Source organism: Microplitis mediator, chromosome 11, assembly GCF_029852145.1.
Source record: "Microplitis mediator isolate UGA2020A chromosome 11, iyMicMedi2.1, whole genome shotgun sequence".
Taxonomy (NCBI): Eukaryota; Metazoa; Arthropoda; class Insecta; order Hymenoptera; family Braconidae; genus Microplitis; species Microplitis mediator.
Window position 1 is genome coordinate 9,270,614 of NC_079979.1, and position 72,089 is coordinate 9,342,702.

The window sequence follows — 72,089 nt, forward strand, 5'->3', positions numbered from 1 at the left end:
TGTGAACAATAAATACAAACGAAGTATTGGAAAACGGAAACTGCCGAAGAATTCGAAAAAAACTGCTGAAAAATAATCTGCTGCCGCCGGGATTCGAAACCACGACCTTACGAATATGAAGCACAACCACTGCCGCACTGCTACTCGGACGCTCATGATCAGTTGGAAATATCTTTATGTATAACAATAATATCATGCTAAGGATTGAGCTCATTCGAAGTTACAGATTAAAAGTATGGTAGGCCATGGAGGGTTAAAATACCATTTTAAAAAGGTGATTAAGTCCTCCATGCCCTTCGTTTAGGACATCAAGGACTTAAATAGCATTTTAAAATAAATGGTAGGCCATAGAGGGTTAAAATACCATTTTAAAAAGGTGATTTACTCCTTCATACGCTACTTTTAGGACATCGAGGACTTAAATAACATATTACATTCAGCGGCAAGTGCAACATCAAAAGAACTGAGGCTTTGGAGGCTCAAACTACTGTTTTAATTTTGACTCGGGTCCTCACATCAAAATTCAAAATTATTGGAAACTAATTTTACTAATGAAATAATTTTTATTAATGTTATAAAAACTTACATATTTTGAACATATATGCAATACATATTGAAAATTAAAAATCACAGAAGAATAACGTTTCTTTGATTTCAAATTGTTGCAAAATTTTTAAAGCAAAAGAATATAGAAATAAGAGCTTAAAGTGATTAAAAGTAATTTTTTTTATCATTTGAATGAAATTGACTTTTGTTTTTTTCGCTCTTATTAATTTGATTTACTTTCGGCATCGTACGATGAAAATTACTTATATAAGTTTTTATAATTTGTGGACTGCGACCTGGTAAAATATTATACTGAGCTTTAAATTTTTTTATTAGTTGAAACGAAGGAAGGCTTTTCGTTCTTAAATACTCAGCAAAGTAACGTTGAATTGTTTTTTTTTCATCTTCACTCCAGCGAGCTCGAGTGATTTTTTTAGATTCAGCTGAATTTTTTGTTACTTGTGTTTTAAAAGTAACTTTAGCTTTAGATGTAATTTTGAAATTCGAGTCCTTTGATGAATTAACAGTATCACTCTTATCTTGATGATCGTCAGCATGAGACTGGTTATTACTCGATGTGTCTGCAATATAATAGCATACGTTTCAATGAAAGTATTTAAAAGTTAATGAAAAGTCAAATATTTATGTGTGCATCCTAGGTCGTGTCATTTTAGGGCAACTTTTTTTTCAACACATTAACAGCTCCTGTACTTGCAGGAAGGTAATTGTCTTACCTTATTATCTTGTCGATAATAGTCGAAATTAAAGCCTTTAATATTAATATTAACAGGTGTCTCATCGCGATTTTCTATTCGCTATTTAAATAATACCATAGGAAAAAAAAATTTTGAGCTTGGAATTTTATACCTTGGCAATGGCTCATTGTATAGATAAGTTCAGGATATATTTACGTAGAAAATGGAACGCTCTACGAAAAAAAGTTTCGTATTATTTCTTGATAAATCTATCTGTTCAAAAGTTATTAAAGCTTAAAGTCAAATTTGTAGTAAATTTCGACTTCTTTTGACTTTTCCGGTGAAACTGTCAGACTTGTCACAAAATTTTGTGAAATCTTTTTTATAGACAATTGTATTCCCGACAAAGTATTTCTGATTTTTTTAAATTCCGCATTTTTTTCTAGTTACTTTCATTTTGATGTTAGGCTCTTAAAATCGATCAGAAAACTATTTTTTATATAAGCTTGGAATCAAAATGAGAATAACTCAAAAGTTATGCAAAATTCAAAAAGACTTCGTCAGAGATAACTTGTAGAGGATGACATGGTCTACAAAAAATATTTTATAAAATTTTGGGCTAAATCTGATGGTTTCGCCGGCAAAATAAAAAGATCTCGAAACTTATTATAAATTTGATTGAAAGCTTTAATAAGATGAATTTATTAAAAAATGAAAAGAAACTTTTGTAGAGAATTCTATTCGCTACGGAAATCTGTCCTGAACTTATTTGTACGATGAGCCATTCCCGAGGTATTAAATTCCAAGCTTAAAAAGTTTTTCCCATATTGTTTAAATGGGAAATACAAAATTGCGATGAGACAGTTGTTAATATTTATATTAAGGGCAAAAATTACCCTAAAGTGACACACCCGAGTGTATAAATGAATACTAGTAAACATCGATATTAATTAAATCGACTTCATTAGTAAACCCAGTGCGACTATTTAAGTTTAAGCCTTTACTATATCTTATTTTTATAAATTGCATTAATGAAATTATATAAAACAGTTTAAATTTGTGAAAAAAAATTTGAAATAAAGTGACATTATTAAATTTTGATTGCTAATTTGTTAAAAAAAAAAAATAAGTTCAAAATTATTGAATTTCTGTAAATGATGAACACTGGAAGTATCATATTTGGTCGCAAAGTTTGTTCAAAAATAGCAGTCTGCAAAATTAAAAAATATGTTACGTTTGTACAATCTACTCAAAAAATTTCTCAAGCGATTATTGAAGAAATATATTCGTAGAATCTTTAAGACTTCTACGTATGCAAGAAAAAGCTTAGTCACGGCAATGGTTGCTTCAAAAATTTTAAGAACTTTAAGTGAATAAATTACTATTTTTGTTCATTTAAGTAAAATATTGAATAGAAGAAAAATAACAACTAAAATATATGAAAAAATAATTTCATGTATACCTGGAAAACTTGCATTTGTTGAATTTTCAGTCTCTAAGTTATGTGTAGAATTCATAGATATGGTTGAATCATCAGCTGAACGATCTGGTTTTTGGGCTATATGTAGAATTTTAGACATATTGAGTATATCAGATTTAGCACGTTGTTGATAAATATTCTTATGAATATTTATATCATGCCCTAAATAGTCAGCTACTTTTGAAACTTCTCCGGGGTTTAGCTGTAGCTCAGTACACTTCGTAGCAAGTTGTTTACGGAGTCCAGTGCCACGGAGTAAATCTGGTCTTTCAGCTCCACATTCTTCCGAAAATTTTCTTAAAACAGTACTAGCACAGAGATGAGAATCTTTGTAATAACCTGCTATCCCGAAAACAAATGGGTTTCTAGAACTGACTCCTGCCTCAGTACGAAATTTCAACAACTCAATAAGACCTTTTCGAACTTTTGAATTAAGCAGCAATGGCACATTTTTATGTAGTTTACCACATATTGTAGCACGACCATATTCTTTGGCTGCTTTTTTATCTGACTCAGACAGTAATTCATAACCTTCGTCTTTTTCTGTGATGAATGTCATTTTTTCGTAATCCTGAATTTCAAATCTTTCTAACTCCCCCGCACGTTTTCGATTAAATAACTGCAGTTGCGCTAATAATGCTTCAGCTAGATCACGCCATACGAGTTTACTAAAGTTGGTCTTCAATTTTTTACGATTTTTGCTGATTTTTTTATCTAAATACTCAGATAATCGCTGTATATCGTCTGTTCGAGGTAGTTCGATAACTTTTTGACGTTGTTGCATTATTCTGGTTTCCATCACAGTTCTATTAATGATGTTGGCAAATCCTTGTTTGCATAGAAGTAAAAAGTTTTCAACCTTTTGTTTTTTTTCATCTTCGTTGTTAATAATACATTCACTAATATATATCTGTCCCATTTTGTTAATATTGGTAGTAATTTCGGAAGCTCTAGACGGGACTTGATAATACCCAGATTCTTCATCCAAGCCAGCAAACTCGTTGATCGCGTCAATAACTGCATGATATTTTATCGGATCAAATATAGAAGCAAAGTCACTAACAGTAGGCTCTTTTCGTTTCACTACCGTAAAAAATCGTGCAATTAAGCTTAATTTTCCTCGAATCATTTGAGCGAGATTACGCTTTTTATACTTCATACACTCTTCGTTACCAAATAAAATAATCAATAAATCATATCTGATGAGACGAACGTGATTTTTTAACTTCATTGCGGGTAGAATTTTATAACGCATATCTTTGGAAGCACGTTGATGTATTTGCCCTTGTAGCTTACGTGCTTTAGCAAGAATACCTTTACTATTGGCAGCATTACCCTTACAAGCAGGGTAGTGATGACGAAGATTGTTTTTTGTATACCATCCTTTGCAATTTGAACATGGTGCAAAATTCCCACCAGATTGTTTGCTTTCTTGATTGGGACATCTTACAACTTTAATCACACCAGGTTTATGATCTTTATGATTGTACGTTTGTTTCTTATTAAATTCAAAATTTCCTTTTTTTCGTAACATTCCAATTGCACGCCTACGTTCAGCTGATTTTTTTTTCAGATCTAAAAAACTTTGAACTTCGGGTTCATCACGATGCTTAATTTCGAAATGACGAGCAATTTTCAAGATTTCTTCTTTACAAAAAATACAAAAGTCTTTTTTTGAATTCCCTTTGTTACATGTCAATTCAGCGATCACGTCATTGTCATCCCATCCAGAATTTCCGGGCATGTTGAATGAGTTTATAAGTGACGATGAAGTATTTTGAGATCCCTGACTAACTCTAGGAGGTAAATTACTATTGTGTAAGTCATTGTCTCCATTTTCATCCTCAGACTGATCTTCGCATAGTTCGCTTTCATTCTCAATGGATTCATTGTCAGATTCTGTAGCTTTGTAAGATTTATCCGAATCGTCTCCTGATTCCTCTATTTCATTTTCTGTAAGACCTGTATAAAATTATTTAAACTAACTATCGTTGAAATTAACCCAATATAAATTAGGTGATCTTAACTATACACGTAACAAAATATTGAGTTGAATTTACTATAATCGAGAATATATCTTCTAGAAATTAGTAATATATAGGTTAACTTGAAATAATGTGATGTACAAAAGAAAAAGATTTTTCGGCGCAAGAAGTATTTACTTGCTGGGGAAAATTTTTTACATTATAAAGTGAAAAAAAATTTTTTGGGACACAGAAAAAATTTTTCTCACTAAGAATTTTTTTCTTCATTTCATGATGCAAAATACTTCTTGCGTCCAAAAATTATTTTTTCTGTATATAACGATTACTACTATAAAGTTTTTTGTATACTGTACTGCTATAATATAAAGTATTATCAATAGTAGATATTTCATGCCCGTTAGCATATTTGTATTAAAATGTTAAGGACTGTACTGCATTAAATTCGACCACTCATTTTTTTACGTGTAAATATTAAAATCATGCAGTACCCAAATGATTAAGTTTTAAAAACAAAATAATTAAAATTGATTATGAACTCAATAAATTCCATTGTAAAAAGTTTTTGTTTAATTAATAAATACATTAATTCAAGTAAGTAACTCACTGGTTTCATCTGCAGATACTTTCTTATTATTCTTACACGAACGGATTCTAGTCATAATTCTTTCGTCATTGTGGTTAATACTTGGAATTACAGTGGAAATGTCATCTGCCATTGCGTAATCACAACTGGACTGACTGACGTGATGTGCACTTGATACTTTTCTCTGATACATTTCTAGCTCTTAAAGTTACGAAAAACACATGTAAATTAATGTTAAACCCTAATTTATCGTGAGGTTCAAGAAAATAAGATGTTTTCAATTTATTGATGAAATTTCAAATTATTAAAAAAAGTTGTTAGAAAATTTAGAATATGATGTATGGAAAAACTTTTCAAAGCTTTGGTCAGGTTTTGACGGGGCATTCGCCCTGATAAATTCTCAATATTACTAAAAGATATGAAAATTTTTCTTTTTTAATAAATTCACAGACAAATCGTTAGACATACTTTAGCACACGAATTAAGTTTAGATCGAATGTCATTAACTACTTCAAAAATTTTGTTTAAAAAAAAAATACATTAGTTATTTATAATCTTAGTAGTTCATGATGACTCAAAGTCTTAGACTGCAAAATATTTTTTTTTTCTTACTCTTTAAAAATGCATTATTTAGAATGTAATGATATTTACTGTGCAATAGAAGTTCCATCATACCGATAGTTTAATTATTTTTGATTGAGGTTTCCAGTGGTATGAAAATTCTACACACTTCGAAAATCCATATCCATACACATAAAAAATTTTTGTTTTATCCTTAGTACAATTTTTTTTTTTTACATTTATTTCGATTTTAACAGAATAACCGTATCTTTAAGATTAATCACCGGTTATTTTGATAGTAATTTTTATCAGTAGTAGTATTGCCACTATAGCGGACCCCACTCCAAAGTGGAGGGGGCTATCGCGCGGCGGTGGGAGATAGCTGTGCCCGCTCGCGCAGATTTAAATTTAAATTTAAGCAATTATAATAATAATAAAAATAATAATAACAACAACAATAATAATAATAATAATAATAATGATAATAATAATAATAATAATAATAATAATAATAATAATAATAATAATAATAATAATAATAATAATAATAATAATAATAATAATAATAATAATAATAATAATAATAATAATAATAATAATAATAATAATAATAATAATAATAATAATAATAATAATAATAATAATAATAATAATAATAATAATAATAATAATAATAATAATAATAATAATAATAATAATAATAATAATAATAATAATAATAATAATAATAATAATAATAATAATAATAATAATAATAATAATAATAATAATAATAATAATAATAATAATAATAATAATAATAATAATAATAATAATAATAATAATAATAATAATAATAATAATAATAATAATAATAATAATAATAATAATAATAATAATAATAATAATAATAATAATAATAATAATAATAATAATAATAATAATAATAATAATAATAATAATAATAATAATAATAATAATAATAATAATAATAATAATAATAATAATAATAATAATAATAATAATAATAATAATAATAATAATAATAATAATAATAATAATAATAATAATAATAATAATAATAATAATAATAATAATAATAATAATAATAATAATAATAATAATAATAATAATAATAATAATAATAATAATAATAATAATAATAATAATAATAATAATAATAATAATAATAATAATAATAATAATAATAATAATAATAATAATAATAATAATAATAATAATAATAATAATAATAATAATAATAATAATAATAATAATAATAATAATAATAATAATAATAATAATAATAATAATAATAATAATAATAATAATAATAATAATAATAATAATAATAATAATAATAATAATAATAATAATAATAATAATAATAATAATAATAATAATAATAATAATAATAATAATAATAATAATAATAATAATAATAATAATAATAATAATAATAATAATAATAATAATAATAATAATAATAATAATAATAATAATAATAATAATAATAATAATAATAATAATAATAATAATAATAATAATAATAATAATAATAATAATAATAATAATAATAATAATAATAATAATAATAATAATAATAATAATAATAATAATAATAATAATAATAATAATAATAATAATAATAATAATAATAATAATAATAATAATAATAATAATAATAATAATAATAATAATAATAATAATAATAATAATAATAATAATAATAATAATAATAATAATAATAATAATAATAATAATAATAATAATAATAATAATAATAATAATAATAATAATAATAATAATAATAATAATAATAATAATAATAATAATAATAATAATAATAATAATAATAATAATAATAATAATAATAATAATAATAATAATAATAATAATAATAATAATAATAATAATAATAATAATAATAATAATAATAATAATAATAATAATAATAATAATAATAATAATAATAATAATAATAATAATAATAATAATAATAATAATAATAATAATAATAATAATAATAATAATAATAATAATAATAATAATAATAATAATAATAATAATAATAATAATAATAATAATAATAATAATAATAATAATAATAATAATAATAATAATAATAATAATAATAATAATAATAATAATAATAATAATAATAATAATAATAATAATAATAATAATAATAATAATAATAACGTATTTAGGGTATTTTTAAATAACTTATGAAATACATTTTATTATGTTTATTATTTATCAACTAATAAATAATAATTATTACAGCAATTACTACAATATAATATTAAGCAATAATATTATTTAAGAAGATTCTTTTGATATAAATTCAAATTTACAGTATTGCGTACCAATGTAAAATATGTATAGTTTATTGGCCATAGCAGCGGTGTTCATTAACTCAATCTGCTCAGGGTTTTCCATCAAAATTTTGGCTGTTCTTGTAGGTAGGAAAATGTTGTTTTCGTCGTTTAAAGAAGCCACCACGGTTTTACATTTAGCGTTGTCCACCAAGCGAATTGATGAAACCTTGTATTCCTTGTTTTCCTCTAAATCAGTCATTTTTATGGTTGGTAAAATGTGATTCAAACGGCTAACGGCATTGATTCTTGATAGATCCATTGTAAATATCTGAAAAGTATTAATTACGACCCCCATAAATTATGGTATTTTTAAAAATAACACAAATAATTGATGTTTGCAGTCATACAAACCTTTGTAGTTCAACGTAATTAAACAATTATTATTATACTAGTTTATAATAAACAGTGTTAAGACTCTTTTAGTAATACAGTAGTGCGGTAACAGATGCGTCTTTATATACAGAACCAAGCCCCCACAAAACTGTCAGATTTTATCTGATCAACATTTAGAAATATGTAATTATGCTATACAAGCGTTTTTATTTTGTTATAAATAATATAATTTTTATTATTATTAACTTATTTTGCTTAGCTACTATTTTTCAGTAACAAAAACACTGAAATTGCTAGACAGCCTAAAATATTCAATAAAAACAACGTTAAATAACATTTAAGATATCCAATTTCCTTGTACGCTTTTAAAACACTCACAATGAACTATACACGTAGATAACACAATTTCACGTGTTTTGTGTAATATTAATATTTAATTTCGCTACAACAACGTTTTCATTTTGTTATAAAAAATATAATTTTATATAATTAACTTATTTTGCTCACCTTATATTTTCCAGTAACAAAAACACTGAAAATGCTAGACAGCCAAAAATATTGAATAAAACAATGTTAATCAACATTTAAGCTATCCAATTTCATTATACGCTTTTAAAATGCTCACCATGAACTTTACACTTAGATAACTTATTTTCACGTGTTTTGTCTAACACTAATATTTAATTCCGCTACAATAACGTTTTCATTTTGTTATAAATAATATAATTTTATATTATTATTAACTTATTTTGTTTAGATAGTATTTTTTCAGTAACAAAAACATTAATAATAGGACTAGGCTAAAAAGTATTAAATAAAAACATTGTTAATTAATATTTAAAATATCCAAATTACACTTATGCTCTTGGTCATCTTATATTTACCGAATGAAAGTTTCAGTGTATTATTTACTAAAACTAAAAACAGTATGCATGCACCAATTAATGTTAAAATATGTAAATAAATCATAAATTAAAATAGGTTTCCACGCTGCTCATTTAATAATATAATTTTTAAATAAAAAACGTATATATATATATATATATATATATATATATATATATATATATATATATATATATATATATATATATATATATATATATATATATATATATATATATATATATATATATATTAGGGTGGCGCAAAAAAACCGACTATTTTTTTTTTTTCAATCTCGCATGAACATTTGTTGGTTTACGATGTTTTAAGAAGCCTCTCCACAAATCAGCTCGATAAAAAATTTTTAAGAGGTCGCTCACGAATTTTGAAAATATCGAAAATGATCGAAAGTAGGATTTTTATTAAAAAAATTTTTTTTTTCTCGTGGCAGCAATAGTTTATATTTGTAAAATCATGACTATGCTGAAAATTTCAGCCCAAAATTTAAATATTTAAACGGCGCTCAAGAATTTTGAATGTTTCCGAGCGCAGTCTCTTGGACGTTTTTGAGCGACCCTTAAATATTAATAATAAAGCTTCTCGATTTTTTCACCATCAATTTGCATGACAATGAATGGAAATATAACCCGAGAAATAGAAATAATAAGTTCTTTACATACTTTTTTATTTTTTAATTCAATTTGTAGGTTTTTTCGCTTATTCAAAACTGACCGAATTTCATTGTTTAAGACTGTTCTGTATATTTTTGGGTATGCAAAAGTTATATTTAAGGGAAATGACAACAATTGAGTTATAAAAACTAATTCAAACTATTAATTACATATTATCAGTTAATATTCGAAATTCTTGAGCGCCGTTTAAATATTTATATTTTGGGCTGAAATTTTCAGCATAGTCATGATTTTACAAATATAAACTATTGCTGCCACGAGAAAAAAAAAATTTTTTAAATAAAAATCCGAATTCCGATCATTTTCGATATTTTCAAAATTCGTGAGCGACCTCTTAAAAATTTTTTATCGAGCTGATTTGTGGAGAGGCTTCTTAAAACATCGTAAACCAACAAATTTTCATGCGAGAATGAAAAAAAAAAAATAGTCGGTTTTTTTGCGCCACCCTAATATATATACACATACAAGTATATCATAGCTATTGCACTATGGTAGTCTGCAAAGCGAAGCATCAGCAGAAAATATGTTGTTTAACTTATGTTTGTACTATCTTGTCATTTTACATTCGTACATGACAGAGTAAACTAAGGTCTAAAGAACTATTAATAACAACGTAAACGTGTGATTAATTTTAAAATGACATCAATCAATAAATACCTCTATGATGAGCTTATACAATTAGTGGTGTTTATACGTAATAATAAGCCTGAATTAACAGTGGCGTTTCCGGACGACCGTTTAAAAGTATGGCAATATCTTTCAGAAGAAACAGTGTTATTGTTATTAAAACGTATCATTTTATTTACGCCTGCCGGTATAATAAGTGATGCTTATGAAAATGGTTTGATTTTTTCAAGTGCTAAAATTATGCATACTGTGTGTGGTTGTTTAAGAAATAGTAAAAGAAAGGGGGCTAAAAGGCTTTCTAAATTGATGACTGCTTATGGTATGTACGGCTATACATTTGAATATCACAAATTTTAATAATTAGTTTAGCTGTTTTAAAAACCATTGTGTTGAATGTTTATCTTTATATTATAGACCAACATTGTAAAGAAGATGTTTTAGCTGCTCTTTCTAATAATGACAACAACGCCATAAATAATGATGATGACGATGCAAAAGCTGTTGAATCGTCTACTGCTGCATCCTGTACTGCTCCTTCTTCTTTCAACATAGAGGTGCGTTAGAATGGTATTTTAACATGCCCGAATGATTTAAATTATTTTACAACAAATTTTTATAGCCTCAACCCTCCACTTCTTACCAACAACGCGAAGATGACGGTAATTGGCTCGAGTGTTCGAAAAAAACCTTTTCAGTAATACTACCCCACGAAATAAAGGATCAGGCTGGTTGGGTACACGTTGACCGAGGAAACCACATATCTGTTGAATATATTCCGGAGATAATAGACAGCGATAATGATGGTGATGATGACAATGACACTCTTTCTGTTTTATCATGCGATACATGCAATGCTGAAAATGAAAATGAAATGGAAAATGAGGATATTGACTCTCTTGCACAATTAATACCTGAAGAAGATGAATTTTATATGAAAAATTTCGGTATTGGTGAACAAACAAGCCACGAAGAGCAAGAATATAGACTTCGCGTAATAGCTGAAGCCCGTATGGATGTCTCTTCTGATTCTGAAACGGAGAATAGTGAACCTCAATCCTTAATAGGTAAATTAAATTTTTAAACTGATACCCTATTTCATTAGACCAATATCTATTATTTCCGTAGATTTTGTTAACGCATACCTTAACGCCGATCATGTAGAAGAATAAATTTTAAAACAAGTAAGCCAAACAGGTATTTTGATTTTTATAGTTAAAGATGTATTTATAATATTTTTACAGGCGATCAACGAGGCGGTGTTTTAACCAGAAGGGCACGTTTGAAAATCCAAGCAGCTAATCAACAAGCACTCTCACAACGTTCTGAAGAGAATAATTTTTGGAGTGTTGAGCCACCAGGCCAGCGTTTTATTATTGAAAAAGAACACTCTAAACATTTTAAAAAATTCGGCGCAAAAGGGGTGGAGAGCGTTATTCGTATCTTACAACCACCTACAAATACCAATAAAGTTCAATGGCTTGAAGGTGGTTTGAGAGACATTATAACGCATATTACCTCGAAATGTAGAGGTCATGATTATGTGGGGTTTACAATCAACAGCGATAAATTCACGTCAGGACCCGTATGGTCTCGTTTTAAGCAAGCTAACGCATATACGCCTGACGATCTAGGCTTATTACTAAGTAACGTAGCACAAAGTGCCGGTACTATCACAACAGACGATCAATTAGTCATTACAGTCTCTACTGTAGATGGTATTGAAGGCACAGGTCGAAAACTTTTAACGCATCAATATATTTACAAAAAATCTATAATTCCTATCAATAATAACGATAATTTATGTTTACCGCGGTCATTAGTAGTTGGTCGGGCCTACGTTGAAAGAGGTGAAATACGTACAGGTACGTTACATCGGAAATGGAAATCAATCACCGATAATAGATGTACCCTACAAAAAAAGGAAGCGTTGTCTTTGGTTCATAAAGCGGGTGTTAAAATTTCTAGTAAGGGTTGTGGTATCGAACACGTCTTTACTTTTCAAAAATATTTTGAGCGGTCGGGTATAGCTATTGTAATTTATGAATTTTTAACTCTAGGTAAAGGTGACAAACCTATATTTGACGGGCGCGAAACTGTTCAATTAACTTTTGGCTGTATACAACATGTTATATATATATTATACTACGAAGATTCACAACATTTTCAACCAATTGTAAATTTAACAGGGGCTATAGGTAGTAAAATGTTTTGTAATTTATGTAATATAGGTTATACAAGGGGTTCAGAACATAGATGTTCTAAAAGATGCCCTCGTTGTAAACAAATACCTGTTTGTAATTATGTATGTAAACGCATTTGTACATTATGCAATAGGTGGTTTTCAAATAACAAATGTTTTGAAAACCACCTTGTTAAGGGTTCTAGTAATTTACGAGGGAAAAGTAAAGATACCAGCGTCTGTGAAACAGTAAAAATCTGTACTGTATGCTGCCGTCTAACACGTTTGGGCAGTGCAAATCCTCACGAATGTAATATCGTATTTTGTAGAGTATGTAACAGTAAAAGACCTATTAATCACTATTGTTATATGTCACCATTAATGGTAAAAAAGTTACCAAAAGTTGTGTTTTTATTTTATGATTTTGAGACACAGCAGCATAACCTCGTTAAAGGCTCTCGTGATACATATTTTCACATTCCTAATTTATGTGTCGTACAAAAAACATGTTCTTATTGTTGTGATGATAAAGATGTTTCAGATATTTGCAATTTTTGTGGTCAACGTGAATTCCTTTTTGATAAAAATCCTGTTGAAGAACTTATTAAGTTATCATTACAAACTTATAACGGTTTTACAAAAGTAATTTGTATTGCACACAATGCTGGTAGCTTCGACGGACAGTTTATTTTACGGTGTATGTTAGAACGTAACAAAGCTCGTTTACCTAAATTAATACTAAACGGTACTAAAATTATCGTGATGACTCTGGGGAATACTATATTTTTAGATAGCTTAAATTATTTGCACATGCCCTTACGTAACTTACCTAAAACTTTCGGATTTGCTGGAGAAATAGAAAAAGGGTTTTTTCCACACTTTTTTAATACACCTGAAAATGTAAATTATATAGGCCCTATGCCTGATATAAAATATTATGCGCCGGATACAATGCTCAACACCGAGCGTGATTGTTTCGTGGCATGGTATAATGAAAAAAAACAAGCAAATTATATTTTCAATTTCCAACAAGAGTTCAAGTTTTACTGCCAAACAGACGTTACGGTTTTACGCCGAGCTTGTATGTCGTTTCGGGAATTGTTTATAAAATGCGGTAATGTTTGCCCGTTTGCTGAATGCACCACAATAGCATCAACAGTTTCAAAAATATTTAGACGAAATTTTCTTAAGCCTGATACGATAGCTATTTTACCGCCTAATGGGTGTTATAGGTGGCGGTCAACACAATCTATTAAAGCTATTTCATGGCTGATATTAAAAGAATACGAACTAGGTTGTCAAATTATCAATGCCGCACGTTGCAAAGAATATCGTTTAGAAGGGGGTATAGCTGTTGACGGTTATTATGTAGATAGTAAAACTAATGAGCGCATCGTCTTACAGTTTCATGGATGTTTTTGGCATGGATGTTTATCGTGTTATCGGGTGAATCGTGATAAAGAATTAGGTAAAGGCGATACTATGGATGAGCGATACGAGAATACTTTAGCAACTTCCGAAAAAATCAGTCGTTTAGGTTATAAATTAATAGAAATATGGGAGTGTGAATATGATAAACTTTTGTTGAGAGATCCAGAAAAAGCTAGCTTTTTACGGTCACACCCTTTGCTTGATAAACACCCTTTGAATCCTCGTGATGCTTTTTTCGGGGGTCGCACTGAAAATTTTATACAGTTATACGATGCCGAAGAAGGAGAAAAAATAAAATATGTTGATGTTTGCTCACTTTATCCGTATATTTGTAAGACAGGTAAATTTCCTATAGGTCACCCTAAAATTTTTACGGGTGATGAATGCTTGCAACTTATTAAAGAGAATAAGGATCTATCTGATATCGAGGGTCTTGTAAAATGCACAATTTTGGCTCCACGCGACCTTTATCATCCCGTATTACCATGTAAACTTCATAATAGGCTTATCTTTGCCTTGTGTTATACATGCGCTTTATCTTTAAATCAACATGATTGTGATCACGATGAGGATAGCCTTAGAGCGTTTACAGGCACATGGGTAGTTGATGAAATACGTAAAGCAATAAGTAAAGGATATATTATCATTAAAGTACATGAGATATGGCAGTATGAAATAGCGCAACATAATCCGGAAAAGGGGTCAGAGGGTTTATTTACTGATGATATAAATATGTTTTTGAAAATTAAAACAGAATCAAGCGGGTACCCTAAAGATTGTATTACTGAGCAAGAAAAAGATGCTTATATTGCTGAATATGAAAAAGCTGAAGGTGTAAAACTAGACAAAGAAAAAATTACGAAAAATGAGGGCTTACGAGCTGTAGCTAAATTGAGTTTGAATTCATTATGGGGAAAATGTGGACAACGGGAAAATTTACCACAAACTGAAATTATCACTACTAGAGCCCGATTAATGGAGATGTTAACAGATAGTCAGATTGAAATCACGGGGTTTCTACCGGTAAATGATAAAACAATATATCTAAATTATATAAATTGCGCGGATAGTGTAACAGCTTCACCTACAACGAATGTTGTTATAGCTGCGTATACAACAGCCCAAGCTCGCCTAAAGTTATATAGTTATTTAGAAAACTTGGGTGAACGTGTATTATATTGCGATACAGATTCTTGTATTTACATTTCTAAAGATAATCAATACGAACCCCCAACAGGTAAATTCTTAGGCGATTTAACCGATGAGCTAGAATCTTATGGACCTGGTAGTTATATATCATCATTCGTAACAGGCGGTCCTAAATTTTATGCATACATCGTCCGTAAAACAGATGACAGTACTAGCGAGGTGTGCAAAGTTAAAGGGATAACGTTAAATTTTGAAAACAGTCAAAAAATCAATTATAATACAATCAGGTCTTTTATATTAGGTGATAATACTGAACCTATTATAGTTAAGTTTGACGCTATAAGACGTACGCTTTTTCATGATGTAGTAACGCGTAAAGAATCAAAGACAACAAAGCTACAATATAAAAAGCGTAGGCTTACTAATGAACATCGGTCTTTACCATTTGGTTATTTAACGTTATAAGCAATATGATAAAATAATTATAAATATATATAGTCTGTTTGAAATTTGATATATTATTTCTATATTAAGTATTATGTATGTATATGTATATGAAAATGTATTAGTTTTGTATATTTTATAAATAAACGTATATAAAAATGTGTTGAAGTTTTCGTATACTTTATGAATAAATAAATGTGTGGCATCAGCAGTAAAATATTTTTATAATTTACTTTGTATTGGTAATTATGGTTCAACCTATATAAGTTTTTAGATCAAAAAATATTTTACTCAGTTGTGTTTCATGATTACTCGTTATTCAGTATTTATAAAGACAATAGTTAAAAGTATAATAACTTTATAAAGTAATGGATATTGTTATTGATGTTCAAGGACTATTTGATAATTATGACAACTTTTGTGTAAAGGAAATTAGTGTGGTTAGTATTGACACAGTTATACAGGATCACTGGGTAATAAAATCACCTTTTCCGTATAATAAACTAACAATAGAGGCTAAACGGAAAAATGATTTTATCACGCGTAATGTACACGGCATAAAATGGTGTAACGGCTCCGTTATTTTTTCGAAAATCGTGTCTATTTTAACCTGTTACTCTGAAAAAGCGCGGTTTATTTATGTACGTGGACAAATCAAAACAAAATATCTCGAGCAGATATTAAAAAGAGAAATAATAAATTTAGAAGAGGATGCTGCTGAATGTCCAAACTTTAATTTTTTAAAAAAAAATACTAAAACACAGTGTTCTCTACATCATTCTCTAAAGCAGTGTTGTACAGCTAAAAATTGGAACTGTTCTTTAAATCAAGCTGTAAGTTTATGTAATTGGATTATCGAAGAGCGCTCAAAACCCTTCATATAAATTTTAAATATCACTACCACAACATCCCAGCCATAATCTGTGTAATGGACCCTTGCTGGAAACATCCATGGACTTCAATTATTTGCGGTCCAACCGGTTGTGGCAAAACAGTTTTCGTAAAAAAATTTATGCAATACTTACAACAAATGAGTGATACTAAATTTTCAAGAATAATATTTTACTATGCTGAGTGGCAACCAACATATAAAGAATATCCTAACTTTGAAAAAATTGAATTTCGTGAAGGTTTACCTAATAATAACGATTATAGTTCTGATAATAATGCTAAATTAATTATTATTGATGATCTGATGCGTGAAGCCGGAAATAATACCGTTGTTGATCTTTTTACGAAAGGTAGTCATCATAAAAATATTAGTGTAATATTTATTACGCAAAATATATTCCATCAAGGCCGTGGTCAGAGAGATATTTCATTAAATTCAAACTATTTAGTGATTTTTAAAAATCCTAGAGATCGGTCACAAATACAACATTTAGCACGACAAGTGTGTCCAGAAAATCCTCTTTTTTTGCAAGAAATATATTATGATGCTACAGTTAAACCGCACGGCTATCTTCTATTTGATTTGAAACAGGCAACACCTGAAAATTTTCGTTTCCGAACGTGTATTTTTCCTGATGATAAATATCAGATTGTATATGTTCCTAAAAAAACTAAATAAGTAATAATTTGTATAATGGCTTTAACTACTCTGTATAACAGCATTGGTTATCGTTCAGAAGCGTTAAGAATACAAAGTTATTCGCAATGGCCTGACCCAACGGTATCTCCAGAAAAACTAGCAAATGCCGGTTTCTATTATACGGGAGAAGGTGATAGTGTTAAATGTTTTGAGTGTGGTATAGTAATATGTCATTGGCTTCAAACCGACAACCCCGTGAGCGATCATAGGCGCTGGCAATCAAATTGTCGTTTTATTCGCAACGTGCCTTGTGGTAATGTGCCAAAAGACGTGGATCTCAGTACAGTGTCGCCCGTAGAGCAAAACACATATCGGCCACGTTACGGTGATGAGTTTAGACCTGGAGCCGTACCGTATTCAAGTGGCTAAAGCAATATACACCGTAATATTACAAACAATAGTCGAATCGTAATGGCAAAGAAGTTACCTCTCGGGAAAAAAAAATTAGTTGTATTACAGGCTATATGCTCTATGCCTAAAGAACAGAGACAAGCGGTTTTACGTAAGGCCGATACTGCGTTAATAAGGTGTATTTGTGAGTGTGCTTTAAACATCTTACAAGGTACTGTTGATTTGAAACAACAAGAAAAACAAAAATTAAAACGTCACGCGCAAGTTTTGAGAAAATTAGCTTCACCTAACAGTAATCTGCAACAGAAAAAGAAAATAATTGTTCAAAAAGGTGGTTTTTTACCACTTTTTTTAGCACCTATACTCGGCACCTTATTATCCAATCTTATATCTAATTAAAATGGAGTATGCACGTAAAATGGTACTGGTTCCTGAAAAAACAGTTATTACCGCCGATACTGTAACAAGTGCGAGTGAAAATTTAGCGGATGTGTCTACACCGAAAAAGCAAAGTATACAAACTACAGGAACAACTTTATCGAGGCTGGATAGTGAAATGTATCGGATACTATACTCTGATACATATCCAGACGATCGCGCAAAATGGTCTGCTTATTCACAAGTGTTAGAAAAGTATTTAAGACTAATAGACGCTGACAAATTTGAACCGATCAGTGAAAATAGTTTATATCATCATAGTAAAAGACCCCTTATTGAAAAAACCGGTGATAAGGATTTTTCAGCTATTAATAGTACAATTATTGAAAGTGTGCCGTCTAAATTTCAAAATAAAGCGAAATTATTGCTAAAGAAGTTACAAAAGCTACCTGATGATGTTATATCATGGGATTCTAATGGTTTAGTAACTATCAATAATGAGCCAATAATAGGGTCAAATATTATTGATCTTATAAATCACGCTATGCGACACAGGAAAAATACCCACGCTATTGGTCAACGTCAGTTTTCCAGGATTCTTCGTACAACACATGTACCTCGTGAATACATAGGAAATCATAATTTATTTCATTCCCGTGATATATCTGCATCAACCCCAAGGAATTCATTACGACAGTCCTCTAATAATAAAATTACGGAAGAAAGTAGCTCCAGCATTGAAGATAATATCAACAACACAATATTAAATAAAACTCAGTTACGTTTAGACACGTCTTCTGAATACACACCAGACTCGGATAATCAACACGGGAAAGGTGTTTCACAATGCAAGAAAATAAAATGGGTGAAGTTCAAATATTTAAAAAATTAGAAAAAACTTACTATAACCCCGCCCATTTTGCTGGTTTTATTGGTAGTGTTAATTCTTTAAAAAAGAGTATTGAATCGGATCATACATCGGAATCATTTAAAAAAAGGAGTGTTCAAAAATGGTTGGAAAAACAAGAAACTTACAATACACACCGCATGAACAGACACAGGTTTGAAAGAAGATGTTATAATGTGTCAAGAATCGACGATGTGTGGGAGGCCGATTTAATCGATGTTCGCAATATTTCATCATACAATAATAATATTGGTTATTTATTGGTTGTTATTGATGTACTGAGTAAGTTCGTTTGGGTAGAACCGGTAATTAATAAATCAAATATTTGTGTTGTACAAGGTTTTAAAAAAATTTTGAAACGGGCATGTTCACGTAAACCACGATTATTACAGACAGACAGGGGTAAAGAATTTTTGGGTAGCTTATTCCAAGAACTTTTAAAAAAACAGAGTATAATATTTAGAACAGTTAGAAACCCTGATGTTAAAGCGGCTGTTGTTGAGCGTTTCAACAGAACTCTTAAAGAGAGACTATGGCGGTATTTCACACACGCGCGTTCAAAGAGATACGTTGAAGTTCTACAAAAAATTGTTCACAGCTACAATCATGCGAAACATAGTGGCATAAAAATGGCTCCATACGAGGTTAACAAAGAAAATGCTGAGGAGGCATTTCATAATTTACAAAAACGGTATGTTAAAAGAGCTGTACGACAACCTAAATATAATGCTGGTGAATTGGTACGCATCAGTAAAGCGAAAGCACCGTTCGTGAAAGGATATGAAAGCGGCTGGTCAAAAGAAATTTTTAAGATTGCGTCTGTCTCTGCATACAGGCAACCTATAGTGTATTTATTAAAAAATTTAAATAACGAGGCGATAGACGGTATTTTTTATACTGAAGAATTATCCCGTGTCCAGTAAAAATGGCGAATGTGCGTGATAATTTTTACGTTGTTCTACCTAGTAACAGTAGTATGCTATATTTTCCTGAAAACACAACCACAAGATTTGTTACAAGGTTATCACATACTATAACACTACCTGGTGAATGGGAAGTTGGTTTAACAGAAATGCAAACACCTATGACTTTTCTTCATATTACACAGGATAATGAAGACAGTTATTTAGGTATAATTAATTATATAAGTCCTACAGAGGAAAGACTTCCCGAAGATTGGGAATCCAAAGTAATTTTAGGTAATGCACCTTATGGCGTGTATAAATCTATCGAAGCATTATTAGAGGCTATTCATAAACAAAAAGAGTTCTCTGATCATATCAAATTCGAATACGATTCAAGTGGATATATTACGGCGTATAAAGTATGTACAGGTGAGGATGTAGTACACGGTCTAGAAATTAGTGAGAGGCTGCAGGTTATTTTAGGGTTCAATCCACAAGACTCGTCGCCAAAAATAGTAGAAAAAAATAAACCATACAGAGCCACCAAACCTGCTACTCTGAGTGCTGCATTACCAGGTACTATTTACGTATATTCGGATATTTGTGAAAATTATATAACCGGTGACGTTCAGACACCGCTGCTAAGACCAGTACCTCTTGATATTGACCATTACAATTACGGCAGCGTAAAAATAAGCAATTTCTCACCACCCCGCTATATACCCGTTTCACGCACACAATTTACAACGATTGAAATTGATCTGAGAAACGAATTTGGTAAACCTATACCATTTGAAAGTGGGACATCGTCAGTAACGTTACACTTCCGCAGAGTTAGTTAACCTAAAATAATGACGCATTACGAGCTGATACAATACGGGTGTGGTAGCCGTGACTACGATAGTATTCATCAGTTTTATATAGGCACACCTTATCAAAAAGGTCATGGTATTGGTAGTTTTCTTGGTGGGCTGTTTAGGAAAGTACTACCGTTTTTAAAAAGTGGTGCCAAAGCTGTGGGGAAAGAGGCTGCGCGGTCGGGTGTGAACATAGCTTACGATATTTTAAATCATGACGTACCTATTAAAGAATCTTTTCAAACACGTGTCCGTGAATCGGGTAATAATTTAAAACGCAAAGCTCAGCAAAAACTTGATAGCCTTATGACAGGATCGGGGTATGTGCCGAACCAGTTGCTAAATAGCGGCAGTATAGACTTGTTACCAGTTAAAAGAGGTCGTGTAGTGAAAAAGAAACGTAGTAAAAAAGGTTCTAAACCGCAGTTAAAAAATAATAAGAAGAGAAAATCTCACAAGAAAGCAACCCTGAAGAAGAAGACGGGACAGAAGAAAAAACGGAAAAACACGGTCAAGAATACTAAAACAAAACAACGTAGTGTGTATGATATATTTCAATAACTGTTTATAATGGCTTTTTTACATATACATTCATGTGAATGCGCAAAATCCGAGTTGGAGTTGTTTTCATTACCGCCTACACAGACAGCGATTGAAAGTTCTCAGTGGGTTTATTACAAACCAATTTCATCATTAACAGATAATTCACCAATTGAGTTTGTTGTTCAAGGGCAAGGTGATGAATACATCGATCTTGCTCATACAATGCTCAGCGTTCGTGTAGCTATAAAACAAAATGCACCAACAACAGCAGCAGCAGCAACAGCATCAACACCGACACCAAAAGTAGGTCCTGTAAATAATTTATTGCACTCCATGTTCAATCAAGTCGATGTATTATTCAATCAAAAGCCCGTGTCAACGCCTAATAATTTATATGCGTACAGAGCGTACATAGAAACGTTATTAAACTACGGTTATGATGCTAAAGAATCACACTTAACGACTGTGGGATGGGCTGAAGATACACCTGGTGAATTCGATGATATAGCCGATGCTAACGCTGGGCTTAAAAATCGCCGTTCTTTCTTAACTTGTGGTAAAACTTTAGATTTTATTGGCCATTTACATTGCGATGTCTATAACCAGGAAAGGTTTCTTATAAACGGTGTGGAGATGCGCTTACGTCTAACAAGATCTCGTGATTCGTTTTGTCTTATGGGTGGTGTTGATAGTCAAAACTGTACTCTTCATATTCAAGAAGCTAGCTTAGTTGTGAGACGAGCTAAAATTTCGCCGAGTTTTTTACTTGCACACGCAAGAGCTCTAACTAAAACAACAGCAAAATATCCTATAACGCGTGTAGAGGTAAAAGCCGTTTCAATTCATACAGGCGTTCATGGTGAAACAATTGATAATGTGATATTAGGTCAAATACCTAAAAGAGTTATTCTAGGATTCGTAAATAACAAAGCCTTTAACGGTGATAAAAGTTTGAATCCTTTTAATTTTCAACATTTCAATATTAACTATTTATCACTTTATGTCGATGGGCGCCAAATACCTACAAAACCATTACAACCAGATTTTTCAGCCGGTGGTCAATATATAGATGCTTACCACACTGTTTTTTCTGGAACAGGTGTGCATTTCCTAAATGATGGTAATACGATAGATCGCTTCGATTACCCAAAAGGGCATTGTTTATTCGCTTTTGATTTGACAGCCGATTTGTCCGCAAACAGTAATTCACACTGGAATTTGATACGTCATGGTAGCGTTAGAATAGAAGTGCGCTTTGCTGAAGCTTTAGAAGCAACGATCAACTGTATAGTATATGCTGAGTATGATAGTGTTATAGAAATAGATGCTTCCAGGCAAATATCTGTTGATTTTACCGGTTAAAATGCTGAATTAGCAGTAAAAAGAGTATAAAGGCAGGCTGCGAAAATTTTTAAGTTAGTACCCAAGTAAATTTACTTCTGAGCAGTTGTGTCTAGAAACATGATGAATGTTGTAGTGGACATTAACGGCTTTTTCAACAATAATTGTGAATTTTTACCTAAAGAGATCGCTTGTTTAAGTTTGGAAGCAAGCGTCATTGGACACTGGATACTGTCTTCAGAATTTGATTTTTCACTATTGAATATAAAACGGCAGAAAGAAAATAATTTAATTACAAAAAGAAGCGGTGTGCATTGGTATGATGGTGAATCTGTTGTAAGATACGTATACGGTAATTTACGAGCGTTTACCAGAGACGCTTCAAACGTGTACACTAAAGGTGCCGTATCTAAAAAGTTTTTAGAGACTCTCCTGTGTCGTGTTGTAATAGATATAGACAGCATTCAAAGCGCTATATCCTTTGAGAGCCAACCACAGGCCGATATTGTATGTATGTTGCATAGCACTCGCGTATCAGCGGGTACGTTAAAAAATAACCAGTGTGCCTTATCACGTGCCTACATTCTGAAAAAGTCGTTACTCGGCGAAATAAACAGTGATAAAGCCGGTGAACGAGGGTCCTATTTAATTGAAATACCTATTGATCAAAACATTTTTCAAGAATGCACAACAGACAGTACGCATGATCAGCAAAATTGTTTTCTATGTAATGAACACTGTACAGATATTCAAGGCTCTTCAGTACATTCCGGACCATACAGTAGGTGTATATCCCGCGGACAAGATTCCAAAAGTATTGACGAAACCGATCGCTCTAGTTATTAATACAGATGGCTACAAACAACCAGGGCAACACTGGGTTGCCGTCTACATTAATCGACACGGCCAGGGATGGTACTTCGATAGCTATGGATTACCTCCAATCATTCCAGAACACATTAGATGGCTCAGAAGAAACTGTACCCAGTTCACTTATAACAATCAACGACTCCAACAGGAAAATTCTCAAGTTTGCGGCCAATATTGTATCATGTATTTGCATAATATGTCTACTCATTCTACACTCTCTGAATTTTTATCAATCTTTGACGCGCAGTTCCGAAAAAATGATGAAATTGTAGAAGATTATTATAACGCCTTTATGAATATTAAAAGACAACGTAGAAATAACGGGTTTATTGGTGGAAATATTTCAATACATTATAATCAATCATGTAATCGTAATATTCTATAAAAATTATATATGTAATCATGTAAACAACTAAATATTCAATAAATATTATGCTTAATAAATATATCCAAGAGTATAAATTATTTTAAACCATGCCCAAATACTATTATTATTTTGACTTTTGTTATTATTACGATTATTATTATGGTTATTATTATTATTATTATTATTATTATTATTATTATTATTATTATTATTATTATTATTATTATTATTATGCTTATTATTATAGTCATTATTATTATTATTATTATTATTATTATTATTATTATTATTATTATTATTATTATTATTATCATTATTATTATTGTTATTATCGTTATTATTATTATTATTATTATTATTATTATTGCTTAAATTTAAATTTAAATCTGAGCGAGCGGACACAGCACATACCGCTCTATCCCCCACCACCGCTCGATATCCCCCTCCACTTTGGAGTGGGGTCCGCTATAGTGGCAATACTACTACTTTTATCCATGTAACCACAACTAGAATTAAAAATACCTAAATGCTAAATATCTTAAGTTTGAATGCTCAAATTTCATAATTTTGTATAAAACCACTTTTCCATCAATATCATTATTTGCTTATTTTTGATATCAGAGCAAAAATGTTCAATTTCAGTTTTAGCAATAATCTTGAGGTCTTATTATGATAGTGCCAATTTTTTCATTACGAGAATTTAATAACCCACACTAATACGTTTTAGCATTTAGTTTGATATTAAATTTGAATTTGCGCTCAAAATGTTACTTCTTTTTACTCTTAATAAATACCTCGGTCATTATAAATAATAATAAGAACTTTCACGTCACTAAGATTATACTTACTTATTTTAGGTGTACTTGATTGCGAGACTTTAAACATCTTTAAATCGATCGGTGATATTGTTATATTTGACGTCACCCGAATGTTTTTAGTATTCTCGACATTATTGTTATCCAAAAATGTTACAGTTTTCTCTGTTAGTGAAAAAAATTGTGAATGATTATCTTATGGTTGTAAACAATCCAATAATATTCCATAATAAAAGTCATCATTTAAAAACTTTTGTCGGTTGTAGATAAATTTTCATAAAAATTAGTATATTCATTTCAAATAAGAATAATATAACTAATAAGAAATAGACAAAAAAAATTTATGGAAGAAATATTTTTTTTGATTGCGAAGTCTAATATTAAAAAAACGTTATGAAAAACATCACCGAGTTCAGATTTTGCTGTCTCTTTTTGTTAAATGTTTACAGCAGCAGATATTATTCTAATTTTTCCTCTCTTATATATTCCACAAGGTTATTTTACTGAGTATCCTCAAAAAATACATATAAAACAAAATATATGACACTTACCATGACAGTTTGTTTGGAGTATGAGAGGAATGGGTTCTGGATTTGGCATGCAGGTTTTTTGTCTTTGGAGGATCAATCGAGGATTATTTTGGTTGAGGTTATTACAGACTTCATTTAATAGTAATTTATTACCTAGCAAATAATTTTTTACGAAAATAAAGTTAATAATAACCTATTTGTAATAATTAGGAGATATAAAGCCGAAAGATTGATTGATACCTACCATACTGGCAAATAAATTTAATTTTCTTTTTACAAATATTATCTCTTTTTTTATTTTCGGATATGTGCCGACTTTTATGCACGCAATAGTGCTTTGCTTTATTACGTACTAAAGCAAATAATTTTGTCATTGTGATCACTGAAAACTCCAATAATTCCGACCTGATTTTTTTGATTGTGCGTTAGAAAGACGATCAATTAAAATGGCTGATTAGACGCTATCCACTCGAAGAGTCACTCAGTCGTGGGCTATAGCGTAACCGGAACCGGGAAAGTGTGCGTCCATCTCATAACAGTGATTTGCTTCGTACGGTACTCATCGTCAATGAGAAGACAGCACACAATTTAAGGCTGGTATTCATGGTCACACCTTACAGCGAAGAATCGTCCGTGTTATTTATCATGGGTATGGTGATCTTATGCTAGAAGATTTGCCCTAATAGCTACTTTAGCTTGAAATTGACAGTAATATGTCACTGAAATTGCCTGAAATTTGCTGCTCGAATTCGCTGACGATTTGACAGCAAAAGATGTAAAGAAAAATTTGTTGTTCAGTTTTGCCTAATTTAGAGCTCACTTTTTACTAGAAAAAAAAAAGTTCGCAATGTTCACATTCTTAATATTTCAGAAAGTAAGCAAATTTGTACATAAAAATGTCAACAAATTGAGGGCGAAAAAATACTTTACAATTTTTCAAGTCAAATTAACAATAAATGGGTATAAAAATTTGCCTGAAAATCGACGACAAATTTTTCTTAGTCAACTTTAAAGTAAATCTGCATTCTGATTCGGGTAGTAAATTTACGTCAAATTGAATAGCATAAATTCAAGGAAACTTTTGTACAGCAAACTGTGTTATTAGGGTGATTACGTCAATAGCCACTTTGATTGCAATTTAACGTCAACTTGAAAATTCAACTTGACCAAATTTGGTGGTTGGAATTGGACGGTAAATCGTCAGCAAATATTAAAGAATAACGTTTCCGGTGATTCTGATTGATTAATTTTCACTGATGTATGTTGCAGTAATATTGTTGTCAGAAAACTGAACTTTGATGCTTATCTGTCGTCAATTTGAATGAGGATCGACTAGGCGAGCTCGGAATTCAGTTTGCTCGAAAATTACGACCAATATTTTGCAACGAAATAAAAGCAAACTTTCGCTGATCAACCTTGGATATCTCGATATGATTATCAGCCTAAATTTCCCTGATTCAAAAATCAACATAAATTTACTGTCGTAACCAGACGTCAAAATAACTGCAAAAATTTGACATACAAGTTAAATAAAGTCAACTTGCAGTCGACTTGAGAGTAATTTCTTTCTTCTCCAATTTTATGGAAACAGCTTAATGACAACGCTCTATGGCAATTTGCTTGCAGATTGTGACAGTAGATTGATGTCAACCTGTAGTACAAGTTGAATTCACATTGTAGTCCAAATTTTAAACGCCTGAAGTTGACAACAATGTGTCGTGAAATTGAAGTAAACTGTTACTTGCGCTAATAGGTAGATTGCGTGAGCAGAAGTTTCCTCTAATCTGCCGTTAAGTTAACATCAACTTTAGGCTGGCAAACTTTTAAGTACAATATGACCTCAACTTTAAGTGCAGCTCAATATAAATATACTTCCAGACTGTAAAGGTAAGTTGACATAAACATTTATCATCAAGTTGCTTACGAAAAAATTCGAGAGCAAAAGTTGCTTTCAAATTGACGACATGTGGGCATCATTTAACTACCACATATAACTTTTGCGGTCATCTTGATGTCGGGTTGCGGGAGTAAATTTTCATTGACTTGCCATCCAGACAGCTGAAAAAGTAGTTATCTGGAATATTTTCTATAATAATACTAGCTGATAATAAAAATTATTAGGCAGAAAAGATAATAGACAAAAATGCATACATATTCATTGGAATCATTTGTAAACATCCAGATAGCCAGATTAGCTGAGCAAACGTTCGCTCTGCGAATTTATCTCTGAAGATATTCAAACTTTTGACTAGCGAATGAGTACAAAATCAATTTAAACAAAAATATTAGCCAGAAGTTGTAAAAAAGAAGCTGAAAAACAAGAGTTAATTTCAAACCAAAAAGAAGTTGGGAGAAATTTGACGTCAAATAATTGACCATCAACGCATTGCTGATATCTTGACGTCTATTTCTGACCACAACTTTGTTTTAACTTGTAGTTAAAAGTTTAATAAAAGTATATTTTTTCAACAGGTTATTTGAAATTTTTTAAAAGTGCATTATGTCTCATCGAAAGAACATTTTAATAAAGCTACAAAAATTTAATGTGTTCAAAACTAGACGATCAACATTCCCCTAATAGCCACTTTAGCTTGGAATTAACGTTAATTTGATGTTGAAACTACCTGAAATCTGCTGCCCGAATTTGCCGACAATTTGTGATTTCGAAATAATCATGAAAAGTGAATTTAGTATTATAATTACCGTAAACGAATAGCCATTTTTTATAATTTATTGATCAATCCATTAGAAACTTATTTCTCGACCTATTATTACTATGGCAGGTTTCAGGACATCAAAATTATCAAAAATTAAAACAAAGAATACCTTGCAATTCAATACCGAGCTACTGATAATCAGTTTGGTCATTTTAACATGATTGAGTTAATGGATTAGATAACATTAAATACTGTGTTATATTAAATATACAACGATATGTGAGGATAACTTAACTAGGACTATACGCGTGTTGTGAAAAACGTATATTTATTTACGTTTAAAACATGCCAATAAAGATTTTTAATTTAATTTCGGTTTGGGTAAATAAATTTGAAACGGAAATAAAAATTAAACAATCAACTAATTTCCAATCATACCCCTAGAACGTATGCATTTTATGACGGTATGTTTCAGGACATTGATAATTAGCTTACAATAGATTATCCATTGTTAATATATGGCATTAGTGTCATAAATTATATAATAAATCTATTTCATTGACATGTAATTAATTTTTGTCTTAAAACGATCAATTATTGTGTAGTGTACTTGGATTATTAACACACAAAAATAAAATAGTCATAGGTAAACATATTTAATTATATGTATACATCACGATACCTGAGTATCGTAATAAATATTGAATATATTTTATAATTTTCAAATATCATCATTAAATAATTTTTAATCAGATTTAATTATCTAATAAATGAATACTGAGGTTACTCTATGTTCGGTTGTCAAAATTTTCCGGTGAAATGATCAAAAATTAAAACTTGCAAGTCACTGAAAAATTTTATCACTATCATTTAATAAAATCACTTTCAAATTCTTGTTAGTCATATGAGTACATCATGTTTTATTTTCAGATTTTTCGAGAACGATACAGTCCTACCTGAATTATAATTCTTGATGTTCATTAGAAAATTAAATATATTTAGATAACCTATAAAATCATGCTAACGGCATATTTCAGGACCGAGTGTATATATGTGTGGCGTAGTGTTAGGATCGATTTACAAAGTCACAAGATACTCCAATAGCCACATTAGTTTGGGATTGACGGTAATTTGATGGTGAAAATACCTGAAATTTGCTGCCCGAATTTGCTGAAAACTTGACAGCAAAAGTTAAAAATAGAAATTTGCGGTTAATTATTCTACAATTTAAAGGTACCCTCATAGCCAAGTTGGCCGCAACTTGTCGACAACCTACTGCCGCAACCTGTCGCCAAGTTGGCCGCAACAGTTGGCATTTCTATAAGGTGACGGCAACTTTCCGAGAAACTTGTTGACAACTTTCAGCTCGTGTAACTGTAGCCAACTTGTCGGCAACAGTTACACGAGCTGAAAGTTGTCGACAACTTGTCGTCAAGTTGGTCGCCACTCATGTACACCAAATTTCTGATCAGAAACTCTGGCTATTAGGGTAACTTTTTACAAAAAAAAAGTCGGTAATGTTCATTCATACCATATGAGAATGTAAGCAAATTTATTCATAAAATTGTCTACAACTTGACGGTAAAAACATACTTAACAATTTTTCAAGTCAAATTAATAATAAATTGACATAAAATTTGCCTGGAAATTTACGAAACTTTTTTCGAGTCAACTTTTGAAGTAAATTTACATTCTGATTCATACAGTAAATTTACGTCAAATTCAATATCAAGTTGCAAAGAAATTCTTGTAAAGAATGTCAAAGTCCACATTTGACGGAAATTTGAAAAAAAATTCAACGAAACTTTTGTAAGTAAACTTTTGCTAAAGCAACTTGTGCTATCAGGGTAAGTTGCACTAAAAACGTGACATTACTTGATGTTCATTAACCCTAATAGCATCGTTTGCTTTGGCAAAAGGTTACTTTACAAAAGTTTCGTTGAATTTTTCGTCAAATTTCCGTTAATTTTGGTTTTTTCAATTTTATACGACAATTTGGATGCAACTTGCTATTCAATTAGACGTAAATTGACTGGCCGAATAAAAATACAAATTCACTTCAAAAGTTAACTAGAAAAATAATTTCGTCAATTTCCAGGCATATTTTATGTCAATTTATTATAAAATTGACTTGAAAAATTGTTAAGTATGTGATTACCGTCAAGTTGTAGACAATTTTATGTATGAATTTGCTTACATTCTCATATGGTAAGGATGAACACTACCGACTTTTTTTACGTAAAAAGTTACCCTGATAGCCAGAGTTTCTGATCAGAAATTTGGTGTACATGAGTTGCGACCAACTTGTCGACAACTTTCAGCTCGCGTAACTGTTGCCGCCAAGTTGGCTACAAGTTGCTCAGAAATTTGTCGACAACCTACTGCCGCAACTTGTCACCAAGTTTCTGAGCAACTTGTAGCCAAATTTTCGGCAACAGTTACACGAGCTGAAATTTGTCAACAAGTTTCTCGGAACGTTGCCGTCAACTTATAGAAATGCCAACTGTTGCGGCCAACTTGGCGACAGGTTTCGGCAGTAGGTTGTCGACAAGTTGCGGCCAACTTGGCTATGAGGGTACCTTTAAATTGTAGAACAATTAACCGCAAATTTCTATTTTTTACTTTTGCTGTCAAGTTTTCGGCAAATTCGGGCAGCAAATTTCAGGTATTTTCACCATCGAATTACCGTCAATCCCAAACTAAAGTGGCTATTGGAGTATCTTGTGACTTTGTAAATCGATCCTAACACTACGCTACACATATATATACACTCGGTCCTGAAATATGCCGTTAGCATGATTTTATAGGTTATCTAAATATATTTGATTTTCTAATGAACATCAAGAATTATAATTCAGGTAGGACTGTATCGTTCTCGAAAAATCTGAAAATAAAACATGATGTACTCATATGACTAATAAGAATTTGAAAGTGATTTTATTAAATGATAGTGATAAAATTTTTCAGTGACTTGCAAGTTTTAATTTTTGATCATCTCACCGGAAAATATTGACAACCGAACATAGAGTAACCTCAGTATTCAATTATTAGATAATTAAATCTGATTAAAAATTGTTTAATGATGATATTTGAAAATTATAAAATATATTCAATATTTATTACGACACTCAGGTATCGTGATGTATACATATAATTAAATAAGTTTACCCAGACTATTTTATTTTTGTGTGTTAATAATCCAAGTACACTATACAATAATTGATCGTTTTAAGACATAAAAATTAATTACATTTCAATGAAATAGATTTATTATATAATTTATGACACTAATGCCATATATTAACAATGGATAATCCATTGTAAGCTAATTATCATTGTCCTGAAACATACCGTCATAAAATGCACACGTTCTAGGGGTATGATTGGAAATGAGTTGATCGATTAATTTTTATTTCCGTTTCAAATTTATTTATCCAAATCGAAATTTAGTTAAAAATCTTTATTGGCATGTTTTAAACGTAAATAAGTATACGTTTTTCACAACACGCGTATAGTCCTAGTTAAGTTATCCTCACATATCGTTGTATATTTAATATAACACAGTATTTAATGTTATCTAATCCATTTACTCAATCATGTTACAAATACCAAACTGATTATCAGTAGCTCGGTATCGAATTGCAAGGTATTCTTTGTTTTAAGTTTTGATAATTTTGATGTCCTGAAACCTGCCATAGTAATAATAGGTAGAGAAATAAGTTTCTAATGGGTTGATGAATTAATTATGAAAAATGTCTATTCGTTTACTGTTATTATAATACTAAAATCACTTTTCATGATTATTTTGAAATTACGAGCATTTAACCCAGTTAAAACTGGATCACAGAATTTGAGGTTACAAAATAATTCCTCATAATTTTGTTTGTCCTTTAGAGTTTGTGATTATATTATAATCAGTGTATACAATATCAAAAAATATCTTATTTCAGACATCTTAAATAATAGCTATAGTATTCATATTTTGTAAGTGATTTTCAATTGAAAAGGATTGGAGTCTGTTTTTTTTACATTTGACGTTCATGTCCCGAAAGATGCCATTTTGAATGAAAATATTCACACATCTGTTTTTAAATTTTACGAATCTTTAATTAATTCATTACTATCTATGAATAACAGCAGTAAGTTATAAAGTTGTGCATGAACATTATTTTGCAACTATCGATTATCGTTAAACGAATAAAAATGTCTCTCGATATGGCGTTAAATTATTCCTAGAGCGATAGTTCATTGAAAAAATAATTTGTGTTATTTTAATAAAATATAAACCTATCAATAGCTTTAAAATTGTTAAATTTAGTACATTATTACAAGACAAGACTAGCAGTATTTTATATGCAAGATTTTATATACTAACAATTTATGATCTAGCTTAGGACAGTTTTTAATGTCCGGAAATTAACTTACATATAATATCTGTGGTGAAAATTTTTCGGACTTTTGTCCGAAAAAGTCTTTAGAACTCTGAAAAAGTCTTTAAAACTCTAGAACTGAGTTTTTCAGACAGAAGTCCGAAGAATTTTCACCAGGGATGCCCGGTAGATCGATCTAATTAGACAATTATCGATTGTTAAATCTATATTTTTATTTAAATTATGCTCATTCAAATCAAAGTTAAAGTAAAACTTCAAGATATAAATGTTCATTACCAATTTTGTAATAATATTGCAGTGTTATAAAATAGTTGTATATAATTAGTTAGAGTTACAGTATGTATAATGAAGTATGTTAACCCGTCATCACATTATGATGAATATTTCTTTTAAGATGATGCGCATTTTAGTCTCTTCAATCTACTAACATTACTGCTTTTAAAACACTAAACTGATTGTCAATACCTTTATATTAAATTAGATAAAATCAATTATTTGGAATCGTTTGTTATTTCTGATGTCCTGAATTCTGCCAATGGATGATGATATTATCGACAAAAACATGATCATTCAATAAGTCAATTTATAAATAAATTATGATTGATTTTTCTTTATTTTCCATGTTTATAGAACTAAATCATTCCCTAGGAATTTTGGTAAATTACACAAATTAAATTCAATCTAAAATTAGAACATACTGTTGTCGAGGTTAGGTTGTTTCACATAATATTGTGTGTGCCATTTAAATAAATACTAATTACTAATAAAAACATCATCAAATATCCAATATAATACGTCGAAAATGATGATATTCAGGTTTTGTTAGAGATTATAAGTTTATAAAGATTGAAATATAATTTTTTTAATTTGATGATCGTGTCCTGAAAACTGCTATATTGATAGTAAATACTCATGCATCGGATAATTAGATATCAAATTTTATAAATATTTAATTAATTTATTGCTCTAAATTAACACGAGATATTACTGAAAAAATATTTGAATATAAATATTTTGATTGTGTCTTGTAGTGTAGTTGATAAACTACAGAAAATGATTTTGGCGAGCTGCTTAATTTTTAGATTAACCATTAGTCAGCTTTCATTAAAGGTGGAACATTCTCAGCATTTTAATGTTGAAGTAGATTTAGATTAATAGTTATGCATAGATATACTGTGATGAATGTTCATATTATTATGTTATAGTTTATGTAAAAATTGATGTGGAATTTGTAAGGTCACACTTATAATTTTCTTATGTGTAGCTTTAAGAAAATACAAAGATTAATAACCAAAAAACATCAAGTATTTTTCAATCTCGTATAGAAATTTAGTATATTTCCACGTTCTTACAAATTGAAAAATGCAATATGTACACTAGACTGTTTTAAATTAAGCAACTATTTTTTTTTTTTCGAAGAACTTTGAAAAATCGAATAGGTATCTTAAAATATGTTGACACTTAAAATTTGTGCTCTTAATATTGATATTTATAGGTGGCTGTTGATAATTTTCGATTTGTCATTTAGTAACATAGTAAAAAATACATAACTTCCGAAAAAATCAAGATACAAAAAATCTCTATCTAAATATTTTGGAGCAAATTCCTTGATTTACACAAAAGGTCTTCTATGATTTTTGCATAAATTCAACCATTCACAAGATATTCAATGTCAAAGTTTGATACAATCCAAAGAACTTGTTTTGCTTGTTTTGCTTGTTCTGAATTTTATACCATGTCAACTATTGAGAATTTCGGAATTTTTAATGCAATTTTTTGTAGGAAATTGACTGCTCTACAAAAAAAGTCTCTTATCATTTTTTGATAAATCCATCTGTTCAAAGTTATTGGAGCTTGAAGTCAAGTTAGAGTAAATTTCGAGATCTTTTTACTTTTCCAGCGAAACTATCGGACTTATCATAAAATGTTATAAGATCTAATTTGTAGACAATTTTATTTCCTACAAATTATTTCTGGTAACTTTTTTTTTAAATTCTGCATTCTCTTCTAGTTATCTCCATTTTAATACCAAGCTCTTAAAATAGATCAGAATACTATTTTGTTAGGAGCTTGGCATTAAAATAGAAATAACTAGAAAACAATGCAGAATTTAAAAAAAATTGTTGAAGATAATTTGTAGGAAATAAAATTGTCTACAAAAAAGATACTATAAAATTTTATGATAAGTCCGATAGTTTTGCCGGAAAAGTAAAAAGATCTCGAAATTTACTCTAACTTGACTTCAAGCTCCAATAACTTTTGAACAGCTGGATTTATCAAAAAATGATAAGAGACTTTTTTTGTAGAGCATTCAATTTTCTACGAATAATTGTATTGAGAATTTCTGAATTCTTATTAGTTGACACGGTATAAAATTCAGAACGAGCAAAAACAAGTTCTTCGAATTGTATTAAACTTTGACGTCGGATATCTTGTGAATGATTGAATTTATGCAAAAATCATAAAAGACCTTTGCTGTAGATCAGTAAATTAGCTCCAAAATATTTGAGAAAAGATTTTTTGTATCTTGATTTGTTCGGAAGTTATATATTTTTTACTATGTTACTAAATGAAAAATCGAAAATTCTCATCAGCCACCACTAAATATCAATATTAATATAAATAGTTGCTTAATATCAATATTAATATTAATAGTTGCTTATTACTTAATATTTGCTTGACGCAAAAAGTTCTTACTCGCCCCAAGAAAATTTTTATTTGCCCTAAGAAATTTTTTGGATTATCAATTGAATTAAAAATTTGCTTAGGGTGAGAAAAAAATTTCTTGAGCCAATGAGTTATTTCTTATGCTAAGAAATTTTTTCTAGTCATAAGAAAATTTTTGTTTTCATTCCATAATGCAAAATTTTTCTTCAGCCAAGGGATCCTTTTTTACTGTGTATTAAAAAAGCAAACTGAGCCCTATGAGAAAACCATGAGCTTTTTTATATTTTTGAAGTCATACTTTCATTAGAAATTTTTACCTTACATTAAAATGGCCGTATAAAAATTTTTAAAAAAACAAGAAAGCTTATAGTCTTTAGGCACTAATTGTACCTGGATCAATGAATTGAATTAACAAAATCATTAAATGATTTAAGAATAAGAATATATAAATCGATCTAGAGATTAATTTAATCTATCTATGAAAAAAAAATTTTTTAACGCATTATAATGAATGAATCTAAAAACTCATTCCTATTTTATCAATTTTCACATTTCTTTCCTTCAAATCTTCTTACATTTTTATTTTATAAAATTTTGAATTTAAAATAATTAATTAGATATGATCAGGTTTGATCACATCTAAACGATTATAAGGAAATGAATTTTTCATTTTTGGTTACATCTGTACTGAAAAAATTCAAATATCGTGTACCGTATACTGAGGCCATCAAAATTTGAATTTTAAAATCTGATATGACTTTTCGATTGATAACTTTCAATAAGCTCGAAAAAATTATTGTGGATGGTTCCTGATGCGCGATAATCAGGCATGCGTTCACTAAAATTTTTTTTTTTTTCGTATTTCTTATATATCTTAGAGCCTAATTGATCTGAAATTTTCAGGAAAGCTGACGGCCAACAAGCTTTTTCGATTGCCGCAAGAATTGGTCTGATCGATTAATCAGTTCAAAAGTTATAACAAGTTTACACACATACATACACATTAGGATGTCCGTTATTTCCCAAATTAGATTATGTCACTTGGCCATGATATAAATCATTTATTTGTGATTCAAAAATAATAAAAGAAAATAAACGAGTAAATTCCCATGCCGTTTAACCCTGCCTACGTAATGATACTTTCCTGTTTTAGTACCATGAGAAAAATTTTATTACTCTTTTGAGTATGAGTGTACAGCTATTTCTTACTTTTTGAAGTAAAAAATTCTTTGGATCAAGAAATTATTTATTTCAAAGACATCATTTTCTTAGTCTGAAACAGAAATTCTTTAAACCAAGAGTAAACTTTCTTGGGCCAAAAAATTTTTTTTCTTGGTTCGAGAAATTTTTTTTTCAATTCAAAAATTTTTTTCTTGGCTGACGATTTTTACGTTATTGAGTCAAGTAAAAATGTCTTAAGCTGAAACAAAATAGTTTCTGAACTACGAAAAATAATTTTTTAAACCAAGAACAAACTTTCTTGGGCCAAGAAAGTTTGTTCTTGGCTCGAGACATTTTTGTTTGTTCAAAGGTTGATACCTTATTGAGTCAAAAAAATGTCTTGAGCTCAAACAATAAAGTTTTTGTACTAAAAAATCTAATTTTTGAAGTCAGAAAAAAACTTTCTTGGCCTCAGCAAATTTTTTTTTTGTCGCTAACAAAAAAAAAGTTTCCCGCCAAGAACCAAATTTCTTCAATTAAGCAAATAAATTTATCGAGCTAAAAAATTGATTTTTCAAAAATTTTTATATCGAAACAATTATTTTTTGGTTTAAATTTTATCTAACAAATTGATGTGAAAGCAGATAAATACTTTATCGGAAGCATTTTTTAGGTATAGGAAAGGTTCTCAAAGAGATAAATTATTTAAATCAAAGTGAGAAAAAACAATTAATGTTTAGTGCAGGAATCGAACCCAGACCGATTTGTCGTCGCGCGAGAACTTTACCAACTAAGCCATCCCAGCCCTTGCCAGACTATGTTTACTTTGTTGACATCTATTAAGCCACACTGGCCTTACAGTCAGTCACATTTTTAAATCCTAAACACAGAATTCACATTAAAAATATGATCACCAATACAAAATTAAGAAATATTCAAGATTGTTTAATTACAGTAATGAATTAATTTAGTATAATAATATAATTTAATTATACGCCAGCGCAAGAAAGAGAGAGTAAGTGGTATTCATTTCTCAGGGTGCGAAGGAGAGAGCAGCTATGAGTAAATCCAAAACAGAACTTTCTTGGCTTGAGACTCTAGTAATCTTGGTTTGAGATTTTTTGTGCGATTGATCAGAGAATGTACTACTCAAAACAAGACTTTGAATTTTTTAAACCAACTAACATTATTTTCCGGTCAAGTTCGTACCGTTTATTATTCCAAAACACCATCGTTCTGTAATTAAGTGTATAGCTTTCTTGAACCGAATATTTTTATTTCTTGGTTTAAGTAAGTAACAGACTTAGGTTAAAAAAAATGTTTATTCTATCAAGAAATGAAAATTTTTAAAACAAGCATTTCTATTATTGAACCAAGTGTGTAATGTGTATTGGCTTAAGAATTTTTTTCTTAATTCAAGATTTGAAATTTAAGAAATTATTTTACTTTGATCGAGAAACTTCTGGTTTTCATTCCACCTGTTGAAAAATTTTTTGGTTAAAGAAAAATTATCTCGAGTCAAGATTTTTTTTGCTGTGTATCTTATATTTCTTTTGTGAATCTAACCATTTAAGAGATATAGATGCTCAAAATGTAATTTGTTTAAAAAAATTGTCGTTTTTGTTTGAAATTTTATTACTCTCTAACACATGGGCATACAATTGAGCACTATCACATTTTATCTAAGAAATTTACCGCTCTTCAAAAATGGTAGCTTACACTTTTTTCGTAAATCCAACCATTTAGATGATATTAAAGCTCTAAGTTTGATATACACTCATGTCATAAATTGAAGGAACAGAAAAATTTTAGAAATTTTTTAGTGATTTTTGCAAGGCTGTAACTTCGTGAATAATAATACTATCGAAAAAAAAAGCATTTTGTAGGTTGAAATCTCTAGTTTCGAAGCATTTTGATCAATTTTTTTTAGACCTTTAGCCATTGCACAAATATGAGAAATACCGTGAGACAAAATTTTTCTAAATTTTTCTTTTCTTTGAGAGAGTCCACGGGCTGTGAAAACATTTTTTCAGCTAAACTAACGCATAGATCAGTGAGAATTTAATCAGCTTTAATTTTCATTTTTTTTTAGATTTGTACGACAACTTGTCGCTGAGATATCAGCCTTCAAACGAAAAATGATCCTTTTGGGTTTGATTATCGATATTTCAGATATCAATGATCGCACAGTAAATGACTTTCAACCATCATAATCATGTTAGAATTGAATTAATTAGATAAAAAACAACAGTAGAAATTCAATTGAATAATTGACAACGTAGTAGTAATTTCACCGATATGCAATTAAAAAAAATTACTTACAGTTGTTATCAATTGGGAGTTAGACGAAATTTGTTCAATAAATTTCAGTAAAATCTTTATGTCAATTTTCTAAATAGAATTTTAAAATTTTATGGGCCACAATTTATTCAACGAATTTTGTTTAACTTCTTATTCACTACATCTGCAAGTCATTTTTTATTAATTCTATACCTTAGCGAAAACTATTTTTTTGTTGAAGACCGAATTGTCCTGAAATATGCCATTTACTTTTATACGTACATTGTATGTACATATAAACGATGAATATACGTCGAATATACGCATAAGTCCTGATATATGCCAAAAGGCAGTTTTCAGGACGTCCTGTAGACTGCCACAAAATTTCGATGCTTGTCAGGACTGTCCTGAAACCCAACATTTGTCCTGAAACCTGCCGCTGAAATACGAAATCGTCCTGACATCTGCCCTCTACCATACATATATATATATATATATATATATATATATATATATATATATATATATATATATATATATATATTTATGTAATATAACGGACTTTTGAGGACACGATTGCGTCTACAATTCTTATCCGATCTTAATGAAATTTTCTACACTTATTTTATGTGTAATTACCACGGTTAAGTTCGAAGATGGGCTAAATCGGTCAATTAGTTTAGAAGTTATGGCTGTTTAAAATTTTAACGATTTTTCGATAAAATCAGTTTTTAATCACTTTTCAAGTCCATATAACTTTAAAACTAAAACTCATAGATAATTTCTGTAAAAAGTATTTTAAAGCTTGACTAATAAGCTTTAATTTATGACCTTAACTTTTATATTTTGACCATTTCTTCCAATAATTTGATAGCCTTGAAAATTTTAATGGAATCAAAAAATGTTGAAAATATGGTTTTCATTCCACATAACTTATGCTTGTCCCATTATAATCCGGTTTCGTCAGTTGTATTTCATTCTGCACAAAATAACCTGTAAATTTCACTGCTATTAGATAGATTTTGTAGAAAATCTAACTATTATATTTGTCCTCATGGTCGATTTTTCAAGGAATTTCGTCATAGACTATCATAATTAGTTGAGTAGAGTTCAAAAATACCATTCGTTAAAAAATTTATATATATATATATATATATATATATATATATATATATATATATATATATATATATATATGGGGCATTCCATGCCAAATCGTCCTACTGATGACTTTTGCATCTTCGATTTCGCTGAAATTGGGGCACTTTTTTGTACCCCTAGAAAAAGCTTTTCATGAATTTTATCAAATTTTTTCATCCAGCCAATCGGGAGATATGAATTTTCTAAGATTTCGGGGTTTTTTTTTTAAATAGCCATAACTTAGTGGAAAGTTGTCCGATTTGGATCTTTTTTTTTTTCAAAATTCGTGTTTTTTTATGAATTCTCTAAAAAATTTAGGTAAAAAAATTATTTATTATGTATTTGATTGTTTTTTTTTAATTTTAAACTTAAAACAGCGATTTTAAGATTGTTTGTATCCTTCGATTTTTTTTTTAAATTATCAAAAATATGACTTCCCAAAACACGAATTTTGAGCCTACTCTCGTAATGGGATAATGATCGGTTATAATTTTTTTTTAATTTTGAAATTAATTATGTTTTTTTTTATGTCTTTTTTTATTATTTATGTACTATTGGCGATTTCCTACCGAAATTTCAATATACAGAATAATAACTAGTCAGAATATATAGAATAATAACTAATCAGTAGTCCATAATTTCTGAAAATTACCATTCCCTTATTTTTTGCGATATTCACAAATCAATATCTTCGAGGATTTTTAAAATTAAGGGCTAAAAATTTAGGGGTAGGTGTCTTTTGATTCGTACAAAAACAAAAAAATCTACTGAATCTAAAAATACAATTTTCAAAATCTGGTAATTTGGTTTGAAATGACCCATATACAAAAAAAAGAACATTTGTGATGGTCACTGGTGTCGTTAGTATTTAACCACTCAACCACTATGTGGTGCTGCGTTCGCCTGTCATCTGACATTCGTTTTGATTCTTAATTACATTCCGCGATACGCTTCTAAAAATTAAGTGACTATAAGTTAAAATTTATTTTAAGAACAATAACGAATTATTGCACAGAAGTTTAGTGATCATATCGGACTGTAACATACATGACTCGACTGCAGTTAACGTCTTTTTGAAAATCGTTACTGATTTTATAAAGTCTTTGTCCGATACTGCTAAAAAGATCTATTACTTTTCTGATGGAGCTCCGCAACAATTTAAAAACTTCAAAAACTTTGTTAATTCATATTATCACAAAGAAGATTTTGGAGTAAATGCTAAATGACATTTCTTTGCCAGTTACCATGGCAAAGGACCTTGTAACGGTGTAGGAGGAACACTAAAACGAGCTGCAGCAAGAGCTGGTCTTCAACTACCATTTGATAAACAAATATCAGTTAAAATAAATAAATATACTTTAATGTCTTTTCAAAACTGAGATATATTCTTTTACACAATTAAGAATCATTTACAATACAGAGAAATTTTATGTTATAAGTTATCCCATCAAGTACAAATAAAAATTATGCAGAACTCATTTTGTGATATACGATTACATTTTTGTTAAACTTACAAATAATTTATTACTAATCTCATGTAACATAAATGGATGAGATAAACACTTTTCTATCGGAATAGATTTTTTCTGCAAAGATTTTACGATATGATAAGCATTGAAGTGAGAATTGAAGTCTATTATTCGTAATAATAAACAATGAAAGGTTATTATTTCATCATTTTTTTTGTCAATAAGTATATCATTAATTAGATAAAACACTGGCTGATCCATCTCATCGAAATTAATAAATATTACCATACCTTCCTTATATTTTACTCCATTCATTTGATACCAAGAAACAGAATATTCATGATCATTAGTAATACTTTGCTGAATATTCTTACTAACACTTACAATGTTATTTAATCCGTTTTTACATAAATATCGAAAACAACAGTCTAGTTGACATCGAATTGCTATTGACAAAGGTAATTGTTTTCGCGAGGTAATTGAATTACTTACTCTCTTTACTTGTAAATGTTTTGATTCACCTTTATAAGAACTAAAAAAAATCGGTGGTCCAAGTTTTCTAATTACTCTGGGATAATGTAAAAGCATATGATATTTCGGTTTCAGGGGTTCATTAAATAAACTTATAAATGTTTCATTATGCTTAACTATTAAACTTTCTAAATAATCGGTTAACTCATTCGTAAAAACCTGAGAAGTAAGTAATGTCGTTAACTCTAGTAATAAAAGGTAATACTGCCAAACATCATCATTTTCTTCTACCATATCACCAATTATAAAACAAAAATTTCTTACGAAACTCAACATTTCAGAAGCTGACATTATTAGATATTTATGTTTTAAGTGGTTTTCTTTAATCATCGGCGGAACAGATTCTAAATCTTCATACAAAAAGTACTTCATTCGGGAATTCAACTGTTCGAAAGTAAAATATTTTTTTTTTTTATTAAATTTTCAATTATGAGAGCCATAGAATATCTATGAATACCTTCCATTAAGTCATGCATCACATCGCAAGTTAAATTTTCATATACATGAAAATTTGGCAAGTTGTGCCAGACACAAGATTCTTTAATATTGACTTCATTTTTTACGTGCATTTCGTAATCATCTACTTTTCTTATTATTTCTGTGTTTTCTGATACTTGAGTTCTTGAATCAGTTTTATTTATTAAACAAAATCTGCAGAAGTTAGTTGCATTAAAACTTTCAAAGAATCCCAGAACACTATGAAGCCCCAAATTATCACCTGATATCGTTACCATAATAAACTTAACATTTAATTCTTGATTGTCAATAGATATTTGAATTCCAACTTTTTCTAAATTTTCTAAAGTTGTGATAAATTTATTGAACGTTGCTTTATTGCCATATGTTGTTCTATCATTTGAATAAAATAAAAGACTTAGAAATGTATTTTCCAAACGACTTGACATACTTGGTGGTATTTAGACCAGTCATTTTACTCCTAGGCTACCTAAAACTCGATGCCATGTGAAATTTTTTTTTTTCAAAAATTTCTAAAAATAAAAAGAAATGAAAAAATCGAAAATGTACAAAAATCGGTGAATTGCGATTTTTGTTATTAACAAAAAACTAAAAAAAAAAAAATTTCGCTCACTTAAAATTATATTTTAAACCGATTAAATGAATTAAAAAAAAATATATAAATGGCTGATGTTGTAAAAAAAAAATCAGAGATAATTTTAAAGAAAAAACATCTGCCCTAAATGCCTTTGTTTATTTATTAAAAATGTTTTTAGGTATTATTTATTAATGCTAAGCTGAAACTTTTACCGACATAGACTATGACGTCAAAGTGGCGCTGCTTTCGCTCGGGGGGCGTGGCTTAGATTCAAATCTTCAAAACTCCGACACTCAATTTAAAAAATTAAAATTTCTTTTCTTAACTTTTAAACAATAATAAAGAAATATTAATAAGTTTAAATGAGTAAATAAATAAATAATTGGGTGTTATATATATTATATGATATATTTCATTAATTTACTTACCTTGAGCCATGAAAATGATAAATTTCAAGTTGAAATAATATTCAAAATTTTAAGTATATGATAAGTACTGAAATATTTTAAAACAATTTTTTTTAATTAAATGAAAATATTATTAAATACATTAATAATAATAAATATTCTTTAGAAATTAAAATTTATCATTTTCATGGCTCAAGGTAAGTAAATTAATGAAATATATCATATAATATATATAATACATCCAATTATTTATTTATTTACTCATTTAAACTTATTAATATTTATTTATTATTGTTTAAAAGTTAAGAAAAGAAATTTTAATTTTTTAAATTGAGTGTCGGAGTTTTGAAGATTTGAATCTAAGCCACGCCCCCCGAGCGAAAACAGCGCCACTTTGAGGTCATAGTCTATGTCGGTAAAAGTTTCAGCTTAGCATTAATAAATAATACCTAAAAACATTTTTAATAAATAAACAAAGGCATTTAGGGCAGATGTTTTTTTTTTAAAATTATCTCTGATTTTTTTTTTACAACATCAGCCATTTATATATTTTTTGTTAATTCATTCAATCGGTTTAAAATATAATTTTAAGTGAGCGAAACTTTTTTTTTTTTAGTTTTTTGTTAATAACAAAAATCGCAATTCACCGATTTTTGTACATTTTCGATTTTTTCATTTCTTTTTATTTTTAGAAATTTTTGAAAAAAAAAAATTTCACATGGCATCGAGTTTTAGGTAGCCTAGGAGTAAAATGACTGGTCTATTGTGGCTACAGAAGTGTAAACAGCCCCTAATTTGTTTTTTCCAGCATGACTTCCGAGAGGATTGCCGGTTTCAAGATCATCAAAAAATACTATCAAAGGCAATAAAATCTGATCCTCATCAAAATTTTTACTAACTTTGTTCCATAAGCTACCTTGAACAATATTTCGCAAGATGGAATTATTTTTATTTTTTTCTTGTATTAACTTTTTTTGATAATTACAAATTGTTTCGAAAACTCCAGGTAGCTCCAGAAACAATTTTAAAGTTTTATCAAGAGGAACAATATAAGCATTCTTATTTTTTAAATATAAAATTATCTTATTGTCAATTTTTTTTTACTTTTTTTCAGTACCAATAACTTCTTCTGAAGGTTTAATATAACATTTAGATTGTAGGAAATGTTGAAGACGCCTATACGCCGTACCCAAATGCGAAAATGAGTTTTTTATTTGAAATATGATCAACATCATTTGTTTTATTGCATTATGCGTGTCATGATCAACATTATTAAAAATTTCTGAAATATCGGTAACAACAGTTAAGACTAAAGATTCTACTAATTTTATTAAAGATTGTATAAACGATCTTGGTATATTGAGAAAGCTGTATAGTTGAGATATAAATTGTTCAATTTGAATAAAATATTTATTTTCGATATTTGACGGTTCCCTTTCTTCACTCTCTGCATTACGAAAAGTATTTTCAGTATTCTCTCTATTATCAGAATTATTAAAGCCTTCTGAATCCATGCTGATGTTATGTGAGCCGGTTTCATTATGATTTGATTCAATTATATTCTTAATAAAAATCGATCTTTTATTTTTCCATACTGATATTACGTTTTTGGAATGGTGGCTGTTGTTTAGATGATATTTCAAACTATGTTTAGAGTGATAAGATCTATAGCAATTTGATATCGGACAAACAAACTGACGGGTTATATTATGAATACTGGCTAAGTGTACAACATAATCTTCAAAGTTGTTAATCGCATAGTGGCATATAGCGCAGTTTAGTGATAAATGCGCTCGATCTGAATTCAATGATTCATTACAAATCGTGTAATCAGTAGCACGAGAGTCATTGACATCCTCAGCTACATTATCGTACTGAAAAATAGACAACGGTAGTGAAATAAACATATCATTTCTACATATACAGGTATGTATAGAAATATCAGTTGTCATTACAACAATAGCACAGTTACTTGAGTATGATTAAATAAAAGATAACAAATTATTAACTTACATTTTCTGCACGCATAGTCTCAATTTTTTGTCGAACTTTAATTCTTGTGGCCATTTGCGGACACATTTCTTTTAACTCATTTTCTGTCAAATCTGATAGTTACTCGATTGTTATTCCATTGTCTAATAAAATTGCAAACAAATTAATTAATTCACATACAAATAATGCCTTCATCAAATTTACATTTATAAAGTTGACAAATAAATATGCTATCAATTTATATGAGTGTAAATGTAGCAGACATCAGTCAAATTTAAGATTATAAATAAATAGGTTAAATTATTAAAAAAAACTTATTTATAAAAAATGTACTTATTAATTTCAAAATGTTTTAAATGATAATAATACGAATAATTGAGTGAGTGTCAATGTAGCAGACATCAGAGAAATATAAAATAATTAATAAATCGAGTAAGTAATTAATAAAATTAATTTAAAAAAAATTGTGCATTCAAAACATTTTGAAATTAATAAGTACATTTTTTATAAATAATTTTTTTTTAATAATTTAACCTATTTATTTATAATCTTAAATTTGACTGATGTCTGCTACATTTACACTCATATAAATTGATAGCATATTTATTTGTCAACTTTATAAATGTAAATTTGATGAAGGCATTATTTGTATGTGAATTAATTAATTTGTTTGTAATTTTATTAGACAATGGAATGACAATCGAGTTACTATCAGATTTGACAGAAAATGAGTTAAAAGAAATGTGTCCGCAAATGGCCACAAGAATTAAAGTTCGACAAAAAATTGAGACTATGCGTGCAGAAAATGTAAGTTTCTTATTTTTATAGTTAAAAAAATGTTTACATATTGAAATTTAAATTTTAAATACTTTATTTCTATTTTTAAATGTATTCATTCGCAGCGTGATGCACCAGTTGATATTCATAATAATGACAATGCCCCTGTACAAAATTTAGAAAAATCAGATCATGAGTTAAATGACTTCCTGCTGTTGAATAATTTCGTGGATTTGAATTTAAAAGACTTACTAGACAAGGCACCCGAGGGTAATGAAATTTATACAGACTTAAATGCCACAGGAAAATTATCATCTACGTCGCAACAATGTTTAGTTGATGTCATTGGACGACATTTATACCCGTGGCTAAAAGTCAAAACAAAGTAAGTAGCAACTAAACATATTGGCAAATCATAATATTTTTTAATATGGCTCAAATAGTAAAAGAAAAACTATTATAATAAAAAAACTCAATTATTTTTTTAACTATTTTCACTCACTCAAATTTTTCATCATGAATACACAAACTCAGAATTCTTTTTTTTTTTTTATTTACAAACTATTGATCGTTTCATTATTCATCATTTTTAGTGTCATGACGGGGAAACATTATTATTTAATTTAAAAAAAAATCAAAGAAGAATTTCCAAATGAATTGAGTGGTGTTTATTATACACTACCACTAAGTAATAAAATTTCACCAACTCACAAATCGATCGGGCCACGTGGAAAATTACCTGATAAAGTCAGGAATCTTCTGCATCAATCAGAAATTCGCAAAAAATTGAAAAATAATGAAGCACTTGAGCAGCAACAACAAAATCAGATACTCGAAGACTTACAAGGTACAATTAATTATGCATTTTCAATAGAATAGTTATTCTCTATGACAGTATGAAGTGATTGTTACACAAAAATAATTTTATGTAAAAATTCATTTAATGTTAACGCGAGTGAATTGAGAATTTTGATTTTTTAATATTGCTCAATAGCTAAATTAAATACTCTCAATGAAGAGTATATTTCCTCCGACAATAAAGTAAAAAATAATTTAAGACTCTAGTATATATAGTTTATATTTTGTCTTTACGTTTTCATGTGTTTAAGAGGGATGGCTTAAGAATTTATTTCAATACACGTAAAATTTGTACAATTAGTTCTCTCCATGTATTCATATTTATAAATATGAGAGTAATCAGGAAATTAATAAGTTATTTTATTACAGCTCTCCATAACAATAGTATAAACTGGCTTAAAAACAATCGAGATCCATGGGAAACAGTCGTTGCTGAATGGACCGAAACTTTTGAAGTCCGTAAAAATTCAAAATACCGAACATTACGTGAATTTATAGATGACTGGAGTATCATAAATGATTTACGAAGCAAACATTTGGTAAGAATCTTTATACACTATCGTTTGTGAACTTTAAATCGTTTTAATTATTTTTCAACGCAATCATTTAATTTAATTCAATCATAAAAGTTTTTTATAGGTTTCTATAGATTTTGAACTTTTGTATCCGGGAAAGGGATCAAATTTAACATTGAATTGGACTACATTTTTTGAACGAGTACGTGTTTTTCTCAGTAAAAAATATTTAAATGACAACGCATTGAAACCCTGGAAAGACCAGTTGAGTGAAGTGAAAAGTAAAGAAAACGTTACTGCAGATAGTAAGTCATTCCTTTCTAATTAATTATGGTAGAATTATAAAAACATTTATAGAATAATCTTTGTTATTTCAGTGAAATTTCCACTTCAGATGATTATTTTGGCGTATTTAATACCACCCAAGGGACGAAGATCGAGAAAATTCAAATACTCGATCCAAGAATCTTTAGATAATATTTTTAGAATCGTAGAGGTAATTTTTTTTTATTGATGTTAATCTGATTAATGTAATAACCAATTATTTCAATTAGGAAGTATGGTATATATATGAGACTGATTCAAAAAAATCGACTAATTTTTTTTTCTTCATTATATCGAAAATATTGTTGGAAATGACGAAAAAAAAATACTGTGAAAGTTTGAGCTCTTAATATTAATATAAACAACTGCCGCATCGCGATTTTCTATTTCCCGTTTAAATAACATGGGAAAATTTATTTTTTAAGCTTTGGAATTTTGTAGCTCATGGTGGGACCGATACTTTCAGATATTCAAGACCTATTCATATGGGAAATTTGACGCGCTACAAAAAGGTTTCTTATCATTTTTAGATATTTTTATTTCTTCAAAAGTAATTCGAAATTAAAATTAGATCGACGATAAATTTTTCCATTTTGTTAATTTTTTGACGCAACTATCAACTTTATCCGAAAATTTTATAGGTAATTTTTTGTAGAGCATTTTATTTCCTACAACTTATTTCTGAGAAAATTTTTGATAATTCGCTCAAGTCGTATGTTATTCGCAATTAACTGAAAATTTAATATAATTAATTTTAAGCAACAAAATTTAGATTATTTAAGAAAATTTTCAGTTAATTGCAAGTAACAGCGAAATATCGAAAATTTTCTCAGAGATAAGTTGTAGTAAATAAAATGGTCTACAAAAAATTATCTATAAAATTTTCGGATAAAGTTGATAGTTGATAGATGATTTGCGTCAAAAAATTTAAAAAATGGAAAAATTTATCGTCAATCTAATTTTAATTTCGAATTACTTTTGAAGAAATAAAAATATCGAAAAATTATAAGAAACCTTTTTTGTAGAGCGTCAAATTTTCCATAAGATTATGTCTTGAACATTCAAAAGTATTGGTCCCACTATGAGCTACAAAATTCCAAAGCTTGAAAAATAAATTTTCCCATGTTATTTAAACGGGAAATAGAAAATTGCGATGCGGCAGTTGTTAATATCAATATTAAGAGCACAAACTTTCACCAACTATATTAGATACCATAGTAACCCTTGAGAAAATCCAAACAAAACATTTTTGAAAATAACTTTCATATAAATTTACATTTTTATTTTTCACTATTTTATTTATTTAATTTATTAATTTCATAAGAATGATTATTATATTTATATTAATTATTGGGCTCATTATTTATTTATTTATTTACGATTAATTATTATAAACAAAAAAAACATTTTACTCATATGTACTGTTAAATAAAAAACTGTTTTAAAATAATTGGAAAATTTTCATGCTAAAGTAGTATTTAATATTTAATATTGTATTAATGGATACTAATTTATGTTGTAATAAAAAAATTTTAATCTAGTAATTTTTGGCTACCATTATTATTATTTCATATACCTCCATCATCATCATTATCATTGTTATGTCCGACTTCGCAACCTTTTTTTTAAATTCATGTTGATCGCTCCAAAGGAATAAATATTCCATTTTCTCATAAGAAACCTGGAGTAGTTCAATTGCAGAGATTTATTCTCCCGTCTTCCATTCCCTTATTCTTAGTCCCCACTTAGTAATAATTATGGTCACTCTAATGCGTAGCAACACCCACAATTAACATTGAGCTTAATTAAGTTCCGCCAACGGGACATCTCTTACTATGTAAGACGTTGAAAACCCCCTCCTTCCCAAACTCGGACCCCCATGGTTGCATCTACGAAAATTTTTCAAGAGCAATCACTCTACCGAGCACAGGCTTGCTTTCCGGTCACTAGTTGAATTCAAAGTTTTCAACAAAGAGTCGCAATTTGGTACATAGTATCTTTCAAACAAAAAAAAAAAAAAAAACAAAACGCGTATAATTTTATTCAAGAAATAAAAATTCGCAAACCATTAAAATAAATATATATACTATATATTTATAACAAATATACAAATAAAATAAAACCGACCACGTCGCTTTTATAAAAATACAAAACAAAGTAAAGAAAAGTTATAGCAGTGAAATAAAGAAATATATATCTATATAACATATACTGCTCAAAGAGAGCAAAATAAAATCGCATCGCGAAGAAAATTTTATAAAGAAAAGAAAAGTTTAATAAAGAAAAAGTGTTATTGGTTGTGAGTCAGTAGTTAAGTGTTAATATCACTGTTCACTGCATTAAGAATTGAAAACAAATATTGTAACTAAAAGTGAACACATGCTTAAAAATAAAAGAAACAACCTTTAAAGAGTATCAGCTCTAATTCCTTTGGGAAAATTAAAGGAATTTTATTCCATTAAAACACAAAACTAATCTAATAAAGAATAAGAAAATACCAGTGTATACTAAAGTGTAACAAATGTTTATGCATAAAAATAAAAGCCTTTAAAGAGTATCATCTCTGATTTCTATTAAGAAAAATTAAAGGTATTTTTGGTTTGTAAACAATTAAAGTTTAATAGTTGAATAAAAGGAAAGAAAAAGTGAAAGACTGTTTTTGTGCTTCATTAATTGAAATTAAGTTAGTTAATATTGATCACCCTTCCTCGCTTGTTCATCGCTTGCACGAGAGAAAGAGAAATCGCCAACCAGTCCAAGGAGCACATCTCAGGAGTCCAAGGGCCTACTACGAAGGAGTCTTCAAAGAGGGAAAAATAATCAACGAGAACTTTTACAGCAAAGGTAGGAAGTTTATAAGTGACTATTTTATCTTTTGAATTCTTTAACAAATTTTCAATCAGCCTCAAAATTTAATTGGAAAAAGGACGCTATAAATTCCAAATCGTATGTATCAATTCCCATATTCTATAACTCGTTTTTAGTAACCTAAGAATTAGAAGAAAACTTACATCGAAACGTATCCCTAAAATAAAATAAAATAAGGCTTGAATAAAACATTTAAGCCGAAAATTGCATGTGTTAGTCCGAACGCCCCAATCCACGCAACCAAATATTAATTAAATAATAGTCGGACATAACAATGAATTTTCTGGTGGCAGCGGTGGGATTCGGTCGTTTAAGTATTTTCTTTTAATCTATTTAAAATAGTTATATACAGTAGAATTTTAAGAAAAAAAAATTTTTTGAAAAATATTCAAATTGTTTGAACAAATAGAAAATTAGAATTTATAAATGATAAAAATTAAAAATATATTCCTTTAAGGAGTTGTATCTTCATTTTCTTTAAGAAAAATAAAGGAACCTTATTTTTAATCAGTATTTTATCATTCAAAAAGAAATACATAATATAATCTTGGTAGATTTTACTATTTTTACTAAAGTCGGGTGATCTAGAAATTTTTATGGCATCCTTCTTTCCTCTTAAAATTAAATTTAAGTTATAATTATAAGAATAATATATTTACTTGAAACTTTGATACTTTGCTATCACCGGGAATAATCTCTCAAATCATTATAATATTTATATTCAATTAAGACAACAAATTGTATATTTTTAATTTCTTTTGAACCGTATAAAAAATAGACAAGGTGTTGTTTTATGGTGTTTTGTTTTCACTACAGATTTAGTATTAAATCTAATTCCTGAACAAATGTGGAGGTGATTAGATCTCCTCATAGGAACATAGTGAAAGGAAAAATTTCCGTAAAAGAAACGTATTTAAATATAAAAAAAAAAAAATTTTTCTTTCAAAGTTTCAGACCAATCGTTATATTTGCATATATGAATTTTATTATTATATTTAAACTGTGCATGTAATTGAGGCTGATACAAAAATTATATGTACTAATATCCTAGTTATTAAGATAATACCCTAGACCCCCCAAAACGATACGCATAGTCGTCACAGATCAAGAAAGAAAAAAAAAAAATTTTAAGAAAAAAATTTTTCGGTATCTGATTTTGCAGCAGGATAGCTATTTTCGGAAAACTAGTGGCGAACAAAAATTTTAAAATTAACCTTTGAAATAGTACATGAAGCCTTAGGCTACATTACCAAATATTAAAATTCTGAAAATGTATAAGATTAAAAATAAGCTCCTTTAAAGAGTTGTATCTCTATTTTCACGCAGGAAAAATAAAGGAATTTTATTTTTATCCGCATCTTATAAAAGAAAAGAAAAACCTTCGAAAATTTATTGAATTTATAAAAAAAAAGGGAAAGAAAAAAAAAAACATATCATCGAGTTTCCCCTTTTCGGTTGCTATAATAATAATAAAAAAAAGAAAATTTTTAGTAATTGTTCATATATCATATTATTTATACGTTTTTGTTGAATAATTATTCGGTTTAATTTTATCGCAGGAAATATCTTATTTCGATGACTAAAGTTTTAGTATACGATTACGATCTAAAAGAATTATTACAGCAAGGCTAGTAATAATATAATATAATATAATATTTTATAAATATCGTATTAAATAATTCTAAGAAAAATATACAGATATATATCATCTTACTCGCGTCAGCAATTTAGTAAATAAAATAATTTATCTTATATTTATGTCTACTCGGCATTTGGGTCCGTGTGAATAGTTTTTATTCCAGCTATCGTAGATAAGAATCGGAATTTAATCCTCGAACGTTACAACTTAATGACGAAAACGAACTAAGAATAAATACAAAGAATTATTTGTGTAATCGGATTACATCTGCTTATCTTTGTTGGACTTTTTGAGCAAAATTAAACTTTCACTTTTATGGTTCAAGTATTTTGTTCCCAGAAATATTTACTTTAGAAAATAAAACTTTTATTTTTATTAGTTTCAAAATACGAAAAGCATTTGAAATAAAAAAAAAATAAAACACATGTTGCAGCTAGAATAAGAAAACCATTATAGGGTTACTTTTATGACCTGGAGTACTTGCCTTGTACAAAGGACTCCTTATATTTTCATTTTTACTATATAATATAACCAAAAATACTTTAGTTCGAGCCCAGGACGAAAAACACATGTCCTTTTGGGCACAATAACGTGAGTTGGACCCCACAATAAATTAGATAAAAAAAAAAAACAAATTTTTACAACTTTTAAATAGAAATTTTATCGGAATTATTTCGCATTACAATAACGCAATACTGCCTTTTGTTATTAGCAATTCTATTTATAATACAATATTTCCTTAAAATAGAACGTATTCAAAAACTTTATATTTATAAAGATATTAAATAATTAAATTCATTTTTGAGTAGAATTTTATTAAAAGTCGAAATTAGTACGGAGTAGTCGTTTATACATATATATATAGATATATATATATATATATATATATATATATATATATATATATGTGGTTTGTTGGGACCAACTAACGATAGTGCTAGAAAGTACAATACATTTCATCCATTTAATCCCTTTTTACTTTGATCTCTATCTCTATTTTAGAGTATTTCCGCTCTTAAGAAATGTTTAAAATTAAAAATAGCTTCCTTTAAGGAGTTGTATCTTCATTTTCTTTAAGAAAAATACAGGAACTATATTCCAGACAAAAAATTTTATCTTTGCAGATACATATTTATATTCATATATATTTTATTATCGTGAGAATACACACAATCTCTTGCAGTCATACAGCACTCAGGCCTCCTGACGTCAGAGACGTCCTTTGACCAGCCAAGTACCTAAGGTCATAAAACTCAGGTCAAATTTTTGTTTAGCTCTCTTTAAAAATAAAGCGTACGTTTTCAACTTACATTTAATATTACTTTAAAAGGAAATATAAAATAGGAGAGAAAAAAAAAAAAAAACTTCTTTTTTTTTTTTATATATATATATAATTTTTACTCGGAGCGCTATTTTCATTTTTGTCAATTGCTCAAAGAATTCAACGCGGATATATATATTAGGGTGGCGCAAAAAAACCGACTATTTTTTTTTTTTCAATCTCGCATGAAAATTTGTTGGTTTACGATGTTTTAAGAAGCCTCTCCACAAATCAGCTCGATAAAAAATTTTTAAGAGGTCGCTCACGAATTTTGAAAATATCGAAAATGATCGAAAGTAGGATTTTTATTAAAAAAATTTTTTTTTTCTCGTGGCAGCAATAGTTTATATTTGTAAAATCATGACTATGCTGAAAATTTCAGCCCAAAATTTAAATATTTAAACGGCGCTCAAGAATTTTGAATGTTTCCGAGCGCAGTCTCTTGGACGTTTTTGAGCGACCCTTAAATATTAATAATAAAGCTTCTCGATTTTTTCACCATCAATTTGCATGACAATGAATGGAAATATAACCCGAGAAATAGAAATAATAAGTTATTTACATACTTTTTTATTTTTTAATTCAATTTGTAGGTTTTTTCGCTTATTCAAAACTGACCGAATTTCATTGTTTAAGACTGTTCTGTATATTTTTGGGTATGCAAAAGTTATATTTAAGTGAAATGACAACAATTGAGTTATAAAAACTAATTCAAACTATTAATTACATATTATCAGTTAATATTCGAAATTCTTGAGCGCCGTTTAAATATTTAAATTTTGGGCTGAAATTTTCAGCATAGTCATGATTTTACAAATATAAACTATTGCTGCCACGAGAAAAAAAAAATTTTTTTAATAAAAATCCTACTTTCGATCATTTTCGATATTTTCAAAATTCGTGAGCGACCTCTTAAAAATTTTTTATCGAGCTGATTTGTGGAGAGGCTTCTTAAAACATCGTAAACCAACAAATTTTCATGCGAGATTGAAAAAAAAAAAATAGTCGGTTTTTTTGCGCCACCCTAATATATATACATATATATATATATATATATTGCTCAAGGCAGAAAATTTTCAATAAATATCGTACTAGCACTTTATTAATTAGTTACTCGAATCTTTCAGATCTTAATACTTAATTAACTAAAATAATTCATAAGAAAGAAGAAAGATTTCTCTTTTAATTTAATTAGAATACGCGTATATATAACTATATCTCACTTTAAAATATCACTTTTGAGTTAAAAACTCTTTTCCTCTAAGTGGGAACAAAAGTGATAATTTCAATAACTCTATATAAGATTGATAAGATTTAGGTAGGAATTGGCAATAAACACCTTAAGTTATCTTTAATGCCGAAAAAAATGACGGAAGAAGAACTTGCTCTCCGAATGGAGGAGCTCGAGCAAAAACAAATCGAATTTGAACAACAAAAACGAGAATTCGAACAGCAAAAACGGGATCTAGCGCGCCAAAAACGGGATGCTGAAGCCGCCGCAGCAAATAACACACTTCCCAACGGGAACGTTACCGTAAATATAGATCCTATTGATAGATTCTATACTCCAGCAAGAGATTTTGCCGCCACGATCCCTATATTTTCGGGCGACGGCGAAATAACATATGAACAATTTGATCGGTCGGTTACACAGCAACTCCACCTGCTACCTCAAAACAATCAGGATGTATATGTGGCACACCTTCTAAGCAGGCTAAGGGGGAGAGCTAGACGGTACGTAGAGGCGAAAGAATTGGCTACGGTAAAAGAAGTATTAGAAATTCTTAGGAAAGAGTTCAGGCCGCAGAACCCGATCAGATTTTTAAGTCGGAAACTGGCACGGTGCCAACGGGAACGCGAAGAATCCGTCGAGGAATTTTACTATCGCATAAAAGATATTCTGAACAGCCTAAAAGCAGTTAAAGATAAAGAGACAAATGGATGCGCAGCTTATGCGTCTGCATGCGCAGACGCTAAAGAAATATTTTTCGAAAATCTGCCAAAACCGCTTCGACTTATGTTCGCAAAACAAATGAAAGATCAAGCTATCACATTAACCCCGTTTTTCGAAGAAGTTAAAGATATGATGAAACTAACGGGGGATTACACCAGCAACTCGAATCGAGTACGGAGGTACGATAGCGAAAACGCTCGCGCGGACGCGTGGGAGAACTCGAAGTTTTCCAGAGATTATGACGATTTTCAGAATCAACAAAGAGCCCGTAGAGAGCATACTACCCCGTACATTCCCAAGTACGGCCCAGACCCTAACAAAGAGACCGAATCTTTCTCCTATTCCCCCAAACTAAATCGGAAAAACAACCCTCCGATAAATGAAACGGGAGATACCCCAAAAACTAATTTCGGCAATGTATCGGAAACAACCACAAAGCCCGAAGGATATCGTATCGCGAAACGTGTCCAATTCAACGAAAAGGCGCCGGTTCAAGCGCCAGACGATAAAAACACTGAACTTGAGTTTTTACGAAAAAAATATGACGAATTGTTACGACGCGTCGAAACCCTCGACAGCCGTAATTTAAACTCCAACGGTGCTCGATACACGGGGGGGATGTCGAGCAACCAAACCACTCCACCCCCTCAGAGACGCAGCGCGCAGAGCCCAACCGACGCAGCGGGCCTGCAAAAGAAGTTCAATGCAAAACCCTCTCCGGAACAATAGGAAATGGGCCGGTAATAAGTTTAAACACTCCAAAATATTTTAAGAAACCTCTATCTGTGTTGCTAGACACAGGATCGTCTCATAATTTTATCAATTTATTCACACTAAACGGGGAAGTCGAGGTTTACGAGACTTCGAAATCAGTCAATGGAATTACGCATGAGTCCGTCCCGATAATAGGTATAACAACATTCAAAATCTGGTATCTGAATATCGACTTTTTCGTAACAACAGCCCCCATTAATAAATATGACGCAGTAATCGGTAATGATTTCTTTGATAATAACAAGGCAATCATTTCGTTTTTCACCAACACTATGGTTTTGGGAAATAGGCCTATTCGTCCTATTCCCATTGTATATAATACACAAAACCATAAGGTTGTATTAAATCTTAATTCAGGGCCTACTATCAAAATATCATGTAGCGATCTACACGAAGATCAACAAAAACTATTAATCGATACGGGCGGTGACGTCAGCTTGATAAAATTAAGTGCGCTGAAGCCCTACCTTCCAGTAGACACGAGTAAGATATTAGAATTAAGTGGAATAGGTACTAAGCTCATAAGCACTTTAGGAATAGTTTGGCTAAGAATTTTCAAGTCGGAATCTCTTTTCAAAGAATTCGAATTCCATATCGTAAAAGATGACTTTCCCATCGCCGGTATGGGTCTAATCGGGAACGACATATTAAAAACAGAAAAAGCGGAACTGTCTTACAGCAAACATTCGCTGACTTTGATAAATATACCTGCGCGAACGATACCTTTCGTTAACGGAGATAGAGATCAGTGGATTACGGTACCACCTAGAACGAGTATCTGTTATTCAATTGCCGTCGAAGCCAATCTCCTAGATGAGGGGTACTTACCCCAAGTCCAGCCTTTTCCTGGAGTCATCTTAGGGGACGCCGCGGTAAAAGTAAAAAACGATAGAGCAATTGTCATGATAACCAATTTTAACGAATGTAGAGCCGAATTCGAAATACAACCAATTCCTATCGAGGAATACGAAGTAAACCCGCATTACATACCGGGCGAAAGCGATAGCGAATCCTCCGATGAGCAATCTAATCCACAATCCGAAAACCCGGATCGTATAAAAGAAATTTTGAGGCGAGTTCCTATGAAAGATCTAACAGCCGAGCAAAAACAACATATCCTAGAGCTAGTTCGGAAGTTTCATGATAGATTCTTCCTTCCGGGCGACGAATTGGGCCTTTCAAATACAACATTCTGCCGAATTCCACTAACCGATAATAAACCCGTTAAAATCAAGCAGTTTCGGTTACCCAAAGAACATCAGGACGAAGCTAAACGTCAAGTGAAAGAATTAATTGAAACGAACGTCATTCAGAGATCCAGATCTCCATATAACGCGCCGGTATGGATCGTCCCTAAGAAAGCGGACGCCCAAGGGTGAAAAAAATGGAGAATGGTCATAGATTTTCGGGCTTTGAATAAGAAAACTATCGGTGATTCATATCCTCTACCCAACATCAACGACATGTTGCTCAGACTAAGCGGAGCAACGATGTTTAGCGTCATGGATTTAGCACGCGGGTTCCACCAAGTCCCCATGGCCCCAGAAGATCGGGAAAAAACAGCCTTTTCCACACCAGAAGGACATTATGAATTTGTTCGAATGCCTTTTGGTCTTAGCGTAGCACCTCCAACCTTTCAAAGGATGGTAGATGACGAAATCGAAGATATGAGAAACGCCGGGGAACTCGAAAACTTGATCGATAATTTCCTGATTCCCGCTAAAGATCTTAACGAACACAATAACCGATTAAAAAAATTTCTACATAAACTTAGAGAAGCAAACTTAACCCTACAACCGGAAAAATGTAAGTTCTTCTGCAAAGAGGTGACATTTCTTGGGCACATAATCAGTCCCCAAGGGATTAAGCCTGATCCAGCAAAAGTTTCAGCGTTAAAAGCCGCCTCCCAGCCTACCAACCACACTCAAATGAGAAAGTTTTTGAGGCTGTCTAACTATTTGCGAAGATTTATTGAAAATTTCGCGGAAAGAACTAAACCTTTAACTGAACTCACAAAGAAAAATAAAATTTTTAAATGGTCGGACGAAGCCCAAAGTGCTTTCGACGATATCAAAAACGCGATTTGCGAACAAACCTTGCTGATTCACCCTCGCCCGGATAAAGCGTTTACCTTGATAGTCGATGCTTCCGAGGTTGCATTCTAGGTCAGGAAATCGAAGTAGAATCAGATATAGACCACACGGAGAGAATCGTACAATTCTTGCCAATAGCATATGGGTCGCGTACATTAATAAACGCGGAAACTCGATACACCAGACAGGAGCGCGAATGCTTAGCTCTCGTATTCGCTATCAAGCAGTTTCGGCCATATCTGCACGCACGTGAATTTACGGTACAAACTAACGAGGGATGTATCTCTTGGTTGAGAGACGGCGTACATCTAACGGATAGGCAGGTTAAATGGAAATCTTTATTAAACGGGTATAGGTTTAAAGTCGTTCTGAAAAGAAAAGTTGGCGACCAACTAGCCGATGCTTTATCAAATAATCCTCCGACTCGTTTAATAGAACCGTGCTCTACCAGTCAAGTTAGCATGTGCCCGATAGATAACCCTCAGACTATCCCAACTAAAAGAGGACCAGGTAGACCCAGAAAAACGGACAAACCCAACCCTTCAGGGAAGGAGAAACCCGTCTTTCCGGTACCTCGGGAAACCATTGCCTCCAGATTAAGACAAAGAATGGGTGAGTCAAGGTCAACTGACCACCTCTACAAAAGACCTAACTATAAAGAACTAGAGACGTCTGCGCTTTCGTCGGCAGATGAAACCCTTAGTAAGTCCAATCCGCAATTATCAAAGGTAACAGTTTCGCCACCCAGGGCATTTCCTAAGGTAATACCCTCCGTGGTAGAAATAGAACCTAACTTCACCGAGACCGACGAAGCCGAGCGCGATAGCCCTCCGTTATCCGAGAACACTGGCGCGGAAATAGTTGAAAGAGATTCGAATCCCGAAACGATTGTACCGGTCAACTTACAAGAGAGTTTTAGTAAATTTGACGAGATTATACGAAAACGGGAAGAGCAAGAGCAGGCCGCGGAGTTGTTGCGGGAAGAACAGGAACGGGAGAAGGCTCTATCGAGAGAACATTTAGTAAAGGAAATCAGAAGATCGTTTCATCGGTTTGATCGTACCCTAAAGGGAGCAGAGTCAGAAAATTCGGAAGAGGAATACGGTGAGGAATCGGCCTCCAAGGCTGATAACGAGGAAGTCAATGAATCGGAAGACGAGGCGGAAGAATCCGAGATTGACTCTATCGACGAGGCTACGAACGAAAGCCTCCAGCAAGTAACGGTACCACCTTTCGGAGAGGTAACACCTTCTCTCAACCGACAACTCATGTCCTCTTTCGGAGAAATGTACTGGGATAACGGGGCATATAAACTATTAAGAACTCCCGCTGGAGAAAAGATCTGTTTTTCGCCACGGTCACCCTTTACATTAGACTTAAATGTAACTCCTAAGAGTCCAATCGAACGATCCGAGGAGAACCTAGAGTCAAACACCCCGAAACAGAAAACACCAATCGAGACTGAAAAACCGGAAACACGTAAAGATAAAGATTTAGAACAACCCGTTTCGCTAAAACCAGACCCGAAATACCCGTTGCCCAACACAGTCACGGCGCATAATATATCCAAGTCTTTCGAAACGGAACAATTACCTGACATAGGTAGGACCTCTGTTGGTTCAGAATCGAATAAGAACAACCCATTCAGCTCTGAACCAGTAGGGGAACCGCTCTTAAAGATCTCCCATAGTCGGGACGGGCTCACCTATGCTAAAGATAACATCGCTCATTTCCTTTCCGCAGATTGTAAGTTTACGCAACCAGTACCGAAGTTACTGCAAGCGTTAAATTATATTTCTGAGGCTGAATTTAAAATAAATAAGCCTAAAGTAGGACAGGTATTTGTAACTCAGTATGGAAAGAGTCGAGTCTTTACAGTATTCTTTAAATCCCGTCATTTTGAGAAAACTACTCCGGAAATGATATCAGACGCCCTTTATAGATTAAGAGGGGCCTTAGAAAAATACAAAATATTGACATTAAGGATAGCCGAAAATGGTGATGAGATCGGAGAGGGAATAGAGCCCTATTTGTGCAAAATATTCAAATTCTGCCCGATCAATCTCACACTCACTAAAGGTAAAATAATATGCCCAACCGAAGACCAAAAGGTACCGATAATTACCGAGCATCATTCTAGTTTAATTGGAGGCCATAAAGGCGTTGTAAAAACTTTTTGGAGAATACGCGAGCGGTATTATTGGTCCGGAATGAAAGAGGACATACATAAATTTATACAGAACTGTGACGTCTGCCAGCGCGAAAAATTATCGCGAATAAAGACCAGGCAACCTATGATAATCACTGACACGCCCTTTGAACCGTTTGAAAAAATTTCAATTGATACGGTAGGACCACTCGAATTAACTCCTGACGGTAACAGACATATACTCACTATACAGGACAATTTTTCAAAATTTTGTGCCGCTGTTGCGATACCGGATATACGAACCGAAACCATAGCTGAAGCGTTAGTTAATAATTTCATCAGCTTATACGGATGTCCGAAAGTAATCTTATCGGACAATGGTACTTCGTTTACTAGCAAACTTTTGAATAAATTGGCGCGAATTCTAAGAATTAAGCGAGTAACAACCTCTGCGTACCACCCGCAGTCTAATGGAGCATTGGAAAGATCGCACCATGCCTTAGTCGAATATCTAAAGGTATTCATAGAATCATTCCCGGATTGGGACAAATATTTGGCTATGGCAATGTTTAACTATAACACAACAGTGCACTCTGCTACTAATTTCACACCGTTCGAACTAATATATGGGAAAAATGCTCGCTCACCAACTTCATTCCCAGACTACTCACAGATAGAAACTTACCCCGAGTCAATCGGGAACTTACTGACCCGATTAAACGAAGCTCGAGCTATAGCTCGAATAAATCTAATTGACGCCAAAATTCACTCAAAAGACCGATACGATAAAACTTTACACGAGGTAGATTTTTCACCCGGTAAATTTGCATATGTAATAAAAGAACCGAGAAAGGGAAAACTCGATAGTTATTATCGCGGGTCCTACGAAATAGTAAAGATCCTAGAGAATGGTACCGTAATCTTAGAAACAGATGAGGGACATAGGTTCTCAAAACACCCGTCAAAAATAAAACTAGCTTTCTCAATTCATGAGATAGCTAAGAAAACTTTAAAATCTCGGGGTTCATAAAAGAAAATCTTCTGTTGCAGATGCTAGCCATACGAATCCTATCTTTGGTAATACTCTTTGGGTTATGGAGATTTATAAACTCAAATAAAACTTATGAGATCCAGTATTTCGAACAAAAATCCGGAATTTATTTTGAGAGGTTCAACAATATCCACCTTATACGGGAAAAATGGAATATGTTAGTTATTATTGATGTAGGAGGTCTCCTAACGGATACCTCGGAAGAACAAATCGAGTATGAATTCGTGTTTCTGGATTGCTTCGAAAAAAATTATTTTACCGGAGCCCTATGCTCCCGAGTCCTTCAAAAACCATCAATAGAATACATAAGAAGCGAAAGCGTTCACTTGATTGCTCACCTTAAGGAGATCATAGATCGAACTCCTGTAGGGGGACACAGAAATGCTAGAAACATATGGTGGGGATTGGTAGGAACGGTAGCTAGAAAGGTATTTGGAATGCTAGATCACGAGAGTAACGAAAACTATAGACAAGAAATTAGTAATCTTTATCGCGATGAAGCTCAAATCGTCCACTTAATCAATAACTCCACACACATCTTACGAACAGAAATCAATTCTCTTGGCACACAACTCAAAGATAATGTCAAGAAGATTAACACACTCGCTAAAAGTATCGAAGAAATTGCTCAAACTCAGAATGAGCACATTAACATAGTAGATCAAGAATTAGAATATAGTATGTATGCTACTAGAGTCTATAGACATATCTTACATCGTAATAATTTAATAAGAGCGGCCATAACTGCTATAGAGGAGGCTAAACGGGGAATCCTGAACTCTGAATTGGTTTCTCCGGAACAATTTAAAGAAGTTATGAGGGCCATAGAGCGTAAATTCCCAAATTTAAACCCTCCACAGCCATTAGATCATATTGATCTCCAGACATTAACCAAAATAGCACGAATTTCGGCTGCAAAATCAGACCAACTAATTATAGTCACCATTGAAATTCCTTTAATGGATAAATATGTGTGGCAAAGCTACAAACTAATACCGTATCGAGTGCCTCATTACTTAGGAGAAACACTTGTAAGTTTATCGGTAGAACCAACTTCCGAATATATAGTAATTCAATCCGGATTTAACAATTTTTACTCAGCCTCACAGAAATATATAGATCGGTGCCTACCCGCAGGTGAAGAGTTGGCATGCTTCCCGGACATACCGTTAGAATCAATTTCCGAATCTAATGAATGCGGAATAGATCTATTTAAAACTAAAGTTCCTAATGATATGATCGAGTGTAATATAATATTATTCCATCAGAATTCTACTCAATGGATCGCGCTAACTACGGAAAATGCATGGCTATTCTCTTCATTTCGTCCGGAAAATCTAAAAATTAGCTGCGAGGGCGAATTAGCGACTACCATAAAATTAGAGGGTAGCGGGTTGTTAAAGTTTCCTCCCAATTGTAGAGCCGAAAACCATCAAATCACACTATTAAGTTTAGGCGAATACGGCTACAAAGCGGTCGGAGTAAACCCGGAAAAAGATCTAAATGCTACTGCTGAATATTTAAGATTTAAACAATTAATAAGTGATCAAAATATATCCAATTTTCAGACAAGTCCTTTCGTGCTTCCTAAATCTCTAACAGGGGACAGCATTAACTCAATTCAAATCAGAATCAAGGAAATAGATTCGGAAAATCAAAAAGATAAAACATCTCAGAACCTGTTGTATGTTAGCGTAAGCTTTGCATCAGTTACCGTTATCGCAATTATAATAGCCGCGGGCCGTAAATTAAAATCACGCGTGAGACAAGCTTTTAGACATAGTGTCAGGTTTTCCCAGGAAAAAACACTCGCTGAAAATGTTTCCTCGGTGCGTGAAATTCGACGGTCCACACAGACCATGATCTCCATGATACCGGAAGATATCGATAGTGTCGCGCCCATTGCCGAAAACGTTTCCTCGGTGCGCGAAATTCGTCAGTCGATCCGAGCCGCGGTCTCTGAAGAAATTGAGAGTGTTGCGCCTAGTACTCGAGAGGACAGCAAGCCAACTCCTAGCCATCGGGCAGTTTACCTACAGGCTGAGTCAGGATTTTAACCCCAGAAATAAAATACAACATACAAGTTCCAAAGGAGCATCGCCTCCATTTCCTTAACAAAGGAAGATTTGGACAATTTTTACTTTTATGCTTAAATATATCTTATCAGACCCCCTTAGAATAGGCCACTAGTTGTAGTTCAGCAAATAAGAGGGGGCATCGACCCCATTTCCTTAAAGGAAAACTCATGTAACATTTAATTTAAGTTGTAGAAAAAAACCCACCACGACCATGGCAAAGCGCGTCAACCCCCAGACTATGATGGAGGCAAAAATCCACCTGGAAAAATACAGGCATCTCTCGCAAGAGGAAGATGAGAGGCGCAAAAAGAAGCTCAACGACAAACTGAATGCAACCAGAATCTATCCTATCGACCCCAGAGACGGTGACATAGAGTATTATCACAGTATAACCATACGTGACCGGACTCCCAGACCTATGCCCGAAGTCCAAGACGAGGCGAACGAGCCCATGCTCGAACTTCTCATTTATGGTCTGCCAAGAACTACGACCAAGAACAAACTGACTAAGACCCTACAGCTCAAGCCGGAGGAAATCGAGAAACTTTCCATCTTCCCTGGTAAAAACAACTTGGCGGTAGGGCGGCTAAAACTCCACTCGGTCATCACGTCGCTGAATCTGCAGACCCAATCTCGAGACAATAAATTCATTATGGGAAGGAGTAAAATACGAATCGTCCCGTTCAAGAAGCTGAGTATTAAACTTCCATCCGAACGCGGGAGGTCCGAGGGAAACAACTTGCACGAGTATCTTGATCCTGACAGCTGGAGCGAAATATTTGGATACCTCGACTCAACGGACATGTGTGCCTTAGCCGCTTACTCTCCGGGTATGTGTCATGTAATCCGGCACGTTCTGCGAAACTTCGAGGTAAATTCTGACAACATCAACCGCATCCTCAACTTCACCGGTGCAAGAAGCACCGACGAACTGTTATCCGGGCTCTTTACAGCACAAAGGTTGAATCTCCGCAGGTTAAGCATCAACCTACCAGAAAACCAACTAGCATCTCCAGGGGTAATTGCCAGCTTTATAAAATATAGAATTCCCGAACGCCTAACGTGTCTGGACATATCTGGGGCCATCATCTCCAGTGGATTCATCGAAGAGTTGCCCAGACTGGAGTCTTTAACTGCCCTTGCCATCGGAAGATCACAGGGACCATTGGATAACGAGCTGAGCGGGATCTTTCAACAACTGCCCAGGCTGGTAGAATTTGGTATAAGCGATAATACTTTCTTCACGGGATCCTCCCTAAAACGGGCCGGCGAAAAATTACAAAGGTTGACACTCAAAAGTTGTTACTTCTTAAACCACGAACATCTAATTCAGTACTTCCAGGATAATACAGTCCTTAGTGCACTAGTCATCCAAGATTGCGACCGGACCAGAAAACGCTACAACGAGAACATCGATATGCTTCCGCGTATCAACGCTCTTGGGAGTACCAAGATCAAGGCACTGAAGTTCCGATGGGGAAACTACCAAGACGACCTATGGTGGCATCCATCAGATATGATCACCAGGAACGAGGAATTAAGAAACCTTGAGGTATCCCTAGGCCACCACCGAAATGACGTAATTACCAATCTTGTATCAATGGCAACTAACCTCGAGCACCTTACCATCTACGAAACCAAACTCGACCGAATTACTATACCAGCGAACGAAAACATACACCTCACGACCTTAAGCCTGGTGAAGCCCCACAAGCGTCCAGGCAGCTTCTACAGAACATTACGTACAAAAATAGATAGGTTGGTGGTGTCTGGGGCACATTTTTCGTATTATACGGTAATCAAGATCCTTGATGCCAACAACAGTATTGAGATCATTGACCTAAGGGGAATCTGTCATTTCACTCATCAACCAGCTCTTTCAAATCTGGTGAAAAGAGAGAACGAGTTCTGTCCTCGGGTTGTCACCATCCTTATGCCATCGAGGGAAATACCTCGGGAAGTCCATGCCAACGCCCAAAGAAGCAACAAACCTTACCGGGTCCTAATGAAGTCGGGTTAGATGTTAGAGAAAAAAAAAATAGTTTTAGTAATAATATTAATAATAATTCCTTTAGAGAGTATCATCTCTAATTTCTTTTAAGAAAAATAAAGGAGTTTTATATACAGAAACGTATAGTTATAAAATAAAGTTTAGTTATACTTAGGATTAGATTATTAAACATAATATTGTATAAGCCACCTAGAAGTATCATCTCCATTTTCCTTTGGAAACTAGGTGAATCTTAGATTAGTGCTAGTACCTTTTTCTTTTTATTTACAAAAAAAAAAACAAAACCAACGAAGGTACGGGGCCTGCTTTTCCCTTTACACATGAGTATAAGGACGGGTGCGGAGTTCCGCCATCCGAGGCCACTTGGTCCATTTTGTAAGGCAAACGGGAACTTTAGAACTCGGGTGACGAGGGGTTCGCATCTTTCCATGTTAAAAGGGGGGAGGGGGTCCTACCCCTTAACAAAAAAAAAAAAAAAAAAATAATAAAAACAAAACAAAAAGAAAATTTTTATGTTTATCTGTTTACGTGTATATATATATACATATATATATATATATATCTATATGTGGATAGATAAGCGTAAAAATATATATATATATATATCGCAATAATATCAAATATAAAAAAAAAACAAAAAAAAAAAATTTATAGTTTTAGTAATAATATTAATAATAATTCCTTTAAAGAGTATCATCTCTAATTTCCACAAAGAAAAATAAAGGAACTTTATACATAAATCATAGAATGTAAGAGAAGAAAATGACATTAAGCAAATAGAAAGAAAAACAAAAAAAAAATAAAATAAAATAAAAAAAAAAAAAAAAAAAAAAAAAAAACAAATTCCTCTAAAGAGTATCACCTCTAATTTCCTTCAGGAAAAATAAAGGAATTTTTATATACAGATACTATAACGATAATAGCAATAATCAAATTATGAATAACTATTAGATTATAATAACCGGTAGTACATAATGATTTCATTAAAATATAGATATATATATAAGCCAAACATTATCATTTTCCATAAAATTGTTTATTACAGATTTGGAGCTATCACTAAGAACAGTGGTTGTAAACCCTCAAAGCCAGTAAAACTCCTAAAATCCAATCAAAACAAGTAACCTCACGAGAAAGGGGTATCAGAGGGAAAACCCCCAGTTCTAGTGATAGGCTCATATCTCAGGGTACACATATACATAAGTTGGAATTAGTTACACAAAAAATATATACAATAAGATATAAGATAAATAATAATAATAAAGAATAAGTCAGAGACTCACAACCATAACTCACATATATTTGTATCGTCTATTTTTAGAAAAAGTTATTTAAGACTACCATGGTGGACCGAGTCAATCCTTTCTAAATTAAATCCCCTCTAAATTCATCTAACGACCCACAGACATCTCTTTTTCCCCCCTTGCTCAGCAGAATGCCCTTCTATTTGGTTCTAAGTGGACATAAACCCGGAGTATATCATTCTTGGGAGGATTGCCGAAATCAAATCCTCGCTTATCCTAACCCAATCTTTAAGCAATTGCCATCTTTGAAGGAAGTCCATACATATCTACAACATTGGAAACCAACTATCCACCCAGTACAATTCGAAAGAAACGTCGAAGGCCGTATCACCATCTTCACGGACGGGTCGTGTTTTCGCAATGGTACTTCAGAGCCAGCTACAGGTCTGGGAATTTATTTTGGACCAAACCATCCCCAAAATCTATCTCTTCCATGCTTCAACAGAAATACCAATAATGGTGCCGAGTTAGAGGCCATTCTTCAGGCTTTAAAAAATTATAAGAAAATTTAATCTAACAAAAATAGATCTTTTCACCGATTCGGAGTATTTATGCAACGGCCTCACCATTTGATACGAAAATTGGGAAAAACGGGATTGGATTACTTCCACGGGGAAAGCCGGTTTCCTATAAAGAGGAGCTCAAATACATCAAATCTCAAATGAAATCCAGAGACATAGAAATCCATCACGTTCCCGGTCACGAGGGAATCTATGGCAATGAACAGGCCGATCAACTAGCCAAGGGTGGAGCTAGATTATTCGAGCTATCTCAATCAAGAGCAGAGTTCAACATTCCTTTACCAACTTCAAGCTCAAAGAAATAGAAGTCATCTCTGAGCTTGGGGGGGGATGTTATGTCCGACTTCGCAACCTTTTTTTTAAATTCATGTTGAACGCTCCAAAGGAATAAATATTCCATTTTCTCATAAGAAACCTGGAGTAGTTCAATTGCAGAGATTTATTCTCCCGTCTTCCATTCCCTTATTCTTAGTCCCCACTTAGTAATAATTATGGTCACTCTAATGCGTAGCAACACCCACAATTAACATTGAGCTTAATTAAGTTCCGCCAACGGGACATCTCTTACTATGTAAGACGTTGAAAACCCCCTCCTTCCCAAACTCGGACCCCCATGGTTGCATCTACGAAAATTTTTCAAGAGCAATCACTCTACCGAGCACAGGCTTGCTTTCCGGTCACTAGTTGAATTCAAAGTTTTCAACAAAGAGTCGCAATTTGGTACATAGTATCTTTCAAACAAAAAAAAAAAAAAAAACAAAACGCGTATAATTTTATTCAAGAAATAAAAATTCGCAAACCATTAAAATAAATATATATACTATATATTTATAACAAATATACAAATAAAATAAAACCGACCACGTCGCTTTTATAAAAATACAAAACAAAGTAAAGAAAAGTTATAGCAGTGAAATAAAGAAATATATATCTATATAACATATACTGCTCAAAGAGAGCAAAATAAAATCGCATCGCGAAGAAAATTTTATAAAGAAAAGAAAAGTTTAATAAAGAAAAAGTGTTATTGGTTGTGAGTCAGTAGTTAAGTGTTAATATCACTGTTCACTGCATTAAGAATTGAAAACAAATATTGTAACTAAAAGTGAACACATGCTTAAAAATAAAAGAAACAACCTTTAAAGAGTATCAGCTCTAATTCCTTTGGGAAAATTAAAGGAATTTTATTCCATTAAAACACAAAACTAATCTAATAAAGAATAAGAAAATACCAGTGTATACTAAAGTGTAACAAATGTTTATGCATAAAAATAAAAGCCTTTAAAGAGTATCATCTCTGATTTCTATTAAGAAAAATTAAAGGTATTTTTGGTTTGTAAACAATTAAAGTTTAATAGTTGAATAAAAGGAAAGAAAAAGTGAAAGACTGTTTTTGTGCTTCATTAATTGAAATTAAGTTAGTTAATATTGATCACCCTTCCTCGCTTGTTCATCGCTTGCACGAGAGAAAGAGAAATCGCCAACCAGTCCAAGGAGCACATCTCAGGAGTCCAAGGGCCTACTACGAAGGAGTCTTCAAAGAGGGAAAAATAATCAACGAGAACTTTTACAGCAAAGGTAGGAAGTTTATAAGTGACTATTTTATCTTTTGAATTCTTTAACAAATTTTCAATCAGCCTCAAAATTTAATTGGAAAAAGGACGCTATAAATTCCAAATCGTATGTATCAATTCCCATATTCTATAACTCGTTTTTAGTAACCTAAGAATTAGAAGAAAACTTACATCGAAACGTATCCCTAAAATAAAATAAAATAAGGCTTGAATAAAACATTTAAGCCGAAAATTGCATGTGTTAGTCCGAACGCCCCAATCCACGCAACCAAATATTAATTAAATAATAGTCGGACATAACATCATTATCTCAGAATTAATTTTCTACGACTTCATTGTCAAAATTTGATTAAAATTCGTAACTGCAAAATCAAACTGTCAACAATCAATAACTGTTGAAATTTCTAAAGTTTTTTTTTCTTGATGGCAAATAAAAAAAATTTGTCAACTTTTGAAAGAGATATAAACTTAGATGGGTGTTGGATTTTTCGGATCTGATTACCACACCTATATTACTATAGAATCCGAAACCGAAAAGTCGAACAGACCCGAATAGCGCTCTTATGACAATGCTGTTATGTTCTTAAACCAAGAGCTTGATTTTCTTGAGTTAATTTTTTTTTTTTTTAGTTCAAGTAGCAGCCACTAGTCGGCGCGAGAAAATATACATTTTATATTAAGAAATTAGATTTCATAGAATGAAATATTTTCAGTTTAAATGGAGAAAAAAAAAATGTTCATTCAAAAAAAAATTTTCTTCATTCAAGGTTTTTATTTTCATCAAATAAAATTACACTAATGGAAAAAATTAAAGGATCAAAAAAAAATTCCAAATTTTTGGGCGATTTTCAACAGGCCCTTACTTTAAGAGAAATGGTGGTACAAGAAATAAAAAAAATGGAAATTGTAGCTCCAAGTGTCTATTATTTGAATTAGAACTTTAAAATTTCTTAGCGTTAGCAGTTTTTGAGTAATCTTAGAAAAACCAGCGACAAAAAAATTTTCAAATTTTTTTAATTAGTTTTTTTTTTGGTCTCCGGGCGTGGAAAAAATTATTTTTGCTTAACAACTATTTAGTTAGGAGCTTTGTGCCTTTCAGCAACCAATTTAACGGTTTGGTCTCTCCATCGACTTTTTTAATGTCGCCCATAGACTCACCTAAGAAATGTACCGTGTTACCTGTAATTTAATGTTTTTAATAAAAAACAATACAAAAGATCAGTAAGAACACTGATAAGAAGAATCTTACCCATTATGGATGGAATGCCTGAAATGACAACCGGATCTCCTCTTTTGAATTTACCAGGTTCAAAAAAATTAATAGAAACGTCTAGTTCATGTACACCGTCTGTGATAGAGCAACAAGCTTTCTGGGGTCCTGAATCTCCCACATTGAGAACTGAAAAATTGCTCTTCAAATAACCACTAGTCCCTGTTTAAATGAAAATCAGTTGTTTAAAAAATATCAAGGGGTGTATAAGGATGAGTTCTCAAAATTTTTATGATAGTTAGAGAAAAAATTGGAAAACAAGGTACACCCTAAGAACTAACAAAAAAACTCTACTGCTTTTAAGCTCGAAAAACTCAAAAACGTCATTATTTACAACCTTTCGAGATCGTCGAAGTCAAAACTTGTGTTGGTTTGTATTTTTCGTATGACTCGTAAACTACTCGATCGGTAGACTTTAAAATCTAGTCAGATCCAAATCTTGATAAGCTCTTTGGATTGCTGTCAAGCACGTATCAATTGGTTGATTCGTTCCAAAGATATCGTACAACAAACGTAAGTTTACACACATACACCCACGCATACACACACAGACGCCGTAGAGAAATAGTCAGAAAAGCTTCTTCGGATTTTTAAACGTTGACATTTAATGAGTACTCCATTTTAAAAAATCAGACCGAAACCAATAACTTTTTTTTTTAATTTCAAATTTTTAGAATGTAAAATAAATATAGTGAGCAATATTCATTACTTACGAAATCTTTTCGGAAGAATGCTCTCGCTGATTTTTCCAAGTGGAATTACTTGTAAATCGTCATTATCCAGGTGAGCAACGCCAATTTTATATTTCGATTTATCAATTTTACCTAAATTCTCTGTAATAGTATATTTCATAATTGTGATTTGAGCATTGATAAAATTACCATGATTTCAAGGTGTTGGTTTTGAAGCTTTGGCATTTTCCAAATGAATGATCTATAAACATCATAACGATGAGTTTTGATTATTGTTATTATTATTATCACCCTGTGGAAAAGGTCTTATAAAATCTCATAAAAAAAATTGGCTATTAGAAAACGATCAGTATTTGTCCGCGAAAAATCTCAAAAATTCTGATACAATTATTTTCTCATAGATGATGCATCAAAAAAAATTTTTTCTTTAAATTCTCATATAAATCATCAGAATCTATAAGAAACAGAAGCTGTAATATTGTGATTATAAGTATTTATAAGTTTTCGAAAAATGTAAAGTTTACAATTGAGTAGATTTTGGAAATGAATAAGATTGTATGAGACGATTTCTGAAGTAATCATACAAGGTTTGATACTGATTAATCAATGTGATTACAGTAATTTTCCATATAGTAACGAAAAAATTTATGAGATTGATTAAGGTTTATATGCTAAATTATTAAATTTTTTAGCATGAATTCAAAAAGTTTTTATTATGTATACTCAAGAATATTTGTATGAGTATTTATGCCGAAAATCCTTAGCAATCTATTCACGAAAAATCAATGAAATTGAGTCAGTTTATTTATTCATCAAAAATTACTCAAGTAAACATTAATATTGAATATTAAAGTCATGATGTATTATGGGATATACTATAGTACAACCCAAACAGGTACTTGTTGGTCTGTCAAATGACAGAGGAGTACTCGAATAAAATCGTATTGAAATTTGGAATATAACACTTCTGAAATAAATGTCTTACCAGGGACACTACAAATTGTAGGCGCGATCTCGTGGCGAGCACCGAACTACTCCCGCTGCTGCTGCCTAGCACCGGTGACTTTCCCCTTCTCCATATCGATCTTTTCTCCCAAAAAATTTTTTCTCTTGGCTTGAGCAACTTTTGTTATTTTGGTCGGAGAATACAAAAATACTTGCG

General features: G+C 31.1%; 5 protein-coding genes and 1 long non-coding RNA gene across 6 annotated transcripts in view; 3 read left to right on the forward strand and 3 right to left on the reverse strand.

The window, feature by feature from the left end:
* Positions 1-5,482, reverse strand: part of LOC130676949 (uncharacterized) — a 9,160-nt gene extending 3,678 nt beyond the window's left edge. Inside the window, exons 1-3 of the mRNA XM_057483458.1 lie at positions 5,311-5,482; positions 2,704-4,683; positions 1,006-1,127 (exon numbers count right to left, since the gene is read on the reverse strand). Coding sequence (XP_057339441.1) covers positions 1,006-1,127; positions 2,704-4,683; positions 5,311-5,482 — 2,274 coding nt within the window. The remainder of the gene's footprint in view (positions 1-1,005; positions 1,128-2,703; positions 4,684-5,310) is intronic.
* Positions 5,483-8,034: 2,552 nt separating this feature from the next.
* Positions 8,035-8,669, reverse strand: LOC130677531 (uncharacterized). Its single transcript, XR_008991629.1, has 2 exons — positions 8,562-8,669; positions 8,035-8,478 (listed from the first exon to the last, which is right to left on the reverse strand). It is a non-coding gene; the product is annotated as an uncharacterized LOC130677531 (long non-coding RNA).
* Positions 8,670-10,644: 1,975 nt separating this feature from the next.
* Positions 10,645-15,971, forward strand: LOC130676950 (uncharacterized). Its single transcript, XM_057483460.1, has 4 exons — positions 10,645-11,066; positions 11,162-11,301; positions 11,367-11,811; positions 11,989-15,971. Exons 1-4 carry the CDS (start codon positions 10,757-10,759, stop codon positions 15,969-15,971), a joined length of 4,878 nt encoding a protein of 1,625 aa, XP_057339443.1. The 5' UTR covers positions 10,645-10,756.
* Positions 15,972-17,535: 1,564 nt separating this feature from the next.
* LOC130676951 (E3 ubiquitin-protein ligase XIAP-like) lies at positions 17,536-17,910 on the forward strand. Its single transcript, XM_057483461.1, has one exon. It carries the CDS (start codon positions 17,536-17,538, stop codon positions 17,908-17,910), a length of 375 nt encoding a protein of 124 aa, XP_057339444.1.
* Positions 17,911-21,509: 3,599 nt separating this feature from the next.
* Positions 21,510-22,844, forward strand: LOC130676952 (uncharacterized protein F54H12.2-like). The gene has a single exon (XM_057483462.1). The coding sequence runs from the start codon at positions 21,510-21,512 to the stop codon at positions 22,842-22,844; it is 1,335 nt and encodes a 444-aa protein (XP_057339445.1).
* A 21,113-nt stretch (positions 22,845-43,957) lies between these two features.
* On the reverse strand, positions 43,958-45,291 carry LOC130677270 (uncharacterized). The gene is made up of 2 exons (XM_057483958.1): positions 45,176-45,291; positions 43,958-45,036 (listed from the first exon to the last, which is right to left on the reverse strand). The coding sequence occupies exons 1-2, from the start codon at positions 45,239-45,241 to the stop codon at positions 44,263-44,265; spliced, it is 840 nt and encodes a 279-aa protein (XP_057339941.1). The 5' UTR covers positions 45,242-45,291; the 3' UTR covers positions 43,958-44,262.
* Between the last annotated feature and the right edge of the window lie 26,798 nt (positions 45,292-72,089).

What these genes read in the sequence shown, in the direction of transcription:
- LOC130676950 (XM_057483460.1), top strand. Translation starts at nt 10,757, where the DNA reads ATGACATCAATCAATAAATACCTCTATGATGAGCTTATACAATTAGTG. An exon ending in CTTCTTCTTTCAACATAGAG is followed by an intron (nt 11,302 to 11,366) that starts GTGCGTTAGAAT and finishes AAATTTTTATAG; the next exon opens with CCTCAACCCTCCACTTCTTA. An exon ending in TGAACCTCAATCCTTAATAG is followed by an intron (nt 11,812 to 11,988) that starts GTAAATTAAATT and finishes ATATTTTTACAG; the next exon opens with GCGATCAACGAGGCGGTGTT.
- LOC130676951 (XM_057483461.1), top strand. Translation starts at nt 17,536, where the DNA reads ATGGCTTTAACTACTCTGTATAACAGCATTGGTTATCGTTCAGAAGCG.
- LOC130676952 (XM_057483462.1), top strand. Translation starts at nt 21,510, where the DNA reads ATGGCTTTTTTACATATACATTCATGTGAATGCGCAAAATCCGAGTTG.
- LOC130677270 (XM_057483958.1), bottom strand. Translation starts at nt 45,241, where the DNA reads ATGTGTCCGCAAATGGCCACAAGAATTAAAGTTCGACAAAAAATTGAG. An exon ending in AGACTATGCGTGCAGAAAAT is followed by an intron (nt 45,037 to 45,175) that starts GTAAGTTAATAA and finishes TCTATTTTTCAG; the next exon opens with TACGATAATGTAGCTGAGGA.